This window comes from Triturus cristatus, chromosome 4_2 (assembly GCF_964204655.1).
Source record: "Triturus cristatus chromosome 4_2, aTriCri1.1, whole genome shotgun sequence".
Taxonomy (NCBI): Eukaryota; Metazoa; Chordata; class Amphibia; order Caudata; family Salamandridae; genus Triturus; species Triturus cristatus.
The window spans coordinates 983,920,282-983,992,370 of NC_140586.1; positions in this window are offsets into that span (position 1 = coordinate 983,920,282).

Sequence of the window (72,089 nt, forward strand, 5' to 3'; positions counted from 1 at the left end):
AGACCCACTAGCACATGATTGTAGTAAAGTTATTACTATCACGACGAAACCCAGACAAGACTTGACAGATGTCCCATTGGCAGATCCAGACCTGACGTTGTATGTAGACGGATCATGCATGAGAACAAGTACAGGAGAATTAGTAGCTGCTTATGCAGTCACAACAGATACTGAAGTCATTGAAACAAATTGCATAAATACTTTGTCAGCTCAAGCAGCAGAGCTCATCGCTCTGACACAAGCCTGTATCCAAGCCACAAATAAGAAAGTCAACATATACACAGATTCACGTTATGCATTCGGAGTTGTTCATGACTTCGGCGTGCTGTGGCGAGAGAGAGGTTACTTAACTTCTCACGGTGCCCACATTCAGCACGGACCTCTCATTCATGCCTTATTAGATGCAATTCATCTACCCACTGCAATATCGATTATGAAATGTAAAGCTCATACGAAAGTTACTGATATCATCTCTCAAGGCAATGATCTAGCTGACAGAACAGCTAAACAGACTGCTCAAACTCACACAGCTGACATGACAAAGACAATAGTTCCGACACCAACATATTGCATGACAGTTAAGGATCCCGCTCTTGACGTAATTGACATACAGACACATGCTACACCAGACGAGATAAAGAAATGGACTGAATTAGGAGGGATCCAAACGGATCAAGGATGGATGACGAAGGAAAAATCTGTATGGTTTCTTCCTGACTCTATGGTTCAAGTTATTATTAACACAATACATAGTCCAGCGCACCTAGGAGAGAAAACTATGCTAGACAGCATTCAACACATTTGGTTCAACAAACATTTACGAGCAGCAGCTAAACAGAAAGTCCGTACCTGTATGATATGTTGTCAGTTTAACCCAGGTAAAAGCATTCCCGTAGAACAGGGTGGATTTCAGCCTCCTGATCACCCTTTTGAAGTCCTCCAGATGGATTATATCCAGATGGAACGATGTCGAGGATTCAAATATGTTCTCGTAGTTGTCTGTGCTCTTTCTCGTTGGACAGAAGCCTACCCGGTTTCAGATTACACTGCCCCGACTACTGCCAAACAGTTAGTTCGAGAATTCTTCCCACGGTACGGTTTACCACGTGTTGTCTATTCAGATAACGGCCAGCCGTTCTCATCCGAACTGATGAAACACGTTTCACTCTTGTTAGGCTATCGATGGAAATTCCACTGTGTCCGACATCCCGAGGCAGCAGGTCTCGTGGAACGACATAATCAAACTCTGAAAATTAGATTGTCCAAAATATGTAGAGAAAAAGGTGTTGATTGGGTAGTAGCCTTACCAGTTGCACTCTTTTACATGAGAATGGTAGCACATTCTCGAACAGGGCTATCCCCGTATGAGGTGATCTTTGGTAGACCACCAAATATGTGGGGGACGCCTATACCTCGTAAAATAACTGATGTTGACTGTAATATGCTGACAGATTACCTGGCTTCCTTGATGTCTGCACTCCAATCTTGTCGTTCACAGGTAGCTGCAGCCTTTCCCGATAACACCGAGGTGAAACCCCATGACGTAGTTCCCGGGGACCTGGTGTTGATACGAAACTTTGACCGAAAGACTCAGCTGGATCCTAGGTGGAAATCGCCTCAACTCGTACTGCTCACCACAAGGACCGCCGTGAAGATCGAAGGTCGTAAAGGATGGTTACATTCGAGTCATGTCAAGAAATTTCATGGACTACCTTCGGATGTAAACATTACGCCTTGCATTTCCTCACAGACTGATTCAAAACTCCCCTTGGTTGAACAATCCGACACAGAACTATACAAATTAAAATTAAGGTCTAGCAAGTCAGACAATTTGATTGTTTAAGTCCTCTCCAAGGTGAATCAGTTGAATTTGTCTCTGACATGTATCCCCTAGACCTGAATAGAGAAAGAAATCGAAAGATGCAGTTGAAAAGGCATGCGTACTGTAAATCACTGCGTAGTCATTGCACAGTGACATTATTGATTTTGTTTTTCTTAAGTCTTCTGATCATCGCTGCAAGTATACTGTTGCACATATATTATCCTATTTCTAAACATGCTTACAATGTTACTGTTGAACATTCCTTTAGTGAATTACCCCCACATGAGTTGTCCTATAGATTTGCGCTGCGCAATAACACTTTCATTCGTATGTTCCATCATTCCCATCAAACCAGTAATGCTACCAATTGTTGGATATGTGGCCGACTCCCTCCCTATCAGAACTATAAGGGAATTCTGCCTCTCTTTCCATATCCGTTCACACACAATGGCTCCTGTGGAGCATGGTTTAGTTTAATCAATTCCTTAGATTCAAACTCAATAGTTTATCAAGATAATTGGGTATGGGGAAACCTGAACCTAGTTTTACTCAAAGTCTGCTACCCTAACAAGGAGGGACTTCCCAAAAGAACAGGAACCGATCTAGAAAATGAAGTATATGGATTAGGTAATTTTACGCTCAATCTCATGATCCTGAATGTTGAATCCGAAGCTGCGCCAATTCTGCCCGCTATGTCAGTATGTCCAGTTAAAGGTGAATTGTGTGTAAGAAAGAATGGTTCCATACATATGGGCCATAGTAAATGCACCACTGTAATAGAATTTACTGATCAAGGTAAATCTACATTTAGAGCTTCTCGCCATTCCTACTTCGTATGTGGTCAGACTGCATATACACGTCTGCCTTTAGATTGGGATGGTACCTGTTACATTGCATTCCTTTTGCCACCTGTTTTCCTAGCTCCTCCTGATTATCACAGAAACATTCATTTAGTACACAATAGGGAACGGAGAGATCTCCCAATTGTCGATTACACTGAGACGGCATGGGACAAGTATACAGATTTTAATAAAGGTCTCTTTCCCTATATAGGTACAGTCACCAATAGTAAACTGATACGTAGATTAACTAGGACCCTTGAAGCCGTAGTAAATGAAACTATTTCTGCCTTAGGCAACCTAACAGAGGAGCAGTCTGCGATGCGGATTGTTGTTCTTCAAAATCGTCTTGTCCTTGACGTCATTCTGGCCGATAGGGGCGGAGCTTGTAGGGTCATCGGATCAAGTTGCTGCGTATTCATCCCAGAAAATTCGCCATCTGTATATAAAGCTATAACTCGCCTTCATAAGATTGTAAGCCAGATACACCAGAATCCAGGCACCTGGACTTGGTCCGGTTGGTTTTGGAGTGTGTTGTCAGCCTGGGGATGGAAGGTCCTATCCTTCCTAGGTATTGGCTTTCTCATACTATTCAGTTGCTGCTTATGCCTACAATGTGGACCAGCGATTTGTGGTCTGTGCGCCACTTCGTGTATTCCACCACCAAGTTTTCATTCAAGATTCCGGAAGAAGAAAGAAGAACAAATGATGCTATATGAACAGATCGATGGATTGATGAAGATTGATATCTCCTAAGGGTCAGTAGGGGACAAGGAGGGAATGAGGAAATATGGATTTTTGTGATCAGTTATGTCCCCTATCTTAAGCCCCAACGGCTCCATGTATAAGTTACAAGTACATGTATGTTCCCTCCAGTTCCAGTTATGAAGACGCAAACACATGTGCGTCCACCGTCAACATGTCCTCTTTCAGATCCGCCATGAATGGGCTGGATATTCCATTCCTAAGTACGAAAGGCCACCGGCTTTATATGGTTCATCTACTCCATTTTACAGTCCAGGCGAGTAGGCCCTGATTCTGCCATCAAGCCTTTTTCTGCCTTCTACCTTTGACAGCTCCAGTCTGAGCTCGCATCTGTATCCATGATCTTTGTCCTACTCCTTGCGCGGCTAACGGTGCCTGACCCGGCCTGTCTGCCTGCCAAAAACTGTATTTCACCTTCAAGTTATCTGCTCCGCTCCTCATCCAATGCATTCCTGTCTAGTAGTTTAAATAAACATTCTTCCAGCTACCGAGCAAGAGGCCTGGCCTCACTGTCTTCGTGCAAGTAATTCATAGCCCTTGCTACTATGGAAGATTTCTGCTCCCTCGCATCTCATGTAGACACTTAGACGCTTGTACACGCACTCACAGGCAGTATAGAATAGATTTCGTCCAAGAGACCTTCCTTTTGGATAACACAGTTCTTTAAACATAGGATACTAGATATGATTTAGGATTAGGTTGACATGACCCCCAGACTTCTGTCTCCACGTGTAGAGCTAAATGTCAAGTCCCCTGCGCCCTCTAGTCACACGTCAATCACACGTCATACGGCGACGCGCGCATCTTTGCCAAGTATTTCTGCTGACATTGCAGGATTCCTTTAGGGATCCACCCATCTGTAACATCACTTTAAATGACGTTTCTAGGATACGCCTATTGTTATGCCTTTTTTCATTACGTATGTGTATTCTTATCTGCATTATCAGCTGTTACGCCTATTGCATCTGTTTTCACTGTAATGCCTTTTCTATAAAAATGATTACCTGTCAATAATGTATTGCCTTCACTTCCTGAACCTCCGTGGTGATGGAATATGATGCCTACAACTCGAGTTGTATAAGGAATAAAGCCCTTTCAGAACCTCTAATACCACGGATTCTGCCTCTCATTTTACTGAGTTATTCTTAAATGATTTCCGCATCATAAAATAGTACAGGTAATTAAAATATTTACCACACGGCCCCCACAACGCTAAGGAAGCCTGGCCTCCACCTTGGGGGTGCCCAGGATGGGTTCCACAGCGGTATTCGTACAAGCGCCTTGAGACCCTTGCGGGTGACTAGTGCGCTATACAAGTATCAATTTACATTACATTTACAGGCAGTGTGTGAAGCATTTATGACCATACACAACAACACAGTGGGGAAGTTTGGCAGAGATCGCTGTTAGCATGAGCTGAAGCCATTTTGTTTTTGGCAGCCATTTTGATTGACCATGTGCTTGCCATGTGCTCCTTCCGTCTTCGCTGTTGCATACCCTTGCGTTTTACTAGAATAACTATCTATACTTAGCTCCTGCAGCACTGCGCATGCTCAGAAAAGTCTGTAGCTGCTCACACACCTGTCTTAGTCTGTAAATGTCAGGCTGTTTCAACTGATGTCAGCAACATCATTGCTCCTCCTACTTTGTTGACTAAGTATTTTCTGTTAGTCCATATATGTGAATAGCTATTCTTGTGTATACTTGTACCGCCTCCTTTTGAACCTCTGTGCTTGCTCAGCTACAAAGTGGGTATAAAAGACCCACAGTTTCTGTACTCCTTGTGCTAGCTCATACACTGCCTGAGGGTTTGTATAGATGTAGTTCCACTCATGAGGTTTAATAAACTGTTGTTTTGATATTCCAGCTTCCGCGCCAATCTCTATTTATTGGTCTGAGGACTAGTGCACAAAGAAGGGCGAACCCCTTGCACCGGTAGGCCTTGGTGAGGTCTATTTCTACAACAGTGAAGACGCTACAAAGGGACACCACACAAGTAGCTATAGAAAAATAAGTATCTTTATATAGGCTTAACACAAGGCTCAAAACCGATCAAGAAGCCACAAGATTCACTTAAAAAGCAAGAAAAGCACTCAAAAGCGTGTGAGACGAGCTTAGTACGAGGCCGGGGTCCATGCGACCTGGTGATGCACAATGTACCTAAGGTTTAAAGGGGCACGGCACGCAGCCTCACAAGGAAGCCGCGGTCTTGACAGATGGACTCGCAGCGGCCACAGCTCCCAGCTATAGCTGTCTGCGGCGTGCACTTGCGGTATTCCTGGGATGGGGCTTAAAGGCGGGCACCCAGCGGCACACGCAGGTAATAACAAGATCCTCGAAGTGGTGACCAGTGCGGGCACTCAGCGGCACAGCTCCTCAGCTGCAGCGGCCCACAATAGCGATAGCGATGATTCTCGTAGTACGGCAAATGCGGGCACTCAGCAGCACAGCTCCTCATCTGCAGCGGCCCACAATAGCGATAGCGATGATTCTCGTAGCACAGCAAATGCGGGCACTCAGCGGCACAGCTCCTCAGCTGCAGCGGCCCACAATAGCGATACAGAGACTTTCAGCCCGCATTCCCCGCAGTAGAACCAGAGGCTCTGGTATTCTCAACAGAGGCCTCACCTGCGAGTAGAATCCCCATCAAATAGGAATCCAGAAGGCTGAAGGGTGAAGTCTAATGTCCCTGAGACTTCAGCAGGAGGCAAGCTCAAATCAGGCCCCTGGGTGGTTGCTTCAGCAAGATGGATGAAAGTTTCAATGTCCTTTTCCTCTAGTTACACGGACAGAGGTTCATCTTGACATCCAGAAGTAACACCCTGTATAGGGGTTTTAGCACAGATATTTATACCCCAAAAGTCTTTGTTCTCAAAAGTCACAACCCCTGAACCCAGCCAGAACCAGTTTGGTGTCGTCCTGGAGCACTTTGTTTACAAGGCTGCATCCTGCCTTTTAGGAAGAGGGGGGTCTGCCAACAGATGCACAGCCCTGCTCAGATCAAAAGGTCACCCCTCCCCATACTCCAACTGCAGATCTCTCTATTCAATCCAGAACACCGGCTCAGCCTGCCCTGTCCCTCTAAAACCAGACAGCCAATACACATAACAGCAGAGCACACAGGAAGGCTTAGGCAAGAAAATACCTACTTTCTAAAAGTGGTATTTTCAAACACAGAATATGAAAATAATCTTCACTAAAGAATGCACCTTAATATTATGAGCTCCGGCATACTAATTCGACTTTCCTATCATGTTCCTTGGGCCAATTAGGATTATAGAATGTAACAATCAAAACTGCCCATCCTGGCCTAAGGGAACAAATAGCCTTGCAATAGTGAAAAACCAAATGGAGTGTAATTCACTATCAGGACATGCTACATAGACCGAGGCATGTCCTACCTTTCACATACAATGCACCCTGCCATAGGGGTGACCTACATGATGCCAAGGGAAGGTTTAGGGACTGGAAAGTGGGAAGTTGGTTCACTTCCAGTCAGCACGGCAGTACTGGACTGCACACAGACTCTGCAATGGCAGGCCTGTAACGCACTTTACAAGCTGCTTCTGTGGGTGGCGCAATCAGCGCTGCAGTCCCACCAGCAGTATTCGAACTACCAGCCATGGGCACGCACGGTGCACTATAGTGGGGGCTAACAGGTAAACCAAATCTGCCAATTATGGGAATACCAATTCATACGGTCAATTTACAATAGGGAGCATTCACGCTGTGGCACTGATTGGCAGTGGCACAGCGCCCAGAGCATCTAACACCAGCAGAAACAGAGGAGACAAGAGCGAAAAAAGGAAGGGAGACCCACGCCAATGGTGCCAGGTCTAACACGCGTCCCCTACAGCTGAAATGTGGGGAGAACTAGCCACTCACTTGGGAGTTCTCATCACTAAGGCCGAAAAATCTGGACAGACCATCAGCATTGGCGTGTTCTATACCAGGGCGGTGTTCCACCATAAAGTCCATACCCTGTAGGGAAATGGACCACCTCAACAACTTTGGATTCTCTCCCCTCATCTGCATCAACCATCTGAGGTGCCTGTGGTCTGTCTGAACCCGGAAGTGAGTCCCAAACAGGTATGGTCTCAGCTTCTTCAGTGCCCAGACCACAGCAAATGCCTCACGCTCAATTGCACTCCACCTCCGTTCCCGTGGGAGTAACCTCCTACTAATAAAGGCTACAGGTTGGTCAAGTCCCTCCTCATTATTCTGTGACAGAACAGCCCCCACACCATGCTCGGAAGCGTCTGTCTGGACAACAAATTCTTTTGAAATGTTGGGCGACTGAAATACAGGTGCTGTGCACATGGCAGTCTTGAGGGCGTCAAAAACTTTCTGACAGGTGTCAGTCCAGTTCACAATCTTTGGCTGCTTCTTAGAAGTCAGCTCAGTCGAGGGTGCAACAATGTTGCCATACCCCTTGACAAACCTCCTGTAATAACCCTTGAGTCCTAAAAAGGCTCTCACCTGTGTCTGGGTCTTTGGGGGCTCCCAGGCCAGGATGGTTTCAATCTTGGGCTGTAGGGGCACCACTTGGCCGCTCCCCACCTGGTGTCCCAAGTACACCACAGAACCCTGCCCAATCTGGCACTTACTTGCCTTGATTGTGAGGCTTGCCTTTCGTAGTGCCATCAACACTTCCCAGGGGTGGCGCAGGTGGTCCTCCCATGAGGAACTAAACACTGCAATGTCATCCAGGTGGGCGGCACTGAAATCTTCCAGCCCAACCAACACCCTGTTGACCAACCTCTGAAAGGTGCATAAACATAAAAAGCCACCAACGACAGACCAAGGTTAAGCACTTGAATTCCCAAATTCGTATTATTAGAAAACGGTGCATCCACTTCCAGCATCCGTCGTTGATTGATGCACAAAGTTAAAAGATTTAACAAAATAAGGAAGGTGCACTCAACAAAGTCTTTCAAAATCACAAGTAATGTCCAGTTATCTTGGTTTTATTTAAAAAAAGTTGTAAGAAAACGGCAAACAGCCAACGCGTTTCGTCCCTTTTGCCAAGGAACTTCTTCAGGGCTGTGAAAAATTACATAGAAATCAATTACACTACGACAACCAACATGAACACATAACAGACTTAAACTTTACATAAAACCAAAAACAAACATTAATATTTTAAAGACACCATATATAAAAAACAATCTACATATTTCATATTTGCTAAAAGGACCTTACATATGTCCACATAAAAACAATTAACAACATAATCAGTTGAGGTACACACATTTAATAAAAACCAAACGTACCTTATATTGATCTCTAAAACAAGTAAATTCTATTTATATCCTACTCATATAATCAATATGTAACAAATATGTAGGAAAATGTAAATAGATTCATTACATCAGATAACAATACAAATTCATTGCTCAGACATAAAGAAATTATATCCAATGAAAATAGATTAAAGTATTAAAGAAAAGAATATAGAATTGACAAAGGAAAAATATTTCAAGAGAATATATTTCAAAGAGAATATAGTGATTCAAGAAAAAAGTTTCAAAAAAGATTTCAAAAAGAAAAGGAAAGGGGAAGAGAAAGGATATAAGAAAGAATATAAAGAGAATATCAACTATAATTAATAAAGTCAAATAACCACCAAAGACCCAAACAAACTAAGGAAACATAGTGCCAATTTTTTTTTATAATAATATTAAAGTATAAAAGAAACCCAAACTTATTAATACAAAGCAGGAAAGAGTATAAGCGAAATTTCAAAAAAAGGGGAAAAAGAAAAAGAAGAAAAAGAAACAGTTTAAGATCCATGATTGAATCAGAAAAGAACCCTTAAACCAATGCCAATACAGACTGAATAAGGACACAAAAGTCTCACCTATGAATCAATTGATGCGAAAAATATTGAAAAGGCGATTCGCACAGTATCCCAGAAAGTCAAAATCAGATTACTGGAAAATATTCGGCACAGATGTATATAGATGAGACATCAAAATCCAAATCTGATAATCAAAAAAGGGATACATATGATGTGACATCGTCCAACAACTACATGGATGACAATGACATCCTCAAGATACAACACATCACATCAAAAGAGAAACACAAGAATCATAATAAAAGAATCATAATAAGAATATTCCAAGTTGTTCACCAAAAAACAACCTATACATCTTGGCGGCCGATACATCGTGTGTATCATGCCACTACATGGTTGTCCCTTAAGGTACAGAGAGAGCACATAAACTACACTACTTATGCAGCCCCTGTTCAGTTAAAACAAAAATAATGTCTCACCATATAATAATGTAGAGGTCACTTCCATATTAGGATAAACCAAAACAGCATGAACAGTGATGCAAATGGCAGAAACAGTTCTTAGTGGTTGAAATCCCGATCTAGGGCAAAGAATAGAAGTATATATAGGAGATCATCATAGATAACAAATAAGAACCCCAAAATTTGGTTAACCACATGTCAGTAAACGCTATGCTAAGATCCAACACTTCCATGACAAAAAAGGGGGGAAGGAGCAATGTCGCTAGAAAGACTTTGAACACTAATAAAAGCGCCAAATCTCGTTCAATATTACCGTTTCTAAAAAATGTATAAATTTGAAAATAATTTTCTTCTTTTTATTTTTCCCCTTTTTTGAAATTTCGCTTATACTCTTTCCTGCTTTGTATTAATAAGTTTGGGTTTATTTTATATTATTATTAATTTTTTTTGATACTATGGTGCCGATTCCGATCCGGTAAAATAAATTTGCGTGCGACTCGTATCCGTATATTTTCACGTACAAATCGTACAAGTACCGTACAAACGGCAAAGTACGATTCGTACGCGAAAAATACATACAAATAGCGTCGGGAAAAGGATACGAGAGGGAGCCGGACATTTTTACGTGCAAATCGTAAAACAGAAGTCCGAGCGTGCAAGTACTTTCCGTACCGCCCGTCCGAATACACAACCGCATGTAAAAGGCCCCGTACGGAGCGAACGCAGTAGCACACATGTACACGGGTAAATTTGTGCCTGGATACGAGTCGTACAGCCCCCCCTCCCCCCGCATATGTCAGCACCGTACCCCCGTATGTCAGCACCGTACCCCCCCTGTCCGCACTGTACCCCAGCCCCGTACCTGTACGCACCGTACCCCAGGCCCGTACCCCAGCCCCGTACCTGTACACACCGTACCCCAGGGCCGTACCCCAGCCCCGCACCTGTACACGCCGTACCCCAGGCCCGTACCCCAGCCCCGTACCTGTACGCGCCGCACCCCAGGCGCGTACCCCAGCCCCTTACCTGTACGCACCGTACCCCATGCCCATAGTGCCTGTATGCGCCGCACCCCAGGCCCGTACACCAGCCCCGTACCTGTACGTGCCACACCCCAGGCCCATACCCCAGCCCCGTACCTGTACGTACCGCACCCCATGCCCGTACCCCAGCCCCGCACCTGTACGCACCGTATCCCAGCCCCGCACCTGTACGCGCCGCACCACAACACCGTACCCCAGCACCCTCACCCAGCATCGCGTATGTACGGACCTCACCTACGCTAAAAAGACTCGTACAGAACCAGGACACTGTAAAACAGCACAAGGAGGGTCAATTCGACTCGCACAACACCACAAAACACGCCTACATGACAAAATACATCTCAATGACTGACCTGGCACATCCAAACAGAGGCCCAAAATCACAACCATCTCTTATAACACACCCACCAAAATTTCCAACCCAGCCACACCCACAAATGGACCAATAAAAAGGGCCCACACACACAACCCATGAGCCTTTGCAACAGACCCACTGCTGCCAGACCCCACAGACAAACAACTGCACCTTACTTACACCTTAACTACACCTTAACTTACACACCTTTACACAACCTCCTTCACAAACACCCCCTCTTCACATTCACACACACACCATTACATTCACACCCACACACCCACAACCATCCACACCCACACCCCACACCATGCCCACAGACAAGAATCCAAAGTTCATAAGGGCGGAGCTGGACCTCCTTGTCAACAAAGTCATCAGAGTCGAGCCACAGCTGTTTGGAACATTGGTCAGACAGACCAGCATAGCCCAAAAAACTAGCCTGTGGCAGAGGATCGTCGATAAGGTGAATGCTGTTGCGCCCATCAGAAGGACCAGGAATGAATGCCAAGCCAGGTGGTTCGATCTGCGGAGGGCAGTCAAGAGGAAAATGAACGAGGAATACGCCCAGAGTAACATCACTGGAGGTGGGCTGCCCCGCAGACCCGTACATTACCATCCCTGGGAGGAGAAGGTGATGGCCCTGCTTCCGCCGGTGGGAGTACACGGAGTCGAAGGAGTCGCAGAGCCTGGTGAGTACACAAACAACTCACGTAACATGGGGGGAATGGCATCCACACCACAAATACACCAAATGCACGCAACTTCCCCCAAGCCCTCACCGCACACAACCACACTCAAAAACCACGCTTATGCCACTAACGTCTCCATGCCCCATTCACAAATAAAGGCAATGCCATGTCCCAGGCTACACCAACCACAAACCCAAGACTGGATGTCCGGGATGCTGGGAGGGTGGAGTTCACACAACACATTGTGCAACTCAGAAGCAGACACCAATGCCCTCAGCCCATATGGCCTAGGTACATACCCATGCACCATGCCCAATGCACAGGGACTGGCAAAGTACTGACAAGGTAGCTGACACTTGGCCCTGCTGTATGCAGCACAAGGCCCTCCTGTGGCCAATGTACACTCAAACACCAACTCCACAAGCTCAGATATCTAGCACAGGAACTCACACTCACGGTCATGCCAGCATGCACCATGAGGGGACAGACACATCACCTGGGAGACCCAATGACAAATCACACTACACCCAACAGCAGGCCCGGTCACACCCCCCCCCCTTACACAAGCACACACCCCCGGGGCAGACAACGGATTTACCCACTCTCACAATGGACATGTGACACAACAAGACCAATCCATAGCCAAATAAGCATCCTAGCCAAAATTCTACTGGTCAAACACTCAGGAGAACATATCAATCTGTCCCCCGCAACATACCCATCCCCAAGTGTACATTGAGAGGAATGCTAGGCACATCCAACTACCTGGAGGAACTGTGACAACTAGAATATGTATGAAACATGGATGTGGCATGAAACAGCATTAACATTGTCTCTCTCTCACACACAGGGCAACGTCATGGACCTCCCCCCAACAATGGGGGGGGAATAATCACAGTCCCATGCTCAGCGTGAAGATGATCCCACCGGCAGCGACGACTCTCACCACTCCGTGGATGACCCCGACCAACCTGGCCCCTCTGGTGCCCAAGCCCCTGCAGCACCTGCATCATGTACATCTGTGCCAACCCCCAACCCATTCCTGCCACATCCCAGGAGACACCCAGGAGCCCTGCTCGCACTGAACAACAGAGCCAGTCTGACCAGGAGGGACAAGGTTCTCCGGGCACCCAGGAGGAGGCAGACAACCCCGCAAATGCCATCCCTCAGGGGTCCCGTAGACCCGATGTGCCCACAACGGCAGGCCAGGCTCGTGTGGGCAGGGGTGGTGGGAGTGGAGGCAGGCGGAGGCGTGAACCTGACCAGCCAGCTGAGGGAACCGGAATGTCACCCATACGCCACATCCTGGACACATACCTGCGTGACACCAGGGGCATCAGCCAGGTAGTGGCGAGCCTCATAGAGATGAAGGGGACCCTCGACGAGATGAAGAACCTGCAGGCCGAGCAACATGCCAGTCAACAACAACACCAAGGACGGATCGAGGCAAGACTGGCTGAGCTCCTGGCGGTGCAAACGGACATGAGCTGTTCACTCCGTCGGATCGCCGACAACATGGGCAACCCTCCCTGTGCCTCCAGGCGAAGACCACCACAAGCCACAGGGAGGGAGGAGGAGGAGGATTCGTCCGATGGAGCATCACAAGGATCGTCAAGGCCTGCATCTGAGGGTCCCCCCAGGAAGGCGGGTCGTCCACGGAAAAGACCGTGAGAGTCAGCGGACCATCCACATCTCCCAGGTCACCTGGCCTGGCACCTGGCCCTCTGGCGCAACAGCAGCACCTCATCCAATGACATTCTCTGCCAAATGAACTTGCTGGTCAGAGTCTGACCAATGATGACCAACACTGTGGTCTGGACTCTGATGACTTCCAAAGCAAAGGATCCCATCTCCCCCTGTGAACTTTGGATTCTATGCACCCGGTAGAGCACCTTAGTTTATCTACCAAAACCCGTACCCCACCGTAAATAAAAATCTTAATTTTTTCATGAGATGTTGCTGTCATTTTGCATTAGTCCACAACATATGTGTGTGTAAATGTCAAACTATGCCTGAGTGTTGAACTAACTCCACCCATCCATACCCTGGGATCTGAGTCTGGTAAAGGACACACATGGGTCACAATGTATCATTCAATGCAGACATGGAGCACAATACTCACCTGTGATGTCCTCAAGCTGCTGAGGGGGGGCTTGCAATACTGTGCGGACAGACCTATTTGGAAGAGTATCATTAAGGCGCAGAGGTCATGGCTCATGTGGAGGTTCTCGGGGAGGGAGTCCCAGGTATGTGTGGCCAGGTGGGAAGACTATGTCCTGCATGCTGGAGTAAGGTGGATGTGAAGAATGGTGTCCAGGGCAAGGTTGGATGCACGGAGATGGCCCAACGGGGTCTCAGATGACAGTGGTACAAGGTTGGTTTGGGTTCGGGGTTGTGGCCTGCCTCCTGAGTGTGGGTGTGTAGTGTGAAGGTCTCCTGCAGCAGACAGTGATCCATTGCAGCTATCTCTGCTGGACGGTGATGTGGCTGGTGCGCCGGATGTTGACACTGAGGTGTGCAGATGCACCCTGGATGTGGACAAGTTTCCCGAGAGTTTGGATGTACTTGCTCCGTAGAGGGCAGGGCAGTATTTGACACGGATGTTGTCGTGGACCTGGGGGATGGTCCGTCTTTCCTTGGAGTGGATCTATCTGGGGATCATGTGCATAATGCAGAGGGTGTTGCAGGCTGAGGCACAGATGCTGGTGATTAGCATGGCAAATGTGAGCAAGCAATCCATGATGCACACCATCTTGTGTGCGTGGACAGTGGGTGTTTGTGCAGGGCTCTTGCGGGTGGGACACAAGCAGTTGACCCAGCTGTAAGGGGACAATCCTCAGATGTTGACCTCAGTCCTGTACAAGTCCAGCCTCAGGTGGCTGATGTTCAGCCATTCATCAATGGATCTCATGCATTCTTGAATATTATTTATTTATTTATTTATTTATTTAGACGTTTATAAAGCGCGCAGCTACCGACCGACGGGGGTGTCCCGGCGCTGACAACAGGAGAAATGAGAACGTCAGGGAAGGTAGAAACTGAGAAAAGAATGGGATTAAGGGCAAGAGAAGAACCAGGTCTTCAATTTCCTACGGAATATAAGTTCAGAAGACAAAAATCTGAGTTACAATGGCAATAGATTCCAGAGCTTGGAGGTGGCTACGGCAAAGGCTCTGCCGCCAATACGTGTCAGGCGGAATCGGGGGCAGAACATCAGGCGAAGATGGTTGGATCTGAGATTCCGGGACATCTGGGAGAACCTTAGTCTGTGCCTTAAATATGCAGGGCCTCGACCATTAAGAGCTCTGAAGGCAAGAACAAGGGCTTTAAATTGAATTCGATATCTCACAGGCAACCAATGCAGCTTCGTCAGATAAGGAGAAATAGAATGGCGGTATGGGGTATTACAAATAAGCCTAGCCGCCGAGTTCTGTACTAGCTGCAAACGGTTGATGAGATATGCAGGAGCCCCCACATACAGACTATTCGAGTAGTCCAAATGGGAAGTTATTAGAGCATGGACTACTGTTTTACGGAACTCAAGGGGCAAGAAAGGGATGATTTTTTTAATCATTCTGAGTTTTCCGAAGCAGGAGGAGACTACTTTATTAATTTGAGTTTTACAGGAAAGTGCAGTGTCAAATTGAAAACCCAAGTTGCGGGCAGCATGAACTGGCGTAGGTGGAGGATTCAATTCAGAAGGCCACCAGATGTTTGGAGGAATGGCAGCTTTTTGATTGAAAAAGAGGACCTCCGTTTTATCTGCGTTTAGCTTTAGGTTGTTAATAGACATCCAGGAGGCAATGTTAGCCAGGCATTGGCGGAAATTGGCAAAAGAGCTGTCAGAGTGGTCCTTAAATGAGAACACAAGCTGCGTATCATTGGCGTAAAAGATCACTCTGACGCCCCAGGATTCGATCAACTTTGCCAGTGGCCTGAGATACACATTGAATAAGAGGGGGCTCAGGGCAGATCCTTGCGGCACCCCCCAAAGTAGTGGTTTCTGCGTGGAAACAAAGGACCCTAGGGCAACCTGTTGGAATCTGGCCGACAAAAATGATTTCACCCAAGTCAAAGGAGTACCTCCTATGCCCACTTCCAGAAGACGATCAAGCAGAATGCTATGAGAGATGGTATCGAATGCTGCGGATAGGTCGAGGAGAACCAGCATGGCCTCCTCTCCTCTATCCACACATTCGCGAATTGATTCCGTTGCTTCAAGTAGGGCTGACTCAGTACTAAAATTTGGCCTGAATCCAGACTGGGTATCATAGAGCAGATTGTTTGTTTCTAGGTATTCGGAAAGTTGCTCTTGTACCGCCTTCTCTAGCACTTTTGCTGGTTTAGGGAGAAGTGAGATGGGTCGGTAATTGCAAAAACATGAAGGGTCAGCAACCGTTTTTTTTAGGATTGGTAGCAACATCGCGTATTTCCACGAGGAGGGAAAAATGCCCGATTGCAGGGAAGAGTTCCAGATGACTAGCAAAGATTTAGTTATAAGCGGGGCAATTTCATTCAGAATCCGTGCCGGGGCCGGGTCAAGCGGGGATCCAGATTTGCATTTAAGGAACAGAGACAAGGCTTTATCTTCTGACAAAGGTTTGAAAGAAGTAAATACTTCCTCACACGCGGTGTCAAACACATTGGTTGGAATAGATTGTATAGGGAACTGCTGAATAGTTGCTGTAATATTCATGATTTTCTCATGAAAGAAATCTGACAGGCCATCGCTGAGTGTCTGGCTGGGAATGACAGGAGCTGCCAGAACAGAGGGGTTTGCAAACTCCTTAACGATGTCAAAGATGGCCTTGGTGGAGTTTTCAGCACTTTTGATTTTATCCGCATAGTACTGTTGCATGACTGTGCGTTTAAGTTTATGAAACTCTTTGAGAGCGGATCTGTAGAGGTGTTTGGATTCTGGGTCGTAGAATCGACTACAAGCGCGTTCCAATTTCTTACATTTACTTCTGCTTTCACGTAGAAGCGTTGAGAACCAGGGGGCTGAGGGTTTAGAACGTCGGGAGGAGAGATTCTGCATAGGGGTAATTTCTTCGATGGCGGCAGTGAGATCTTTGTGAAACGTAGATGCCATTACATTAAGATCATCCACGAGGGGATCAGAACTGCTCCTAAACAAATGTTCCAGAGTTAGACTGGTGACTTTATGCCATTTTCTGCCCTGGTCTCTGATGGTAGGGTGCAGCTTAGGTGGAATAGAGCTGGATATTTCAAACGGAATCAGGTAATGGTCAGACCAAGTGAGGGGCATAGGTGTAAGAACATTAAGATCCTCCCAGCTGGAGAAGATTAGATCAAGAGTGTGTCCTGCCGAATGAGTGGGGCCTGTAACCTTTTGAGGAAGATTCAATCCTTGCATGGATTCTAGGAGGTTTATAGCACGTGTACAGTCAAGTACATCAACATGGTGATTGAAATCTCCTAGTACCGTGAAGTGTGGGTGTTTGAGGGAGAGGTCTGCAATGGATGCCAGGAGTGAAGACATTGCAGGCTGGGAAGTGATAGGAGGGCAGTATACAAGAACGCCGGAAAAAATGGACGTAGAGCCATCTAGAATAGAGAAATAGAGAGCCTCTATGGGTCCTGGATTAAGAATTCTTCTAGAGGTGATAGTTAAGTTATCCCGTAGAATAACAGCAATTCCACCACCAGTCTTGCCTCCCTCACGACTAATACCCGTTAGGCGATAGCTAGGGGGCAAGGCCAGAGCAATGTCTGGGTTGGAAGAGTCCTTGATCCATGTTTCAGTGAGAAAGAGTAAATCCCAAGACGTCTCAGAGAGTAAGAGCCATATGTCACTTGAATGGCACGGTAGCGAGCGACAATTCACTAAACCGGCCTTGTAGCAACGTGTTAAAGTAGGAGGGGTAAGTGTGGGGGATTTATTAATTGAGAGAGAGAAGATACAATGCTTACATTTGAACTGAGGACGGGTGAGCAAGCCCAAATTGCACCGTACCTGGGGAATGCACGCATTCTTATTCCAGGCCATAAGCTGTGATCTTGACCAGGTTAGCCTTTGGGTAGAGTGGATACCGGCAGCATGCATGGCCCCAGGCCCGGAGCTGGCGCGGACGGGCGCAGACGGGCTTGCCTTTGGCGAGCATTCGGCGCGCCGCCGGCGCGCCCGCTGCGCCCGTCCGCTGCGCCTCCTCTGCCATGGAACCATTTTATGCCTGTGTGGCGGGAGTGGCCGAGCACTAGACCGCTCACGAGCTCCTCGCCTCACCCAAGATGGCGCCTAAAATCGGCTGCCCACGTGATCAGCTACCGTGGAAGAGGAATCACTACAATGAGGGCAATGGATTCCCAGCACGAGCGAGTATGCGAGCAAGCTTCACAGAGTAAGAAACGATTTTTTAACTTCTTTTTAAAAAGCACAAACAGCTTAAAATCAGTAAGGTGCAAGTGCAAATATAATTAATGCAAAAGCTCTTCCCAAACACTACATACACTACCAAAAGGGTCCCGGCTTCCGCCTCAAGACCTTCCCATTAATCTGTATGTTGAGGAGTGAGGGGGCTTTTACGGGGTTTTTATGCCTGTGTGGCGGGAGTGGCCGAGCACTAGACCGCTCGCGAGCTCCTCGCCTCACCCAAGATGGCGCCTAAAATCGGCTGCCCACATGATCAGCTACCGTGGAAGAGGAATCACTACAATGAGGGCAATGGATTCCCAGCACGAGCGAGTATGCGAGCAAGCTTCACAGAGTAAGAAACGATTTTTTAACTTCTTTTTAAAAAACACAAACAGCTTAAAATCAGTAAGGTGCAAGTGCAAATATAATTAATGCAAAAGCTCTTCCCAAACACTACATACACTACCAAAAGGGTCCCGGCTTCCGCCTCAAGACCTTCCCATTAATCTGTATGTTGAGGAGTGAGGGGGCTTTTACGGGGTTTTTATGCCTGTGTGGCGGGAGTGGCCGAGCACTAGACCGCTCGCGAGCTCCTCGCCTCACCCAAGATGGCGCCTAAAATCGGCTGCCCACGTGATCAGCTACCGTGGAAGAGGAATCACTACAATGAGGGCAATGGATTCCCAGCACGAACTGGCAACGAATATTAGAACTGGCAATGTCTGCGTCCTTGGTGAGCGTGAGAAGCACCTGGCTGTCAATGGCATACAAGCTGATGATGAGGTGCTGTGCGCATGTGATGGTGGAGAGGGGGGTCCTGGACACATTGTAGATTGACACGCTGAGAGATGATACCTGTGCCATGTACCTGACGACGACACCATACTACATGCAGAAGCCTTGAGTCCCACTCCCATGGCCTTGCTGGGGTACAGAGCCGGTGGGGAGTAGGAGGGACATGACCAGGTTGGTGTGACAGGGCCTGGAAGGCGTGGCAGCGCTGTGTAGGCAGTTGGAGTTGCACACTCATCATGCAAAGGTGTTGTGTGTGCGCTTAGTGTATGCCTGAGAGCAGGCGGTAGATTTGTGGATGGACATTGCTTGGAGGGTGGCTGCAACATCAGACTGTAGTGTGATGTGGGTCATGCAAGGACCTGAGGGTCGTGCAATGTGCACATTGCATGTGCAGACGGTCCAGCCTTTGACACCGCGTGGCCGCAACTGTGGCACAGACAAGCTGATGACAACCAAATGATTGGGTTGAGGGAGGAAGGGAAGAGCATCTTTGATGTGTGTGTGTTGCCAAATCCGGAAACTTCGTGTGCCCTTGCTGCAGGGGCTGTAACAGCAGGCGGCATGTCCTGGAAACTATGCCACAAGTTGCACACAAAGACAAGGATGTCAGAAAGGACAACTGCAACAGATGTATGTAAAGGAAGGAGTGTCCGGTTTTCCATGGCACACCCAGAGACAATGGATGCACAATCACCAAAGATGACTGACACCAGATCAGGAAACTGAAGGCCGAGCTGCGCACAGGAAACACACCCTCAGCAGGTGTTGACGGTGCTTTGTGGGGACCAACATGCCAAAACACATACACAGCCATGGACTTCATGCACAATAGAGAATCAAATACATGAAGAACAGCATGCATGTTGCTAATCTACACATAGACTCATATGCACAATGTTTGACAACTATGCCAGAGATGCCCCATGCAAAGTGGCAAGAGACCTGCATTGACAGAGATGAGGCACCTTAGAGGGTGAGGAACACCTTTATTACTCAGGCTCACACCTATGGAAATGCATCAATATGAACAGACTCACAGGTCTTTTGGATGAACATGTGGGACCTACACTGGACACCCCCTTCGCACCACAGATGCTGTAAATCCATTGAACTGGCACACAAGTGAAGGGGGTGAGCCAAACACCCCCTGCTGCACACGGAGAGGCTGCAATTCCCCATTGAGCCTCTAATGGGAATGTCCCACACTATGTCCACGCGTAGCATCCCGTATGTTTCAGAGGGAAGTTTTACACACATTGATGCCTTCATCACAATCCACAATCCCATTACAGATGACTGTCACGAAGTGTGACTATCAATTCATGTGAGTCATGCTACATGTCATGTGCCCCATGGTGAGTCGACATGTATGCATAGTAACAAAACCTGCACAGGAGCAGTGCCCACACATTACAAACTACTACCACACCCAAAATGCCTTGCTGCAATCCTTACCCAAAGGAGACTTTTCACCATGTCCGTGCATGTAACACTGATTCAGCACACGTTGCAATACTCATGAGGAATAGCAGGAGCACAACGATGCCACGAGCAGACAGCATGCGCAACTACCTGGGGATGAAAGACACACAAGAAGTCAGGAAAAAGATAGTCATCCGCATGCATGGTCATGTACTCATGAATAAGGTTGCCACCATGCTATTTGGAAATTGAGTGTGTCAGTTAAAATGTGTGGAATGACATCATCACTCGAGTGACACATCAGAACACACCTCTAAGTCACTTAGCATACAGTCAGCTGGACACACACATTGCAACACATGCCACACAAGGCTCCAAGCGTGCACACTCAGACCCAGGGACTCACCATTATGAGAAGAAGTTGCGTATGAGCTGACTCCGGATGTCCTCCTCCTCCTCCTCCTCCTCACTTGCCTCGTGACCAAGGCCTTCATCCTCCACAGGTGGATGTTCCTGCTCATCCGGATCCAAGATGAGTGGCACAGCTTTCTCCACTGCCATGTTGTGCAGCATGCAGCACACGAGGAAGATTTTGCAGACCTTCACCAGTGCATATGGGAGCGACCCGCCTGTCTTGTGGAGGCACCGGAATCGGCTCTTCAGGAGGCCAAACGTCCTCTCAATCACTCGCCTGGTCTGCCCATGGGCGTTGTTGTAACGGTGATCTGCAGCTGTTCTGGGGTTGAGTAGAGGCATCATCAGCCATGGCATGTTGGGATAGCCAGAGTCCCCTACATGGAAACATCATGTAAAGAAGTGGGTCAGGAGATGCCGTAACATACAAAGATACCGCTAAATACAGGACAAACAGAGTATACCCACCAAGAAGACATGCTCGTTCGTTGTGCAGCCGCAGCATAAATTCTGGCACCCTGCTACGCCTCATGATGTAGGCATCGTGATCTGACCCTGGAAAACGTGCACAGACATGGGAAATCAGCATGTTAGGTAGACACACCACAAGGGCATTAATGGAGTGCTAATGTTTTCGGTTTCGATAGGCTACCTCCTGTGCCTGTGGTGGTACCAAAGCCACAGAACTCACCCTTGATACCTGTCAACTGCTCACGAGTTGGAAAATGGATGAATTCATCCAGGTGCTCCAACATGGCTTCTAAAACATCATGCAGGACACGGCTGAACATCGTCTGGGACATGCCACCAACATCAGCTATGGTCAATTGAAACGTACCGGTGGCAAAAAAATGTAGGGCTGCCATCACCTTCATCTTGGGAGTCAGCGCAGTAGGATACCTGTGTAGCGGTTGGAGGTGTGGTTCCAGCCGGGCAGTCAAGTGCTCAATCAACTCTTGCAAGAAGCGGTAGCGTCGTATGCAGTCACGTTCCCTCATGGCACCAAAGTCTGGCATTGGTCGGGGGAGAGGCGGTGCCCTGCAGAAATTTGGAAGGAATAACGAAGATTGAGTACATTACAACACCAATGTCAATGAACTGAGCACATGTTCAACAGCTAATACACATCTGCTAAATACAGAGTCTGGTCTGTGCAATACATCCAGGACACATATGCCTGCCAGGTGATACTCCTACGAAGAGCCAGCTACAAACGTTGATTGTCAAGGTCTACATGACATGCCATGAAACTAGCTGTGGGCCAGTGTAAGTGAATAGCCAGACACATTACAGGAGTGACATACATCCACATATCTGCATTCGAAGGATGTTATTTCATTCAGACAGCTTAGGGCAAGCTAGATGCACAGGTCACATGTCATTTAAAAAGTACAGATCACACAAATTGCCATGAAGGGGTACATGTCAAAACTGATAACACAGACATTGAGACAATGCACATATGTCCTCAGGTCGAAATACCATGTTCGATGCATACAGACACACGTTACGTGGGATTCCACATGTGGCATGGTGTGCGTAATTGTGTGCCATGCCCATCTACACACAGACACATGTTGGATGCAGCAACAGCAGATGCAGTTGACGGAACACCAACAGCAAGCTCATGGGAACACGACACACACATGACATAGTCACATCGTGGCACGCTGGTAGTTAGATGTCAGGTGTAATTATCCGTGTACCTGGCATCAGGGGACAGTTGCGGGTGTTGGGGACTGTGCCATACCAGTGATGCAATGCTTGACACGTTTGTACTACATGCACACATGTGCAAAGTGTGAAGGGGAAGTGTGCAACATAGTGCCCCATCACACATGACATGTGTACACAGGTCACCACACATCTATTGTGCTAAAACATGAGGAGACATGTGCCACATCACTGCCTGACACACCTAGGCCCTGCACATGAAGGACTGCACTGACAATGACTTGATGTACAGCCTTGTGCGAGTCTGACACCTCCATTCCTTTCGTGTGCGCCTCCTATCACCAGTATAAGCTGTGAAACGCACCGTACACACGCTCTGAGGGCGTGTGTACGGTCGTATCACTATATTGGGTTTGGGTAGGAGTACGCGTGTGTGTACGGACCGTACACACATATGTGTATGACCAGTGTGTACACGTACGTGTACTATGGTAGTACACGTACGTGTACGACCAGTGTGTACACCTAGGTGTACACACTGGTCGTACACGTACGTGTACACACCGGTCTTATCCACATAGTAGTGTTGCCATAGGTGTACGCCATAGTGATACGGCCCGTACACGCGTGTGTACGTGTCGTATCCCTATAGTAGTGTTGCCGTAGGTGTACGCCATAGTGATACGGCCCGTACACGCGTGTATGGGCCGTATCACTATGGCGTACACCTACACCAACACTACTATAGGGATACGACCCGTACACACGCGTGTACGGGCCGTATCACTATGGCGTACACCTACGGCAACACTACTATAGGGATACGACCCGTACACGCATGTGTACGGGCCGTATCACTATGGCGTACACCTACGCCAACACTACTATAGGCATACGACCCGTACACATATGTTTTCGGGCCGTATCACTATAGTAGTGGTGCCCTAGGGGTACGTGTGAAACGCACCGTACCTGTGTGGGGATTAAAAAATTACAATGGGGACACATAAGGGACAAGTATTAGGGCCTAAATGCATGCTGGTTGTCATGGATACCCAGTTTCAAGATCAAATTTTTCCATCATGTGGGCTGGAAAAAGCAGTTGGCCACATTATACATTGTTGCAAAGTGGTTGTTGACTTGACATGCTGCTGCAAATTTGAAAGATGCAAAGGCTGTCACTGGTGTATGTTTAAAGGGATTGGAGGAAACGTAGGATGCAAATGAGTCTGACCAATCACTCTGTACTCCTGTGAATGAAATAGGCCAGCAAGGCAGATATAAGTCAGGCAGAACCCATGAGAGGGCACTTGCCTGCACAACATCTCAGTCGACACCACTGCTGCTGTCTTGTCCTTCTCTGGCACCATGTCAAGGTCTGTGGAGAGGGCCCAGCCATTCACACAGGAAGAGAATGAGGCATTGCTGGACGTCATCCTCCCACAGTACCCCAGCCTGTATGGTAGACCAGGGGAGTAGGTGAGTGCTGACTCCACTACCTTTGACTGTGCCCCTTGTCAATAGCTTTTGGAAGTGCTCAGTCGCCTGGATACACTGCCAGGGTTTATATGTGCAGTGCATATCCTGTTCCTCCAAGTCAACCGGTGCTGTTCTTCCTCCCTTCCCCTCCTTGACATGTGTTCCCTGGTCTGTGTGTAATCACTATTGCACATGGTCATCTAGGCTGCAAGTTAATCAAGGTGCACACTGCTTTCAGCATCATGGGTGGGGGTGGTCTGTGGGGGGGACAAGGAGCAAAAATTAAAAAGTAGGTCCTGTACCGATGCTCCTAGGGTTACTACACAAACAATAGGGTAGACAGTGCCGGTATGGTCTACTGCCTGAGGGATAAGAAACAAAGCATGGTGGCTCTGATAGAGTAGGAGACTATTCCTATCAGTTGGTTTTTTTATAATTCGTTGTTAGCAAACCGCCATTTTTGAGGGATATGGAAAGGTCCAAGAAGGGAATAGACTCTTGTGATTGAGTGCCCGTGAATTTAAGGAAGGGGTTGATCGTGTTCATCCAGGTGAAGAAAGCTGTACATTCATCTGCACTCCCTCTCCAAAAGATAAGGATGTCGTCGATGTATCGGCGCCAAAGAAGGATGTTGTCTTGGAAGGGGTTGGATGGATTTTGGATTTTCTCTTCCTCCAACCTGGCCATATAGAGACATGCCAAGCTCGGCGCAAATGTACTACCCATACATGTGCCTTGTATTTGATGGTAGAGTTTGTTGTTATACTCAAAGAAATTCTCTTTGAGTGCGAGTTGGGCACATTCACAAATGAAGGGTATCGGAGTGACAAATGGCCAGGGATCCAGACTGTGTAGAGCATCTTCAAGGACTGTAATGGGACGGGATGGTCTAATCCCGGTACAGCCTGGACCCACATACATGCAGGTTCGACGTGTGGGACACGAATAATACGTGTTTCCCTCCTTTTGAGATGGGATTATAGGATTTTCTTGTTCCCGAATCCCGATTTTTCCTCCTCTTCACTAAGGTCCTGACGAAGCGCTAAGGATCCACTAGGGACCACGGGCAGCGTGAAACATGTTGACCACCCTCTTCACACCCTCACTCTCACTCTAAGCCTTACACACGGGTTGAAAGCAGTGGGATTGCCTACCTTCTTTCTCCCCTACTCATTACAGTGTTATTTAGGCACTATTCCCCGTTAGATTTTACCCAGACCCTACAGATTCACTAATAAATCATTTTGGGGTACCAGAGGGTCTTTTTAGCCTCACCACGTCACTCATCCTCCCCACACACCCGCATGCACAACTACGGCTACTCCGATAAAAGATCTCTGACAGAGAGCCCTCTTGAAGGGCCCGTGAGGGACTGCAGCGCCACCCCCACGAGGAGCTTCGGCCTATGATGATGCTTTGCACCCGCAAGGGTGTGTGAGGGCACTTCAAACACCGTCCAGGAGTATCTGGTCTACATCACATCCGCACCCACGAACCTTCTCCTCACACTCCCTGTTGCTTTGTTTCTTATCCCTCAGGCAGTAGACCATACCGGCACTGTCTTTCTTAGGAACTGTTACCCTATTGTTTGTGGGGGTGGTCTGTGACATGTGTTGGTACCTTGCCTGTGCCCTGTCCTGTTCACTCATTTGACTGCACTCACGGTTAATCTCTATCTCCGTTGTAGCCGAGACGCCGCCGCCAGCTACGTCGCCAGGTACGCAAGGAAGGACGCACGCATCGCACGCACCACTTTGCATCGGCTCCGCCCACCAACGGATCGAGGAGCACGAACACGAACGCGAGGAGCATGCTCTGCTGTGGCGTCCAGCTCACATACATCGGTATTTCGCTTCCCAGCGGATTTAGTGAAACCCACGGAAATATTGCCAACTGGAAGTTTGCAGGAGGTGGAGGCAAGAAAAAAGGGCTCCTGGTAGAAAGCCCGGGTGGCAGATGGAGAAATGGTGACTGTCCCTCAAATATCAGGCTGACCACTGATTACAACTGCCTGCTACAGCCAGTGTTGCTTCTGTGAGTGGGTTGACCAGGCAAGTGGGCGTGGAGCAAGGAATAAGTGGCACTCCCTGGAAAGGAATGGGGGACCGATGAGGCTCCAGGACCACTAACAGAAATAAAAAGGGGCATCCAACGGTAAGCGAGCGAGCTGGCTGGCAAGGCGGGAACAACGGCACAATAGAGGTAAGATTACGGACAGCCCTATGATTTATATACTTTTTTGTTTCTTCCCTTAAAACCTTATTCACCCCTTTGAGCCCCTTCAAGTATTTTACAAGTATAGTTTGAGTGGCTGAGAGTAAAAAAAAAGAAGTAGGTAGCAGGAAAGTTACCCGAAACGCCCAGCGAAATAGGAGTACATATTCCTATAGGAAAAAGGGACATACTCGTGACTTCCTACCTCAAAGTCAATGGGACCAAAAAGGAACCTAAAACCCCTTCGGGGGTTACGGAACAGAACGGGGGAAGAAAGGATCGCTTGGGGGAATCTGTGGGCTCAGAAGAGAGCGGGGGGAGCCAAGTAAGCTCTAAAGAAAGGCCCGGAGCAGGAACAAGATCCCAAAAGCGGAATAGCAAGAAAGCTATCAAAAGGAATCTGCAAAAAAACCAGGGAAGTATGTCAGCTTCTAAGTCCATAAAGGATTTTCTAGGAAAACACTTTAAACAACCAGAGCAAGTAATAACGTCAATGGAATTAGAGCAGCAAAATGAGTCACTGGAGGCATCACCTTCGATAGATCATTTTCCCTCAAATGAGGAGGACCTAGGAACAGTACCACGACTGTCTTCATCACCTAAACTATTCTCGCTGCAAGTGCATGAACAAGAGACTCTAGGTGAAGCGGAGAATATCAGTCAAGTTACAAGAGCAGATTGGGGGGATGTACATAATATGTCAAGTCTATTAGCAAACGGAAGTAAGTCTCAGACCCAACTCGATAGATCAAGTATGGAAAGAATAGAGGATCCCGAGAGAAATAGTTGCCATGATCTCGACTTTTCCGCAACTCCCTCATCCTCTATGATGGACCTTTTGCTGATGTTACAGAAAACCCTCCAGGGAATCTTAGAAGTCACATTACTAAATAATGAGGTCCAGAAAACGCAAAAGCTACATCTAAAAAATATTGAATCGGAACTGCAAGGCATTAGAGGGCATATGCCGCATATGTTGAGACCTGTAGCCTACGTTACAGAGAGAAAGCGCAGGCTCAGAGGATAAGTCACACAGTGTATATATATCTAAATGCCCTATGCTGATAAAAAGAAGAGGGGATTTCTCGAGATATAGACTCCGGATCAACAGAGGTCAAGCAAAAAGAAAGGCAGAGAAAATAAGGAAGACAAAAGTAGAAATTAGGGAAGAAAAAAATAAAAAGGAGGAAGAGACTGCCGTAAAACCCCATGTGAAGAAATCATTACCAGTTAGGACTCCAAGAGTTGAGAGCAAAAGGAAGGACTATAACAGTCAAAGAAAGGAACTAAGCGGTAAAAACCAGAGAAAGAGGACATTAAAAATAAAACCTGACCTAGAAATAGATAAGTCGGGATATAAAATATATTCTCAGAAGAACCAAGAGCAGGAAAGAGAAATTTGGCAACCAAGTGAAATAGAAGAAAGCAACAAACAGGGGATTGCTAAGTGGGAAAACATTGTGCAACAAGGAATAGAATTCCCTAAGATAGATGTAGAGGGGGGAAGGAATAAATGGCTGTATTTTGAACCAGATCATTTAGGAAAAAAGGGAAAGAAACTAAGGAAGCTTAAACCCTTAAATAGGTCTCAAATCCTATTCTCATTTTCTAAATGTCCAAGTCTGAAGGGAATAGGTACAAAATACTTGAGACAGGTGGGTTTCTTGGAAAATGGGAATGGAAAGGAGATTACAAGAGTTCTTTTTCATTCGGAACTGGTAAAGACAGCGATTGAGAAGGCAGTGAGGGAGATAGAGCAGGAGGGTATCCGCCTAATCCCAGAGGGAGAACTAAAGGGAAACGGTCACCCTGGTAGTAACTTCTTACTTTGTCATGCAGGCCTGGGAAAGAGACAGGTGAGGTTACTGGACGGAAAAGATGAAGGGGGAAGTAACTTGAAGGTAGTTGTCAACAACTCAGTAAATGAGAATCCCTGGGGTATAGGGAAACAAAGAAGTAGCTCAACAGATTATTCCCAGTGGGAAAAGAATGCTACAGATGAAGATGGGTGTTTGAGTGAGGTGGAATAGGACGTAGGGGAGTCGCATAGCCTAAATTTCTTATCTTGGAACATAAATGGATTCGGAGATATAACAAAACAAGAATGTATAATTAAGATAGTAAATAATATGGAAATTATTTGCTTACAAGAAACCTGGCTATGCGATGAGACCCCGATATTTGATGGGTTCCTCCAACTCCACCGTCCAGCCAAGAAAAAAAGATTTGGCCGTCCGGCTGGGGGGGGTTATGACGCTACTATCTACAAAAGTGGCAAAGAATGTGAACTTGCTAAAAGTAAAATGTAAATGGCTCTTGGTATGTAGATCACTGTTGCCAATAATGGATAAAAAGTTTGGAAATGTCATTATCATTAACGTGTATATGCAGTGGGATAATGTTGTAGAGTACGAAACAGAGATGGCACTTTTTAAAGAGGACATAGACTCTCTATGCGGAAAGTACGAGACAGATATGTTTTTTATTATGGGTGATTTTAATCATAAACTGCATTCGAAAAAGGTGGACCTTTGGCACAGGGAAATTTTGGATGCATATGGAATAAAACAAGCAATCTTTCCAAGCTGTGAATCCCAGAAAAGAGATCATGCTCTGGGGAATTACCTAGGGACGAAGGGCCTTTTCTGTCTGAATGGCAGAATTGAATCAGATCGCCCAGCAAAGAAAACTTTTAAAATAGGAACACAAAATTGTCCAATAGATTATATTTTTATGTTTGTATGGAATTTCCCTCTCGTAAGAGAATTTAAAATACACTGGAAAGAAGGCAGTGATCATAAGTCCCTGCAATTGAAGATCCAAAGGAGTTCCCCGAAGCCCCGAGAAATAGTAATTGCTCAACAAGTTGAATATCCTAAAAGAGTGACTACTAGATTAACTGAAGAATGCATGGAAAAATTAAAGAAACTCCAAGAGAAGATTGTTCTCGGAGATATAGCGGGCCAGACCCTGGAATGGTTTGAAGGGAAGATAGCACAAGTAGTGCAATGCCTACGAAAAGATCTAAAAAAGGACAAAAAAAATCATTATATAATCCCTGCCGGACAACCAAAATGGTTTTCAGTGGATTGTTTAAAGAAAAAATGTATTAGTTTCTATTGAATCGAAAAATATAAGACAATTCTGGAAGCTGGTAAAAGCCGCGGCTGGCCATCAAGAGGGGGAGATGAACTGCGTGGTAGAGGAGGCAGTGCGGGAGAATTATTTGAAAGATCTGTATGAAACCAGGAGGGATTTAGATGCAGTAGAGCCCCAAACCTGGCATGAGCTAATGGAAGAATTAAGACCTGGCTTCACAGAAGAGAATGTAAAAAACACAATAACCAAGCTGAAACTAACACGAGCAGCAGGGCCAGATAATCTCCCTGCAGTCATAATAAAGTCCCAGCTGGAGTGGTGGGTGAGATTTTTTCATTGTATGTTCTTGGTCATTCTAGAGGCAGGGAAAACTCCTAAAAATTGGAAGGGAGCCGTAATAAGACGAGTCCACAAAAAAGGTAATTTAAATGAACCTCAAAATTATAGGTTGATCAATTTGTTAGATATCGGGGAAAAAGTTTTCTCGAAAATTATTTTAAATAGACTAAAGGACTGGGCGGAAGAATTATCGATTGTGCCAGTCGAACAAGGGGGCTTTAAGGAAGGCCATTCCACGGTTGACCACTGCTTTGCCCTGTGGGCAATAGCCTGTAAGTCAATAGAACAAAATGGAAAATTATGTTGCTGTTTCGTCGACTTTAGAGCAGCATTCGACTCAGTTGATCGGAATTCCCTGTGGCAGGCCTTAGAAAATAAAAACATCCCCGCAGGTCTATTGGCTGTAATAAAAGAGCTGCATTGTGGCAACTGGGCACAAATAATTAAAGATACAGAAGGGTCACTGACGCCCAAAATAGCAATGAAGAATGGATTGAGACAGGGATGCGTGTTGGCCCCGCTGCTGTTTGCTTTATTTTTAGCAGATTTACCAACCACCCTAGAAATTGTAAATAGTGCAAGCCCGAGAATGGATGGAAATAAGGTGCCCTGCCTATTATATGCAGATGACCTGGTGATCCTGGATCAAACCGAAATAGGCCTGCAAAAAAAACTGAAAGTTTTTAAAGAATATTGCAAAGGGAAATTTTTAACTGTAAATATGGATAAGACTAAAATGTTATGCTTTGGGAAAAAAGATATTAAATTTAAATGGTTTTTAGGTGATTTGAAATTGGAAATTGTAAACGAATACCGCTATCTCGGGATGTGGTTTGATAGGTCCTTAAAATGGCATATACACTTAGAAGCTCAGAAAGCGAAGGCTTTCTCATCGATCTGTGGATTGAAAAAATGTAATAGGGAATATGGGGATATGTCCCATAGACCCGTGCTTAAAGCCTTTGAAGCAATGGTACCCCCACAAATGCTCTATGGGGCTGAGGTCCTTTGTTTAAATGGCAAAGAGGACTGGGATCGAGAGGAAGGGAAGTGTCGGAAAACACTGCTGTCTTTGCCCCTCTCATCGATGGTCCAGGCTATACGAATCGAGATAGGTACAGTTGCTTGGAGCGTGCAGTCACAAGTGTCTCTAATTAGATTTTGGAAACGTTTAGATACAGAGACAAACCAAAAGGTATCCCAATGGTGTAGGAAAGAGATCCAAACAAGTAGCTTGAAATGGGCTAAGAAGTCAAGGAAGAAAATATGATTGGCCTGCGAGAATATAAAAGTGGAAATTGACCAAGTTTCCCTGCAGGTAGATTTTACAAAACATGAACTCAGAAAGCATAGTCTGGAAGTATCTAGACGAGTAGATAGGGAATATCTGACCAAGAAAAAGTCTGTGCAATTTATGAGGGTCGCATGGTCAAATGAAAATTGGTTCCCCTACTTGGATATTTTACCAAACCATTGGTATAGACAGGAGATCTTAAGAACGAGAACTGGTATAAATCCATGGTTGGTAAATGAAGAACAAAAAACAAAAATGCTGCTTGAAGATGGAAGATGGAAGTGCACAGTGGGAACAAGAGGGGACACAATGCACATTCTATTGGATTGTGCAACAGTAGTAGAGCAGCGTAAACGATACCTTCGCCCAATTTTGTTGAAATATGATATAAGGCGACGGGCACAGGGGATAGAGCTACTCGTTGAAATGCCAAACCTTGAGATAGCAATTGCATTGGGAAAATATTTGAGGGCAATTAAAGTTTTCCCCAATGAGAAGTAGGCGAATCTTAAATTTTTTTTTTTTTTTAACTCCTTTTAAAAAATGAACTGTACTTTTAAGAGAGTTTTAAAATCTATATAATTCTTATAGAGTCATGTCCCTGATTGTGGAAGGTAATTATGTGTACCCCACCTCTGATAATCCGTTACCCTTGGTATGAGTCTGTACAATGTACGTGGCATTAATTGTTGCTGAGCTGAGAAAGTACATACACTGTTTTTTAATTGTTTTTATTTAATATTGTTTGTAGAACTGTGTAGAACTGTTTAGAGACCAAGTTCTAAATAAACATTCCTTTGACTGACTGACACTCATTTGGGGGTCAATATCAAATCAAATCAAAAATAAGCTTTATTCGGAAAGTTGATTTCAATCCATAAAAGCGTATACATTATAACATATCATACTGAATACATATACACATAAAAAGGTTTATAAAATCCTATATGTACAAGATATAGTGCAAGGAAATTATCGGTACAAAATTGGAAAAAGCGAAAGCAACTTTACAGCTCGAAAATATACAAGTCGTTATTTCAAATTTATCTGCCCTGTTATTAAATTGGTTAAAAATTTTGTGAAACTGGAGACCAAAAACAATATAATGTGCGCCCCCTACTGCGTTATTAGGATGCAGTTGGGGGATAAAACCAAAACAACGTTTGGAGCTATGTCTTTATACCAATAATACTGTTTGTCCATCTGTTCACCTAGAACCTAACTGGGAAACATTTATATATCATGTGAAGGCGATAAAGAGAATCCACCCAGCAAATATATAATACAATATTAACAACTTTAAAAGTCCATATATACAAAGGTGCTAAAAATGAGTTAACAGTTTTTTAAGGCAAAATAGAAGAAACGTATGCCCCCTACTGCTTTTTTAGGATGCATTGGGGGATAAATCCAAAACAACGTTTGGTAACTGATGTCTGCTATTCTTCTAAAAATTTGCTCTATTCACAAAGAATCTAGAACAATACTATTTCTGTGTTTAATCAACTGTTTTAAAAAGACGGCAACATTGTAATTTATACTGTTGTTATCAAGACATTGTAGGGCCAAAAATGCTGGTCGACATTGACGAATTCCCCAAAGTTTAAAAATTGGTTTCAACCATCTCTTTCTGTGTTCATCATAAAATTTACAAAATAAAATGACATGAATTGTTGATTGCACAGAAATGGAATCACATGGACAGGGTAAAAGTTCGTTAGACCAGTTATTGACAGTTGGAAAAGTCACCAGCCTATGGAAAACATTTAGACGGAAGCGAGTGAGCACAAATCTATCATAACTTTTATCTGTGTTTTGAAGATATAATTGCATGCCTAGTGAAGTAGATATCATTAGGTTATGGCTCACTGATAGTTTTGTGGCTTCATTGGTTAGTCTCAAACTCTCCATATGATTCATACAACGTTTCTTAAAGTCTTTCCTTGCAATAGCTGTCATGGAAAAGGGATTGTTAAAATAATCGGGATTACCAATGTCTGTCATAAAATCCTTCACATACTTAATCCATTTAATTTCGAGGCAGTGGTCCAGTTTGAGAACATCTTGAAGCACCAATTGATTAAAGTGGTTTGTTTCTGACTTCCAAATACGGTGCCATAAAGTTACGGGTTGAATTTTTATAATGTCCGTGATGTAAGGGACTCCCAGCTCAGCATGGCAAACGAAAGTGGAAGTTGAAGCTGGAACTGTTAATAGATATCTTAGAAATGCGTTTTCCACTTTCTGCAATTCAAATACATTCCTATGTCCCCAGATCCCTGCCCCGTATGTTGCCACGCTTATACATTTTGCTTTATAGATTTTGATCAGTTCTGATGGTGGTCTTTTCCCCAGTTTTTGTGAAAAATTGACAAGGGCAGTGGTGGCTCTCGTAAAAAGGAGTTTTCTTTGTATGATTGCTTGGTTCCATGTGCCCTTATCATCTATAAGTATTCCCAAGTAAGAGTAAGTAGGTGTACTGGCCAATTTATTCCCGTTTAGGTAGATATCTTTACTCTTTTTGCTACCATTGCCACAGTTCATCACAAAAGTTTTTGAAATATTGATATTTAAGTCGATGCCTTGCATATATTTGTTATACAATACTAATGCCTTCTGGAGAGCTATGGGGGTCCTAGCTAGGATCACAGCGTCGTCAGCATACAATAATGCTGGTATACGTCTAGGGGTCGAGATTTGCTGAAGCTGGGGGACGTCCTGGGTTCCATCCAGTAAAGCCTTCTCAAGGCCGTTTGTATAAAGAGTGAAAAGGAATGGGGCCAGGACGCACCCCTGTCTAACCCCTCTAAGTACTTTAAATGACGAAGTACATTCTCCCGCTTTTCCGTATCGAACTCTCGCTGAGGCATTGCTGTAGAGGGCTTTTAAAAAATCTATTAAAGGTTCCTCTACTTTCATTTCCTTTAAAATATGCCACAGTTTATCGTGAGCAACACAATCGAAGGCTGAAGAGAGGTCAACAAACGCAAGGTATAGTTTCCCTCTCTTCGCCCTCGTGTATTTGCCCAACAGAATGGCTAGATTAAGTCCCTGGTCTATTGTCCCCAGGCCTTCTCTGAAACCGAACTGTAAGTCAGACAGTATGTTCTTGTCTGCAGCCCAGGTTTGCAGCCGCGTCAGAAGGATCCTTCCTGCTACTTTTCCTAGTGAATCCAGGAGTGAGATTGGTCTGTAGCAGGAAGGATCCTGTCTATTGCCCTTTTTGTAAATAGGGACCATGATGGATTCCGTCCAACTGTTAATGAGGCCCTGAGAGGAGGTAGCATTGAGAACGCGGGTTAATATTGGTGCCCAGAGATCTGTGTTATATTTATAGATGTCTACCGGGACCCCGTCAGGACCAGGGGCCTTGGAGCCTTTACTTTCATTTAGTGCAATTAGGACTTCCTCAAGTGAGAAAGATAACTCAGTGGTAAGGGGGATAGGAACTTCATATTGCGGTGGTGAATTTGAGGCAAAACTATTTCGCGACTCTGGGTCGCCAAAAATTCTTGTGAAGTGATTCACCCATTGGGCCTCGTCAATAGCTATTTCTATTGATGGTTGATTATCCGTTGAAAGAAACGGGGACCTAATTACTTTCCAGAATTTTTTGATATCATTCTGGTTGCTTGCCCTATGTAGATCCGCCCACAATGATTCTTTTAATACCTTTTTCCTGGTCGCGATAGCCTGATTGTAACTTTTCCTTGCTTGCTGGACTGCTAGTCCGTCTTTGTCCCTATTATGGATGGCTCTTTTTAGGGTGCGATGGGCATTTGTGCAGGTTTTATCGAACCATTTTGTTTTCTTAGGGTCTGTATTTTTCTTGTTTACAATCAGTGTGTTTTTTATAGTAGTTGTAATGGAAATAAAACTGTCTATGATAGTCGATGAAGGGGTATTCTCTTCCAAGCAGGACATTATATGGGGTAGGGCCTTAGTCACCACTGAAGAAGTAATGGTTTCTGGGTCTACTAGTTCCCATTTTAAAGAGAAACCATTCAGACTATCAATAGCAAGATTGGGACAATTGTGACGGAATATATTCGTTTTGCGTTTAGTGAGGGAATTGGAACTTTTCCTCATGATATCTACGGTCTGTGGGAAGTGGTCGCTAATAGCGATCTTATGGGTGGTAAATTGCTTTACCCTGTTTTCGAGATTATTTGATGCAAGAATAAAATCTATTACAGAGCCTGTTCCTCTCCCATTATAAGTGGGTAAGAATGCAGTTGGAGGGATCACTAGTTCATTTGCGAATCTCAGGTTCAGCATAAATAGAGATTCATTCAGAGCACCCCCCAAAATATTATGAGGAAAGTGTGTAAGATTATAATTGTCCTCGTCAGTCATACCACAAATCCTATTATTATTTTTGGGGCACAACTTAACGTTAAAGTCCCCTCCCCAGATGATTTGGGCGTCACCTGAGTTGACCAGCTGAATGTCATGAACAGCTTGTCTGAGGTGATCAATAACTTTAAGTTCGTTCTCTTTTGGGATGTTGTTGTAAAAATTGACGAGTATTAAAACGTCTTTCCTATCTAATGTGAGGGTGAGTATTTGAAAATAAGAATTTGAACATTCTAGTTTGACTTTTTTTAGTACCACAAGATTGGATAAGTATATACATAGGCCTCCCTTTGGTCTTCCATAAGGGGAGGGAGAGGCTGGAATATGGAAAGTTTTGAAGCCATTGATATTAATTGTGCTTACCGACCAAGTCTCCTGCAGACATAAAATGTCCGAGTTTTTAACAAAATCAGTGAAAAGGTCGTTGTGAATTTTTGAGTATAGGCCCCATATATTCCAGTATGTGATATTAATATAACCTTCCTCTTTCCTAGATATTATAAGTGGAAGGTCAGCTAGTCTTGGGGCCTCTGTTTCCTCTAAAGTAGGATTCAGGTTGATTTTATTATTGCAAGCTATAGCGGGTATATCCTCCTGCATTGACTTATGCCGTGGCTGCCTTTCGGTGTCAGCGACTGTTGCTACTAAATCAATCTCGATCTCAGGAGAGCTCCTTCGAGGATGGGGAAGCGAGCAGATGTCGGAGTTCCCAGCTAGACTCCTAGCTCTATTTAATGGCTTTAGGGAGAGTCAATCTTGATCGTCTAGAGAGGTGAGTACACCAAAACGATTACGGACAGGGATGTTAAATTTTTGGTTCAACGAAAATTGATGATGAACCGAATTCATTTGTTCGGAGGGAGGGCGATAGAAAAAGCCTAGGGGAAGAATCTTAATCCCTTTGTCGAATATATTTTTTGGCGCGGACCCCAAAATTTTTCTAACTAACCAGGGGGATCTAAAAGTCAGTATCAGGCAGTCGCCCATAAAGGATTTCCTTAATCTTCCTATCCATCCTATTCTGCGTATCATCTTGAACTCTTCGAACAGGATGTTAGTGTCACCCACTCTGTCTCCCAACCAATGTAGTGCTTTGTTCCTTAATGATTCGTTGCTCTCCTGATCGTTTAGGCCTAGATGGGGAACATTGCCCAAAATCACTGTATAAGGAGTACATGCTGGAGGAAGATCAAGATGTAAAGGATGAGACGCCTTTACAGATGTTGGATTAATAGCAGAAGAGGAGTGACTATTAGAGACTGTGTGAGACGGCATGACTGTATTATGTGGTGTCTTTGTTACCCTAAGCTGTTTGGTACTTTCAGTTGTGGGAGTCTCTACAGGTGCGTCAATATGGGGATGAGAGGTTCGAGATTTCCTGGTGTAATTCGCGCTGTTACTAGTGGACCTTAAGCTGGGGGATGAGATAGGTGTATCTTCTTTACGCGAAAGAAGTTTCGCGACCTGGGACTCAATCTGATCTAGTCTAGAACCGATCGCCTCAACAGCTTCTCTAACGAAAGCATCAAGAATTTTAATGGAAGAGAGGATACATTCCGGTTCAGTCCCCTTATTATGTTGTTGTATGGGGTTATTTGTTGCTATATGGGATGTATCAGGAAGTTGTGTTGAGTTTTTAGCCCTGTCTTGGGTTTTTTTCTTGCCAAAAATGTCCTTACCTCTATGTGGCCTAGATTGACTAACCACTTTTGTGCCTTTACCTTGTTTCCCTAACTGTTTCTTAGTCAAGTTTTTCCCCTTATCTTGTTGTACTAAGTTTTGATCGCTGTTGTTGTGTACTATTATGTCATTTGTAATATTTTGGACACACCCATTAACTGGTATTGCAATATCTGTACTCACAGTCGAAATAATGGGGTTAATGAGAGTGAGTTGATCGTCCCCCTCACTGACTTCTTCATTCACCAGAGTACCCGCTGCTAATGATTGTTCTACTGAGGAGATTTGTTTTTCAATTGCCCCCATTGCCCCGGTCAAATATGTTAGTAGAGATTGCTTTTTTGGCTTCTTTGTGTCCATTCCCTCTGTTGGTTCGCAGCTCAATGCTTTCCTTTTGCCCATGATAAAGAGAGATATTCAACTATATCTAAGGGCGTTTATTTTGCCCACAGTCTGGTAGATGTAATCAAAAAAGTTCGGATCAGTTAGTGTTACAGGAATGGATGGCAATTACCTGCGGATGAGCACCAATCCTTGAGGGAAGATCGTGATGGGAAGATGTAAGGATATAAGGAAAAACCACGATGGGTGGTCCAGTCCGGTCTCACACGGGCACGGACAGGCAAGGACGGGCCCGCCCTTGGCCCGGGCTTGGCCCGGGCGCTGCCCGCGCGCGTCCCGCGCTGCGTGAGCGCCTGCTCGGATTTAAAGCAGACCGGCGCTGAATAGCGTCGTCATCAGCGTGCGCTGCCAAGGGGAATGCTGGGATATGGAGTTTGAACAGGCCGTTTCCCTCACGGCGGTGTTACTCCGTGGATATTCAGCCCCGCAGCACCTCTGCGAGCCGTTCCCCTCACAGCAAGTAGGTAGGTTATGAATCTCTGCTTTCTCTGCGTCCTGTAATGGGGGTCAATAATTGTTGGCACTGTCCTGAGTCTCAACATAGGAGTGTGAGGTTTCAAATAAACAGACTTGCAGCACGCATGACCGATGTAGTGGCCTCAGACATGATGTGCACGAGTGGGAGATATGCATAGTGCCGGGACGGTTGCTCATGGTACAGTCAGATCATTCCAGGACCATGGAGCAGTGTGCCCACTACAGTCCCCTGAGACACCCTTGCCTCGTAATCATGTGTGGCATCCAACACTGTGCCCATTCACTGTGCGTTCAGCATAGGTTGGCCTCTGTGGCATTGTTCCCTGGCCTCATTTGTATTTACGTAAAGTGTGCTACATGTGTCCACTGTCCATGGTGACCCCATTAGGCTTGTGCATCCTCACACTGGGCAGTGCCTGTGTGTCTATGTACAACTATCTGTTGATGGTTGTTTGTTACAAATATGTGTGGTCAGCCTCACGAGCTGATGTTGAGTACATTTAGGAGTTCTTGATGCACATTTTAGTAAACATAGATTAGGAGGTGTAACTACTTGCTCTGTCTCAATCACATTGTCTCAGGTAGGGGGGGTTTGTGCAGGCAAGGCCTACATGTCCAAACCTTATGTCTCCTGCCAGGTCTGACCTGTGTGTGATAATTGTCTGGACAGACACTCAACGGGCAGTGACCCAGGCATGTTGTGCATGGTGTAATGTTTGTGCTTTGCAGCATGTGGCAAAAGTTAAAAGACATGTTTCCTGCTCATCCATTTTGGGCACCGGTGTGTGCTCCAGATGCTGCATAGTTTGGTCTGTGTGTGCTGACATCTGTGTGGACATTCTTGGATCCCATGAGGGTGTCTCCTCAGTGCAGGTGCTCCTTATTCCGACACAATTGCAGGCCCATTAGCTTATGCATTGTCCTGTGTTTGGACATGTGTGCCACTCCACATGACAGGCAGTGGGTCAGATGTGTTGCCAACTGTGTCATCATGGTACGGATGGCCATGTGACAGGTGGCATGAATCAAGTTGTTAGTCAAGGTGTCTTGTACCTTGGCACTGACTACACTTGTCAACATGTCACAATAGTTTATATGCTTGATTTTTTGTTGTGAAGGACAATAATGTGCCTGCATGATAGATGTCTCCCAAGGAAGTGCTCAACAAACCACCTTTACACTTTTGGGGGACACGCAGGCACATTTAACACAAAGGCACAGTTCTGTAATAAAATTGATTAGAGATTATACATATACATGTTCCCACAGTGTGGTTGCATTTGGGTTAGTCCTCGGTTGTTGCTGATACCAACTTACGGGTGTCAAGTCATCCAGACCACCGTGGTGCCATGTATATGTACTTCCTGATACCACATTTCTTCTTAACAGTGGCTTATTTGCATTAGGCTGGCAGCTCATACAATGACTGTGTAAAAGTAGTTTTTTGTGCACCTCCTTGTGTGACTTCTGTTATCCAGCAACATGTGTGTTCTGTTCCAAAAGTGGCACATTCACACATTCCAAACATGTCGATTGTGTAAAGTGTTTTGATTCCCAAGGGATCACAATGTATTTCTTTAGGGTTTACAAAGTACTCACAGGTCTCTGAGTGTGGGAACACCTTCAGCATTGGCATCTGTTATTTGGCCTTGGGTGCACCAATACTGTTTCTTTCACAGTGAACAAGAGGTGGCATGCCTTCATAGTCTGGCTGTGCTCCACTGTTCACAGACACTAGCTTCTCAGTATAATTGGATATCGAGTTATTTGCTGTTGTGTCCAGATGTTCATTTTTTCAGGTGGCATGGTGGGTGAACCAACTGGGGAGTGCAGGGCTTACATATGTGAGGAGTATTCTAGATGTTACTCATGATGCATTTCCTGATATGCACTGTGACATATTTTGTTTGGACTCAGGTGTCAGATGTACACAGGTGACTGATTATTTCATGTCTCTTCACCTTGCACACAGCATCATCGGGGGACACCGAGGGAGACACCTGCATGGACCAGGAGGAGGGATCACTGCTGGGGAGTCGGCGGAATCAAGTGACACGGAGGGTGAGGGGAGTCAGGCGGAGGACCTGTCTAGTACCAACACTGACTATGACGCTGACGGGTCCGAGGCTGAGCTCCCTGAGGGGGCGGAGGCTGCTCCAACAGCTGGCAGCAGCACTACAACTGTCACCGCCCCCTCCATTCCCATCACCGCCCTCCCTGTTGCTCCGGTCCCTTCTGTCCGTGTAGGGCACCACCGTGTCTCCTTCGTGCCAGGCACCGCACCCCCTGCCCCTGTCCCCCCTGCTGCCCTCACTGCCGAGTCTGTGGACATTCAGCGGCAGTTGCAGGTTGGGCAGACATCGATCCTGACTGTCCTCCATCACCACACCAGACTGCTGACACAGATGGTGTCATACATGGAGGGCATGCCATCAGCGATGTCTGACCAACGGATGTTGCTGAGGTCCATGGACTCGTCACTGACTGCAGCAGTGAGTCTCCTGCAGCGCTTCGTCCCCCCTACCTCCCATGCCTGTCCCAAGCACACACAGACATTCCCAGCCACGCACCCCACCAGACACAGGCAGCACACCAACAGGGAAGGGCAAGCGCACACCTCCTGTCACCCTCACTCAGGGGGAAGAAGGCACACCCACTGGGTCTGGGGCACACAGGCAGACACGCAGCCACAGTCCAAGTCCGCATGCCTCACTCCCCAGTCCCTCCAATGTCACTCCCCTCGGCTCCCCTGCCCCACAGTCTGAGAAGGAGACATACTTGGCTGTGCTGGGCCTCAGCCCCACTGGTTCACCATCACGCAAACGGCCAAGGCACTCCACGGGTAGGGGAGTTGAGTCCCCCCCCCTGTCCACCACCTCCCCCAGTAGCGCTGCATCCCATCCCTCCGACCCTCCCCCCTCCTTGGGGCCTGTGGTTCCTTCGGGTGCAGGGGAGACGCTGGACGAGCTTGCGGACGTGTGCAGCGCCATGCTAACCTCCACCTTTGGCGCAGCCCCACCCCCTGTGGTGGAGTCGTCCGTCCCTGCTCCCACAACACCTACCCTTCCCCTCCTGTCCATGCGGTGCCTGGTCCTTCCCCACATGATGCCCCCCCCAGTCGCTGAACCAGAGGTTTAGTATGTGCAGGCAAGCTCGCGGAGACGCGTGGACATGTGTCCCCCCCCCAGGACTTTGCATCTGGACTGGCCTATGGCCTTTGTAAATATTGTCCTTTTATACCTTTTAATTTAATGCTGAATAAAGCATTTTGTTTTTCCTTTGACAACGATTGGTTTTCAGGTATTGATGTTGGTGCTGATGCTCCATGAGTTGGGGTGGTGATCATGTGTTAGGTGTCTGGGAAATGTTGTAGTCTGCTGCTCATGGGGTGGACCCTGGTATCTGCGTGCCATCACAAGGTCTCTGAAAATAATCTTTGGTCGTGTATGCTCTTTGTGTTTGGAGACATTGTCCCAAGGAGTGTTCCTTCCTCTGTGGCACCTGACATCTTCCCTGCAGGGTGTTTCCCAATTGTTGTGCTGACCTGTGTCTACATTTCCTTGGTGGGTGACGGATCCCTTCAACTATGGCCATGCCTGCTCAGCAATGTCTCCGGCTGCATCGTCTGTGCCATCCTTAGTAGTCACTGTACTTGTGTATAGAGTATGTTGCCATGCCTTCATGTAGAAATTGTCCCTTTTCCACACTATGCATGTGTGTACTCCCAGCCTGGCACACATATGGTACTTGTGCTGCAGGGTATTTGTTCACCTGACTCACAATAGTGGGCATTGTATGTGTGGGAAATCCACCCTATTCCTTCCATGAGAGACAACGTCTTGGTGGCTGTCCCAGCACCTGTACATTCCTATCAGTCCTGGAATGTGCGTGACAGTGTGTGTTCCCTTTGGCTCTCTTAGTTTAGTAGGCTTTAACATAACTATACAGTCTTGTGGCATGATCTCAGTGTGTGTATTGTGCTGCATCCGCCAGGGGTGGGTATGCATGTGTTATGTGTCCTCACACCCACATGTGGTGTGTCATGCAGTGGGGGAAAGACATCCATCCTCATGGGAGTGGGACACTGCTGTCAGTGATGTGTTGTTATGGCACTCTCAACATAGTCGCACATTGAGGATGCGTTCATACACCCATGGAGTTGTGGTCATCTGAGGATGATGTACACACCCCCATGTCTCTGTCCACTGCTGGGAGTGATATGCACCCACTCCTCATATGTATGTCCACTGCTGGGAATCCTCTGCACCCACCCCTCATACGTCTCTGTCCACTGCTGGGAGTCCTCTGCACCCACCCCTCATATGTCTGTCCACTGCTGGGAATACTCTGCACCCACCCCTCCTACGTCTCTGTCCACTGCTGGTAGTGATATGCACCCACTCCTCATATGTCTGGACACTGCTGGGAGTCCTCTGCACCCACCCCTCATATGTCTGGACACTCCTGGGAATCCTCTGCAGCCACCCCTCATACGTCTCTGTCCACTGCTGGGAGTCCTCTGCACCCACCCCTCATATGTCTGGACACTGCTGGGAGTCCTCTGCACCCACCCCTCATATGTCTGGACACTCCTGGGAATCCTCTGCACCCACCCCTCATACGTCTCTGTCCACTGCTGGGAGTCCTCTGCACCCACCCCTCATACGTCTCTGTCCACTTCTGGTAGTGATATGCACCCACTCCTCATATGTCTGGACACTGCTGGGAGTCCTCTGAACCCACCCCTCATATGTCTGGATACTGCTGGGAGTCCTCTGCACCCACCCCTCATACGTCTCTGTCCACTGCTGGTAGTGATATGCACCCACTCCTCATATGTCTGGACACTGCTGGGAGTCCTCTGCACCCACCCCTCATATGTCTGTCCACTGCTGGGAGTCCTCTGCACCCACCACTCATATGTCTGTCCACTGCTGGGAGTCCTCTGCACCCACCCCTCATATGTCTGTCCACTGCTGGGAGTCCTCTGCAGCCACCCTGCCTTGGTGCCCACCCACCCACCCCCTTGGTGCAGTACACTGCTGTCCTGGGCATACACCCCCCCAAATTTACTGCTAATATGCTGCACCAGGCTGTAATCCGACATTTGTGGCGTGTGTACGCCTTGTATCCATAATGTACTGGTGCTGAAGGGGTACGGGTGAGACGGACCGTACACCTGCATTCATAGGGTGTGTACGGTCCGTACCACGGTGCCCCTACATCACCAATACAATGGTGGTACGGACCGTACCCACGCTCTGGGGGGCGTGGGTACGTTCCGTACCACGCGTACCCCTACGTCACCACTACAATGGTGGTACGGCCCGTAACCACGCCCCCCAGAGCGTGGGTACGGTCCGTCCCACCATTGTAGTGGTGACATAGGGGTACGCATGGTACGGCCCGTACCCATGACCTCAGAGCGTGGGTACGATCCGTACCATGCGTATCCCTACGTCACCACTACAATGGTGGTACGGCCCGTACCCACGCCCCCCAGAGCGTGGGTACGGTCTGTACCACCATTGTAGTGGTGACGTAGGGGTACGCGTGGTACGGCCCGTACCCATGCCCTCAGAGCATGGGTACGCCCCCCAGAGCGTGGGTACGGGCCGTACCACCATTGTAGTGGTGACGGGTACGCGTCCACGTCCACTTCCGTTGTGGCGGTACGTGGGATTGGTGGACACGCCCCCCGAAGTGACCAGACCATGGAGGTAATTTATGTGCAGGATATATATGTTTTACATTGGGTGGGGGTTATGTTTCCTGCCCCTCGCCCCCCCCCCTTTGCCCCTGGGTGTTGTTCTGACCTTCTGCGGCATCTGCGTCAGTTTCTGTGCACCAGGTCGTAGGCTAGGAGGGCCGGGATGACACGTAGGATGGGGTCCATGGCTGTCCGTCGCGTACCGGTGCTCCTTCTTCGCGTCGTCCTCAATTTCCCGGGAGTTTTTGACTGCCGTAGAAAATGAGCGGTGCGGAGTGACGAGGGCACGGATCGCACTTGCTGGTCCGTAAAACGCTGCCTGACTCCGTCTGGACGTCACGTACGCGATGTCCCGGTTGGGAATTGTGGGTATTTTTTAGCCGGTCGGTGTTTTGTACGACTCGTACGGAAATGGTATTTCTGTACGAATCGTACTTGCGGGTTTGTAAGGTGGTTTTCCCGGGTACGAGTCGGACAGAGAATACGCTCCGTACGACCATTCGTACCCAGGTTTTACCGGATCGGAATCGGCCCCTAAGTTTCCTTAGGTTGTTTGGGTCTTTGGTGGTTAGTTGACTTTATTAATTATAGTTGATATTCTCTTTATATTCTTTCTTATATCCTTTCTCTTCCCCTTTCTTTTTCTTTTTGAAATCTTTTTTGAAACTTTTTTCTTGAATCACTATATTCTCTTTGAAATATATTCTCTTGAAATATTTTTCCTTTGTCAATTTTATATTCTTTTCTTTAATACTTTAATCTATTTTCATTGGATATAATTTCTTTATGTCTGAGCAATGAATTTGTATTGTTATCTGATGTAATGAATCTATTTACATTTTCCTACATATTTGTCATATATTGATTATATGAGTAGGATATAAATAGAATTTACTTGTTTTAGAGATCAATATAAGGTTAGTTTGGTTTTTATTAAATGTGTGTACCTCAACTGATTATGTTGTTAATTGTTTTTATGTGGACATATGTAAGGTCCTTTTAGCAAATATTATCTATGTAGATTGTTTGTTTTTTATATATGGTGTCTTTAAAATATTAATGTTTGTTTTTGGTTTTATGTAAAGTTTAAGTCTGTTATGTGTTCATGTTGGTTGTCGTAGTCTAATTGATTTCTATGTAATTTTTCACAGCCCTGAAGAAGTTCCTTGGCAAAAGGGACGAAACGCGTTGGCTGTTTGCCGTTTTCTTACAACTTTTTTTAAATAAAACCAAGATATATGGACATTACTTGTGATTTTGAAAGACTTTGTTGAGTGCACCTTCCTTATTTTGCTCAACCTCTGAAAGGTGGCATGGGCATTCTTCATCCCAAAGGGCATCACCCGGAACTGGTAGTGCCCATCTGGTGTGGAGAATGCTGACCTCTCCTTTTCCCCATCAGTCAAGGTGATCTGCCAATACCCAGACATCAAATCAAAAGTGCTGAGGTACCGGGCAGCCCCTAGCCGACCTCTGAGGTCATCAGCTTTGGGGATGGGGTGTGCATCAGTCTTCGTGACTGAATTGAGACCTCGGTAGTCCACGCAGAACTGAAGTTCTGGAGCGGCACCAGGCGCTGCAGCTTTTGGTACCAGGACTACTGGGCTGGACCAAGGGCTGCTAAAGGACTCAATCACCCCTAATGCAAACATTTTGGAAACCTCCTCCTTAATGTATGCTCTAACCAGGTCAGTCACTTGGTAAGCCTTGTGCTTAACAGGAGGACTGTCCCCAGCAATGTTCCCTCTAATTTTTTTCCTTTGCGTGCGGCAGTGTAGTGTCTCTGTGCGCTGCAGCCATGGCTATGTGCGCCAGGAAGCAGACCGTGCTTGTGCGCAGAGCCAAATATCACTCCAAACTTTCGGTTAGAAAACTGAAAAGACGGTGCATTTCCACACATACAACCCATGTTAGGTGACTTAAGGCAGATTTGCAATTTGGATACACACGCCATGACAATAATGGAGTAATGGAGAAATTGGTAAGAGAGGGACAGAAAGAGAAAGGCAGCCAGAGGATTTGCAAAGTCAATAGTAGGTATGATCAGGGCTTTAAGTGGGCCGGGTCTCACCAGTGCTGAGCATAAGCAGTTTTTAGGTCGAGCCTAGAGCAGCGTATGCGCTGTCTCAGGCGAGACATTTAGTAAGTGGCTTTTCAAAGTGTTGCCAAAGGCTTTTCCCGGCCACCAGCATGCGATTACGCGCGTCGTGAACGTGCACAGGAGCAAACTGTAATTTGTAATGGCTCATTAAGCCTTTGTTGCTATTGTCGCGCGGACCTGCTGCATGTAGCACGCTATGCTTGTTGTTTTTTTAAAAAGTTTACTAGAATCTTGTGATTAGATTTGTCAAAACTGAGTTTTTAAACTTCACTGTATCTCGCCAACTCACTGGGCGATTTACTTCCTGCCACTCCCCTCCCCAGGCCACCAGCCAATCGACCGCAAGGAGGTGGAGATAGAGGCGGGGCTTAGACACTAAAGCTCGCCTCAGCGCGGGAGCGGGCAATAGTTGCTATTGTCGCGCGGACCTGCTGCATGTAGCATGCTATGCTTGTTGTTTTTTAAAAAAGTTTACTAGAATCTTGTGATTAGATCTGTCAAAACTGAATTTTTAAACTTCACTGTATCTCGCCAACTCACTGGGCGATTTACTTCCTGCCACTCCCCTCCCCAGGCCTCCAGCCAATCGGCCGCAAGGAGGTGGAGATAGAGGCGGGGCTTAGACACTAAAGCTCGCCGCAGCGCGGAAGCGGGCAATTGTTGCTATTGTCGCGTGGACCTGCTGCATGTAGCGCGCTATGCTTGTTGTTTTTTAAATAAGTTTACTAGAATCTTGTGATTAGATCTGTCAAAACTGAATTTTTAAACTTCACTGTATCTCGCCAACTCACTGGGCGATTTACTTCCTGCCACTCCCCTCCCATGCCTCCAGCCAATCGGCCGCAAGGAGGTGGAGATAGAGGCGGGGCTTAGACACTAAAGCTCGCCGCAGCGCGGGAGCGGGCAATTGTTGCTATTGTCGCGCGGACCTGCTGCATGTAGCGCGCTATGCTTGTTTTTAAAAAAAAAGTTTACTAGAATCTTGTGATTAGATCTGTCAAAACTGAATTTTTAAACTTCACTGTATCTCGCCAACTCACTGGGCGATTTACTTCCTGCCACTCCCCTCCCCAGGCCTCCAGGCAATCGGCCGCAAGGAGGTGGAGATAGAGGCGGGGCTTAGACACTAAAGCTCGCCGCAGCGCGGGAGCGGGCAATTGTTGCTATTGTCGCGCGGACCTACTGCATGTAGCGCGCTATGCTTGTCGTTTTTTAAAAAAGTTTACTAGAATCTTTTGATTAGATCTGTCAAAACTGAATTTTTAAACATCACTGTATCTCGCCAACTCACTGGGCGATTTACTTCCTGCCACTCCCCTCCCCAGGCCTCCAGCCAATCGGCCGCAAGGAGGTGGAGATAGAGGCGGGGCTTAGACACTAAAGCTCGCCGCAGCGCGGGAGCGGGCAATTGTTGCTATTGTTGCGCGGACCTGCTGCATGTAGCGCGCTATGCTTGTTGTTTTTTTAAAAAGTTTACTAGAATCTTGTGATTAGATCTGTCAAAACTGAATTTTTAAACTTCACTGTATCTCGCCAACTCACTGGGCGATTTACTTCCTGCCACTCCCCTCCCCAGGCCTCCAGCCAATCGGCCGCAAGGAGGTGGAGATAGAGGCGGGGCTTAGACACTAATGCTCGCCGCAGTGCGGGAGCAGCAGACGCGCGCAGCGGGCGCGCCAAAGGCAAGCCTGTCTGCGCCCGTCCGCGCCCAGCTGGGACCAGGGGCTAAAATCCATGGCCAAATCATTACATACTCCTCTAAGACACTGCACTCGCTAGCCAGTCGCTGCTCCCCCTCAACCTGTCCACTCAAAATCGCCTCAGGGAATACAGCATATACTCAGAACATCATCACCATACGACTCCCCTCACTCCATGCCCTCATCACCCTATCACAATCACCCCTAAAACAACAACGAAGATCGCTCTGCGCATTCTCTATCTCAATACCCGCTCGCTGGTCAAACACCAATTAGACATCTTCTTGCTGCTCAGCTTTGAGAAACCAGATATCCTTCTGATCACAGAGACCTGGCTTACCCAGGATTCTGCGCCAGACATTCTAGCAGCACTCCCCTAGGAATATTACATACTAGCTGCTAATCGACCTCAGGTGGAGTCGCCGCCATCATCCATAAAGACCATGTCTTCACCGCTCTTACTCCTCTGGTCCTCCCGGAGGTGGAGAACTTAGTTATCAAATTAGATGCCACAATTGGCTCTATCATTTTTGTGTTAATTTACCGACCCCCTCAAGCCATGCCTGCTTTCCCGTTAGCTTTAAGCGAACAAATGGCAAACCTGGTTACTAATTATGCTAGCATCATGCTTATAGGTGACTTGAACTACTGGTTCAATGACGCCCTGGGTGGGCCACATGCTGCAGAACTATCGGAACTACTCTCCAACCTGAACCTCGCTCAACACGTATCCTCCCCCACCCACACTAAAGGACACATCCTGGACCAAATATGGTCCTCCAATCTTACACTATCGGCGCCTACTGTCTCACCCTGCATATGGTCCGACCATTATCTAATCAACTTTACGGTTACCACCAACCCTAAAACAAAGACTTCCTCAACTGGTGGAGACATGACTAGAAAATGGAGGTCCGTCGATAAATTGGGATTCACTGACACCTTAGCAAAGTCCATACCCACCTTTAACCCAGACGTTAACACCATGGACACCGTGATCTCGGAATGGCTATTGAAGGCTTGCGACACTCACGCTCCACTCACTAAATTCACACGCACTCGACATATAGATGCTCATAAGTGGTTCTCCACCGAGTTAAAAAAACAAAAGCTCGAGCTCCGGCAAAAAGAAAGAAAATGGAGGCTAAAATACACCATGGAGGACAAACTTCAGTTCTCCCTAGCCCGTAATGATTACAAAAAAGCTATACGTGAAGTCAAAGCGACCTATTTCTCAGCCAGAATACTAAATGCCCATAACAAACCTAAAGAAATTTTCACCATAGTTAATGACCTTTGCAACACAGACAGAACCCATCCGACCAGCCACCTACTCAAGATTTCTGTAACTCCCTTAACACCTATTTTTTGGATAAAATATCCACTATCAAAGCCAGCATTCCCGCCACACTCTGTGCGGATAACCTGGACATCTCAACAACTAATCCAATCACTATGGATCATTTCCCTGTCTTATGCCCCCAGACTCTCTCAGATCTGCTGGCTCGAGTGAAATCCGGCTCCCCTGACGACTGCTGCCCCCCACATATTCTAAAGGATGCCCTGTCCAACCTTCCTCACTGTGTGCTCCCCTTCCTTAATGAATCTCTCCTCCAAGGTAAGGTTCCCACTGCCTTCAAGAACTCGATAGTGGTCCCGCTACTAAAAAAACCTGGGGCAGACCCACTGAATCCCTTCAACAATCGCCCCATCTCCCTTCTCCCCTTTCTCACAAAGATTCTCGAGGCCCACATCGCTAGGTCCCTCTCAAACTTCATCGAACAGTCTGATCATCTAGAACCTAATCAAGCTGGGTTTCGCCCCGCCCATTCAACTGAAACGGTCATCCTCGCTGTATTGGACACCTTGCGAGCAAACGCAGACAAGGGCATCCCTCAGGCACTCGTACTTCTGGATCTGTCGGCCGCGTTCGACGCGGTCGACCATAACATCCTATTGTCCCGTGTCGAACAGGCAGGCATACAAGGTCCTGCATATAATTGGATTAAGTCATTCCTCGAAGACAGAACACAGGCAGTCCGTCTTGGCCCTTTCACCGCTCCTAGGATTGCCACCTCCTGCGGTGTCCCCCAGGGTTCGTCTCTTTCCCCTCACTTATTCAATTTATATCTCAAACCCCTCATTAACTCCTTAAAAAATAGGAAGATAACCACCTTCAATTATGCAGACGACGTACAACTCATCTTTACACTGGATGGCCCGAACTCTGCCCCGGAATTCCAAGCCACTATGCTTCACATCCAGCGATGGATGAATCTTAACCACCTTAAACTCAACCCCGGCAAGACAGAATTAGTCCTACCGGGAAAAAGCGAGTTCATGTGGGGCCCTCACTTCTGGCCTATCGACCTCGGACCACCCCCCACCTCCTCCCTTTCAGTAAAAAGCCTTGGAGTCACTCTAAATTCCGATCTCTCGCTCAAAGGACAAGTGGGGACAGTAGTCTCCTCATGTGTCTTCCAACTGAGGAAAATAAGAAAAATCGCCCATCTGCTTACTCCCTCAGCCCTCATTCAGGCAGTAATAGCCCTCGTAGTGTCGCGCCTTGACTTCTCAAACTCCATCTATCTCGGTCTGCCTACGTTCCTACTCAAACGCCTACAAATAGTACTGAACCAAGCAGCGAGACTAATATTTCAGCAACCGAAATGGCATTCTGCCAGCCCCCTACTGGCCAAACTACACTGGCTCCCAATCGCCCAACGTGCAGCATTCAAGACCGGATGCTTACTCTTTAAGGCCTTGTACTGTAGGAGTCCCAAATTTATCAGCAGCCTGATCGAGAAACATACCCCACGCCGCAATCTACGGTCAGCCCACCTCAGGCTACTAACTATCCCAACCATCAATCTCAAACGCCAGGGAGGGTGCAGGTTTTCCTACCTCGCCCCTGGTTTTTGGAACTCTCTGCCTCTGGACATCAGGATGCAGGAAAACCTGATGGGGTTTAAAAAGGCCCTCAAAACATGGCTGTTTGCGCTGACCTATGCTTAGTTTCCCCCCGTGACACTTGCAACAATTAGCGCCATGAAACCTTCTGGTGACCGTGCGCTCTACAAGCTCTTATTAACATAACATAACATAACAGCGCCTGAACCATGCTCCTCAACCCCCTCTCTTGAGTTCCCTCTACGATTCTCGGCGAACAACAGAAACAAATTCAGCAAGCACGCAGCAGCGCACACAGAAAACCACTTAACACTTATCCGAGCTTCCTACTCGTTAGATTTCGATCTCGTGCTTTTATTCCGTCTGCCCCGCCTATCTTACCCTCCTTCTCTCTGCTCCTTTCTCCAATTGTATTTCTCTTTATCTTGCCCACTATATATGTACTTATTTCTTGTGTTTTGCGTCCTCTCTTGTCACTGACTTCTCTCTCTTTCTCCTCTAGATCATTCTCCTCTGTGTTCTCTGTCTCTATCTCGCTTTCTCTGTTTCCCCCTCTCAACCTCTTTCATTCTCTCTCTTTCTCCCCGGTCGTGGTTGCCCTCTCTTTCCATTCAATCTCTTCTCCTCTCATTAATATACTTGTATTGAATTTCAGATTCCACAGATTATATAAAGATCTCCGCGTAAGGTGCTTTAATTCGCCATTCATCTTAGTACAACCGACCAGTGGCTTAGGTCCTCCTGCTGAAGCAGTTAGCTTTTAGGCGATCATTACTTGTATTTGATTCTACCCCGGTCCAGGTTGACCCTGCAGTACCGACCAGGCACTGACGAACAATTCGAATTTCGTACTTTAAAATTAGATTGTTTTAATCCAATGTGATTTTAGAACTTGAACTCAGTCCGCATTCGATAACCTTTGTCGCTGATACGGTCAGCCACCGGAAAAGTCTTTGCCCAAATGGTCACTGGAGGGATATTTACAGATTGCTTGGAGTTTTCCAGACCCAGCACACAGCATGCTCCACTGTAATCACTCTCTTTTGAAAACAATGGCATAACTCACATGATCCCAACTCCCTCACTCCTCAGCCTCTCTCTCAAGCAAAGCAATCAGTCATTTTTTTAATTAAAAGATAAATCGTCGAATTGCATCTGTTGGTCTCACGTGTCTGATGTATTTAGTGGTTTAAAAGATGCGTGGACTGCTTCATATTCTCGCACGCTCCCACCAGATAACAAGTGTGCTATGTTTCCATTGTCTGTCAATCTCACTAGAGGTGTACGCGCTGTATATTCAACACTCCTCTCCCCTCAAGCATCCAAAGAAGGCGCCACAAAATGCGGTTTGATGTTACTGTCGATCCAATACCCGTGTTGCTTAAATATACACATCGCATTAACAAAGCACTCCGGTAGTGGCATAGCGCACGGAAATGTCGAAGAATTATCAGTGAGTGTCTGTTGGTGAGCAAGCGCATGCGCAGCTGGCTATCTTTAAGTTTCAGCACTGACCGATGCTGTATCGTCTCATCTGCTTGCCTCCCGCCAGTTCAGCTGGTAAGCGCTAGCATGCTGTGCCATATTTATACACAGTGAGAGGCATGGCTTTGCATGATTGACGTACACTCTTGTGGTGAGGCTGCTGTTGGGCGGCGTCTCTCTTCCACCTTTTCTTTTTCTTTTTTAATGGTGTGCCTTGACAGCGCAGCTGTTGCACGCCAATTATGCCATCATCACCAGGAGAGGGGGTTTGGCTCTGCCCACGCGTTTGGGGGAAGCTGTGTCTTCCACGAAACAAGCTTTGGCATAGCCAATAGGTCTCGCCTTTGGGACCTTATAGTTATCCAGCACAATATCCTTGGTGCAGCAACATCAACTGTTGCATGGCTAAACACTTATAAGGTCCCAAAGGCGAGACCTATTGGCTATGCCAATGCTTGTTTAAAGGGGGCCTCAAACCAGGTGTCTCGCGGGCTCTGTTTTTTGCCCTGGCACAGGTGGTCCATTTTTTTCAGACTGCAGTGAGAGTAGGCACATCGATGTGCGCTGCTCACGCTGCTCACGCTGCTCACTTCTCACTAGAAGAGAAATTAGGGCATGACGTCATGCCAGGTGAGCCTTGTAGGGGAAGGGAAATCCTTTAAAGAGAGTCATTTTCTCTCTGGATTTCCCTTCTTTTTTTGAAACTCGGGCACAGCAACATTGTCCTGGTGTCACCCGGGCTTTAAGTTCAATATTATATACAAGCCATAGCTGCTGCTTATTTATCTTATGCAACTAACAACCATTGACAAAGCTAATAGTCCTGACTTGTAGGTATAATGTTACTACTTGTATCATATATCTGGATGCAATGACAGAAACAGCAAAATACAAGTCGGGCGGTGCACTATGCTAAAAGTACAGATTTTTAGCTTATGTGTCTTAAAGCTAAGCCCTTGACTACACTGGCCACCCCTTTTGCGAGACCCAACCTTCCCCCCGCCCTCCCCAGTTTTTTCATCCCACTTAAAGCCCTGTGTATGATGTTACTTGTTGTATCATATATCTGGATGCAATAACAGAAACAGGAAAATACCAGTTGGGTGGCTACTCTGCCAAGAACAGAAAAGTGTAAATCACCCCTCAGCTGCTCTCTATTAAGAAGAGAAATTCAGCAAGTCTACAAACCAGTGGTCGAAGTGGGGGGAACAAAGTAGGGGAACGGTGGGCGGCGAATCAGAGGGCGGGAAAAACCCAAGGATTGGATCACTGGGCTAAGCCAGAGGCATGGCCAGAATGCGCAAACATCCCAATGTTTTAGAATTTGTTTGGCATTTCACTGCCCAGTTAAATCAACCAATCGATACACATGATTATTTAAGGTTATAATGAGTTATTGACATTAAAATACATTCACAAAATGGGATATGTTTCTACTCACCGAATGTCCCAAATAAGATAAAATGTGGAAGCACAAGCCATTTGTCTCCGAGCCATGGAGTTTCTGCCTTAAGCATTTCTCCCTTTTTCCACAACAGCAGTTCAAACATGTGTGGCAACATATCCTAGTTTGCAAATGTTCTCTATATAATTATGTCTCTGCCATATTTTCCTCATAATGCAAGTTCTGCGGCATGATCTGACCATTTAAACTAATAAATTGTTTGTAGCTCAAACGTATCAAAAGTTAATAAAAAAGTAACTTGCGTTGCCGCGAAGTGGAGGGCACCTTGCAAAGGTTGATTGATCACTTTTCTCACTGCTGCATGTGTATGTTACACTGGTACAAATAAGGCAAAATCTTTTCAGGGACTGTTAGCATGTTTACAAATGTCAAAATAATAAAATATAAGAAAATATACTGCATTACGCTGCAGCCTTTTTTAAAATGCATAATTTAGTCAACACTGCGGCATAATTTTGTCCTCCTTTGCTGCATAATTGATTCCAGTGACCCCACAGCAGGCAGCACATGTTAAAAGTGCTTGTGAATGAAGCAGAGAGACTGAAGTTTGCAAACTTAGTTTGGTGTGCGTGCAAATCCTGCATTGCCAATCCCTGGTGAGTTGCAGCTACTACTGCTGAAACAAGGCAATGGAGGTACCTATGTGTGAGGCAGACAGGCCTCAAGGGCAGGGCAGGCCTTAGCACTGGTGGTGCCCTGTGCATTAATGTTTGTAATTGCCCCCCAATGACCACATCTGCCATGGATTCCCTCACTACCACCCGTTAACAGTGCCCCTCAAGTCTCCATAACCACACTCTCTCTGATGCATTTAATTTGATTTACAGCACCACTCATACCAGTGTAGGGTGTCAGAGCACTTTGCATCACACACATTACACAGAGACAATTAATATGTGTGCAGATCACTGTATAGAAAATGGTACATAATTCTAAGGACTACAAGGTGTAGGAGTCACATGACAACCATACTAGTAGGCCGTATAGTTTAATAGTGATTGGTCTGGAGAAACACAAACTCAGAATTTAAAACGTAATACCGTGGTTGGGGGTTCTCTTTAATAATCAGAATTGATTTCTGTCCAAAAGAACACTTTTTGCAACATTAGGATAATCAAAGACTGGGGGAAAAACATAATGCTCTAATTTATACCTTGCAGTTTGTATGCAGCTCTTAGCTGACAGTTAATACCTCACTGTTCTATGTTAGGATTTTAACTTATAAACTGCAAGTAACAAAAGGATCTCTCTGACAAAAGCAGTAGCCCACTGACCTATTTACATTATGTGCACTTTGTGATCTGCATGGTACATGTTCTTTGCAGCAGGCACATTAACCCTCTGAGCTACCTTTCCACGAGTCAAAACTTCCACAAAACAAAATTCTAGGAAGAACATTAATTACCAGAGTCATAATGCCATTTTTATTGTTGCCAAAAATTGCTGGAGGCCAAGAAGGAGGCAGCAAGTGCTTTAAAAACCATAATATACTAGCAAACATAATGCCTCCACCCAAAGTCAGCACCCGGTGCGGTCACACCGGTTGTACCGCCCTAGAGCTGGCACTTCTCAAGGGTCCTGTGACCTCAGTGACAGAGTCACTGTTGCTCTAGAGTGTGCTGCTGCATAGGCCTGCCTGCAAGACTGGAGGTGAACTTCAGTATGGATTGTGGTGGACAAACCTTGAAGGTTAACCTACACTTGCCCTGCTAGGGTCCACCTGCTGGTGCTAAGACACCAGGGCTTCTAAGGTCTTGCGAAGCCTTCTAAGGTCTAGCATGGGATTGTGCTCTCTCAGGAGAGTGGTCTGGTGGACTGGTTATTAAGGCTGAGTCTGGTTCCCCAGTTCCAAATTCAGCAGCTCTGGCCATAGTGCCACATCCTCTCCCCCACTGAACACCATACTGCCCTACTGAAGAAAACTCACACTGCCTTGAACTACAACCCAATTGTTGCCAGCTATAAACACCTGGATGCGGCTCAATTTAAATTATGTACTAGACAAGAGCAATATGCGGCCTACAAAAAAATGGAAAAAGCAAACACTCATAGGGAATGCAAAATTTAGCAAACCATGTGAAATGTAAGCAGGAACAACATGGTTACCTTAACTCTTTAGGTACTAAAGGTATGCTGCCACCAGAGGGGAAGATCTCTGAACTCTTAGCCTTGATCTCCAACTCCCTCAATACTCTCTCATGCTCCAGTTTCATTTTCTCAAGCTCAAATGCCAACCTGTTATTCTCAATATCCAATTTTTTACTCTCTAGGTCATTCTGACCTTCTAATTTGGCCATCTCCAAACGATGCCTCCTATCTATCTCCCTGTCCTCCATCTCTTCTGGAGACAGACCCTTTGAGGACACACTAGTACCTGGATTGGAAAGTGCTTTACCTCCCACTAAATCCACTTCGTCATCCTGCTGCCCTCCAGCATTCTCTCCCTCATCCCTAGCGGACTCTCTCGCTTCTAACCCGGCCTTAAGGGCCTTCTGATACTCCTGCTTCCTAGAGAGGCCTGCAACAGGGACTGTGAATCGCTTGCAAAAAGACTTTAGCTGTTTGGCAGTGTAAGTCTCTAACCTCTCTTCCTCAAAGATGAGATCCTCCGAAGCATTGGACGTTGGCCTACCCATTGTAGGCATAACTGGCAATTACAATCAACAATAGAACAAAATCAAACCGTATGTAGTTGCGCCTAGGCCTACACTCACTAGTAGCGTACACTAATTATTGTATGTGGATCATAAATGCAAGTCCTGATCCCCACCGCTGCCCGCCAATGTTAGAAATGGGGATCTCTAGTTGGCAGCGGCTGGCGCCAATGTCCATATAGGGATCCTTCTTAATAAGTCAGAGTAAGGAGCTACACCCTTTGATAACCCCTGCTCAACCCTGTGGTAACGTAGCACGAGCAGACAGGCCTATCTCAGAGGCAGTGTGTGAAGTATTTATGACCATACACAATAACGCAGTGAAGACACTACAAAGGGACACCACACAAGTAGCTATAGAAAAATAAGTATCTTTATATAGGCTTAACACAAAGGCTCAAAAGCGATCAAGAAGCCAAAATGCACGAAATATAGATTCACTTAAAAAGCAAGAGTGAGACGAACTTAGTTCGAGGCCGGGTTCCACGCGACCCGGTGATGCACAATGTACCTAAGGCTTAAAGGGGCACGGCACGCAGCCTCACAAGGAAGCCGCGGTGATGAAAGGCGGACTCGCAGCGGCCACAGCTCTCAGCAAGTCTTCTGGAATGAAACTATTGCCCTGGGCAGTGGCCCTGTGAGCTGCCTGTCTGATGAGAGGGAAGAGGAGAGAGCCTTGTCCGGAAGAAGTCTGCCTGCCCTTTGAGGAGGACCAGCAGCAGAGCCCGTTGTGAGGAATGGCCCAGAAGGAACAGAGGAAATGTGGCAGAGTGCCGAGAAGTCCTGTGAAGTGACCAGGGTCCCCCAGTCTCCCTGACTGAGCAAGTGTGTGTAGAGGTTGTGTCTCACTTGCCAGTGTCAACTGCTAAATAAAAAAAGCTGTTTCGGAGACGGCAGAGGGGAAGATGCAGACAACCACTGCTGACTCTACCGCTGTTGCACTTCTGCGATAACACCAGCACCTCAGACCCAAGAAGGAGATCCTTCCACCGCGACTACTCAACCTTCCGCCATGACTACTGAGGCAGACATCTCAACATGTCTTCATGGAGACACTGTCACACCAGCGAGCTGCCCATGGAGAGGAAATTAAAGGGACAGCAATGGGTTGTCCCTTTGCCCCAGAGCTGGCCATGTAATTCATGGCCAAATTTGAGGAGAAGTTTATCTATGATGACAATCCATTTGCGCATCATATCCGAAAATGGTTTCGGTTTATTGATTACATTTTTTGCATTTGGGATGGACAAGATGATATCTTAAATTTGTTTATTGAAAGGTTGAATGCCACATCAGTAGATATACAATTCTGTGTGTCCAGTAACCAGTCATCTATCTTACATTTTTGGATGTAGTGTTGTTTGGATATAGTGGCCGATTATGAACTACATTGTTTACCAAATCAACGGTTAGCAACAATGCCCTGCATCATACTAGTCATCATCCACGCAGTTTACGTGACAATTTGCCTTAGGGCCAATTTCTCCCGATACAAGGGAATTGCTCAGGTAAAAGTGATTGTTTCACGAATGCAGAAATTCTTGTACACAAATTAAAGGAACGCGGCTACCCAAACAAATTGCTGAGAAACACAATGAAACGTGCTTGGTGAACTCTAAGAGAGACACTTCTGGAAAAAAGAACAGCAAATGACTAGTTAGAACGCATGGTATGATTCTCCACATTCTGTTCAAAGACAAACCAGTTCAAAAATATTATAAGACAAAACTGGCATTTGATTAAAAAAATAGACAAATCATTTGATCAGCCATTGTTTGCATTGAAAAAAGAACGTACTATTGGAAGCCAGCTAGTTCATGCTGTGATACCTTCAGGGCCCACAAGGAGCAATCTGCGTACGCGTTGGAATTTATCTCCATTGGAGGGACATTTCAAATGTGGCACGTGTGTCTGTTGCCCCCAAACAATAAAAGGAACATTGTTTCAGCACAACGACGTTAAATGGCTACATAAGAATTTCTCAAACTGTAAAACAAAACATTTCGTATGTGTGATTCAAATGTCCTTGTGAAAAACTGTACATCGGTGAGACCAACCAGGAGATTCGGCAAAGGATCATCCAACATAAATCACGCATAAGGCGTACAGTTCTGTCTGCTTCATTAGTAAACCATCGGATAGATAATCACCATACAGAAGCGGATTTACTCTTGACAGTTTTGACAACCATTAAAATCGACCCCCGGGGAGGTGACATTGATCAAAAACTGAACCCCAAAGAGGCCTATCTTATATTACATTTCGACACTGTGTCGAATGGACTCAGAATTAAATAATTTGCCCGTGCTATAATTATCCTGTCTAATTCATGTTTTCCAAATTCTTCATGATGTGTCATCCCTGCACATGATATTCCGTCATTTTCTAATCTGTGCCTCCTGTGTTTGGAGCTGAAACTTTGAGATTCTCTCAGTAAATGCACTTGGGGATTGAGAGACCACATGTCCCAGAATTCGTTGCTGCACCACAAAGGATGAGGCTGGGCTGTATAGATAGGGGGCGTCTGTGAGAAGTTGACCTGGTATATGCTGTCCACTAATTAAAGTGGGCACTGTGCACCAGTCCAAACGACCCTTATGATGTCGAGGTCGAGGTCAAAGATAACCTTTAATGAAAGCTATCCTAGTGGTAACTGTGGAGAGCAGCCTTCTGGCTTAATCTTCAAGGAATGTAAAGCAGCTCGTTTTACCAGAATATCATCTCATGAATGACTAAATGTAAGGAGAAACACAAAGTGTTTGTATAAAAATATGTATTTATTTCCAAAACACTCAATGTGAGAATAGACATAAAAGCACTCAATACGTTTCAATAGAACAATGCAAGTAGCACAATACACAGCGGGCTCCAGGGGGAGTCAGTACCATATACTAAGAAAGTGGTATAACACAAACAACTTCAATTGACAAAGTGCCTAGAGCATGTAGAATCAGTGGGAGCCCAAGGAACCCCCACAGGTGAGTGGATTAGGACCCCATGGAAGACGGGTGCAGTGGGTGAACACAAGGGACGGGCTACATGCAACGCTATGGACAAGTCGCGGTTAAAGTTTTACAAGTTAAGGACACTTCGGAGAGGACTTCAAGCAAGACAAACGAGAACTAGAAGGTTCTAAGGCCAATCCACCTGTAGATACCAAGGTACCCGAGTTACCTATCCCAGAGGAACCTGGTGCATAGGGGTCAAGTGGTGACAGAAACTCTCGTCATTTTCAATGGCGTGCTGGAGAGAAGTACGGCTGTGGTGGAAGTGGAAAGTGTCCGGAGGAACCCAAGCCTGGATTCAAGGCGAGAGGAACTTGAAAGCAGAGGGTCAGATTCTGGGTCACTTCACATGACCTGGGGCTCCGTAGGCGAATGTCGTGTGCTTCAGGTGAGATGAGGTGCTAATTGACTCTTCAGCCACGAGGACCAGGAGACGTCGAGGACGACCAAAGTCTGGAGGTGAGCTGTCCCACAAAGGATGTCGGATGCTGAGGGGTCGATGTCCAGATGGAACACCAACAAGCCTTGGGCAAGGCAACCCACGCGGAAAGAGATAACAGGTTACGGAGTGGACCAGCAAGGTCCAGGGGACTGCCAAGTGATGGAGAATTAAGGCACGTCTGGAGCAACCAGAAAAGACCATTAAATCAAGAGATGACCCTCCCCAAGACCCAAAGGCCAACGGACCAGGGATAGTGAGGAGACCTCAAGCAGGATTGCAAACTACAGGCCCATGGAGCACATGGTGCGTGGGGGCCGGAGATCTTTGGAGGAAATACTGCTCGGGGTCAGGACTACTCAGAGTTCAAAGCACTACTTCAGGAAATGTTGGTAAGTATGTGCCTTAGCAGAAGAACACGGTGCAAAGGGCGGGTTACGCGGTCTTCATGAGGGATACTGGCCTCAGCTTCTCTGGAAGGGCAGATCGACCTCAAGGACTTATAGGGACCCACCTCCTGTGTTGCAGAAATTTTCGGAGTCCTCAGGAGCTCTGGAGATGCAAGCTGGTCAGTTGTGGTCCAGGTGCCTGCTTTTGCAGGGGAGTAACTCCTTTACTCCAAGGGAGATTCTTCAGTCGTCCAGCAGACAGTCATCCAGCGTCGTGCAGATCATCGAAGTACTTGGTTTCGTCTTTGTAGAATCTTGTACAGGTAAAATATAAAGTCCTGTAGCCATGTATCCCATTTTATACCCGCGGGAAGGGGAAGGACAGATTCAGGGTTCCCTCCTATGGGAGGGGCCGGACAGAGGGGTGGCTACACCCATGTCCTTTGCCCAGTTTTGCACTAGAGCAGGAGCCAAATGGCTCCTGAACCGGTTTGAGCTGGACTATGCACAGGGACACCAAATGTGCCCCCAGTGCAGACTTTCTGGCACTCTGATAGTGCACCCACCCAGCCCCAATCCACTAAAGCCTGTCTGGGAGGTGGTTACACCTCCTTGTGACCGGAAACCAATTGTCATGCCTTTCCCTGCTCGAGCTTGGCTCAGCAGCAGGAGGGCAGACTCGTGTCTGTGGCCGGCAGCATCCATTTTGTGCTGTCCGGGTTCTGGAAAGCTGGTACCGGGTATACCGGTGGCCCAGGCATGTCTCTGTGGAAGGGAGAAATCATGCCTCCCACCCCAGTCCTGGGGTGGAGGCATGATTCCAAGGTGGGCAGAATTTGCGGAGTTGCCTTTCGCAAAATTCTGCTAAATGGCAAAAAATCTCCGCGAACATGCGGAATTTCATATGCTCGCAGAGATTTTGCTGCGCCCCTTGAGTTTTAATTTTTGTGACAGGAGCATCGTGCCAGAATGAATCTCGCCCTGATATTTATCAAAGGAGCTTCTTTTACTCGGAAGAAGCTCTGTATTCCTGTGTAGAGGAAGGAACCAGAGACAGGCGTATTGGCTGTCTCCGCTGGGTATAATAGAATTTATCACAGGAGAGCAGAGAAAGCTATCCTGCCTCTATGCTAAAAAGAGAACACAGTAGATTTCGTATCTTGAAACATGTGACTTTTCCTGGACCACAAATTGAATCCAGCCTCCATTGTATTGCCAGGAGAAAGGAAGGCCGCCTGCTGCAGCCCACCCTCAACCTGCACAGGCTTTGAGAGCCTTCTGATTAACTTCACCCTATTTGAGAGAACCCATGTGCCATCAATCTCCCTGGTTCCCCAAGTCTTTACGAGGAGCAGCTTGAGGTTGTGTGTGCTGCATTCTCTGTCAGCGTGGAGAACACCCACGATCCTCTGTGACTAATTCCTATCTCTGTGGTTGAGCAGTCTCGAGCTCTTCGTCCACACAGTCACATCTCACAGTACTTACCCTGCTGTGGCAGCGGCCTGTCCCAGCAACGCTGGCCTGGCTGCTGAACTTCTCTCTTGTTCACATTCTTCACACCTGCAGCTACCATGCCAAGGCAAACAACTGAACTGAAGGAATCACAAAAATGGTGCCTCCTACACAGACTGTGTCCAGATAGTGCAGTTCCCCTAGACTGCACGGGGGAACCAGAACCACTTTGTGCCATACCTCGACTCAACTGGAGTACTTTCTACTGCCCTCATGCCCCCAAATTCCGTTCCGCCGCGGATCGCGGAAGTTTTAACATTTTTCCACGAGTGGAACGGAATTCGCCGCCTACCCCTATTTGACACAAAACACAACATGATTCTGAGCAGCCATTCCGAAGTTGCATTTTACCGCGAGGTTATAACGCACTTAAACATATGTGTATGGCTGCATCACAGACAGCACCAGAGAAAGGACTGCGAGCACTGCAGAGGGGCTCTGCTCATGCATGGGCACCCTCTCACGTAAAACCCAGCACCCTGCCTACAGGATCGACAAGGCCTGCCATAGGGGTGACTGATAGGTTTTAAGTGTAGTGATATAAGTTTCAATATAGGGATACTATATTGAAGTAAGTGGTGCAAGCACCAGCTTACACAGTTTGCAGTAGCAAACTGTTGGTGTCAGGTTGAATGGTCTCTTGTGTGTGGCATAATACATGCTGCAGCCCATCAGAGGCCTCTGGGGTACCTATGCCCTTTGGTACATGTGTACCACATACTAAGGACTGATAAGGGTACCCCAGAATCCAATCTGGAATGTACCTAAAGTACAGACTTACCAATTTAGGGAGAAAGCAGATAGACTGGAGCCCTGAATAGCAGGATTCCAGTCAGACTAAGCCATAAAACAGTGAAACATCAGCAAAAAATGGGGCAATCATGAGAAGCAGATCCTACTTTCCTACAGCGTCCATAGTCAGACTTCCGGCCGCTGACTTCCTTCGAGCAGCGAGTGCACCACAACGAGATGCTGTGCAGGGCTACGAAGAACACAAATAAAGTAAGTGTTTTTCTGTTCCACGAGGAGAACTATTGTGAGTGCGGCAGCCCTAGTACTCATTCTACCTGCCTATGCATTTAGTTTCAATAGCGTGGTACGCGACTGAAAGTATTTGAGCCTTTTTTCAAAAAAATCATTTGCCTGTCACAGGTTGAGTCTTCTTAGTGGTTGGTTTATACCGTTCCACACTTTCTCCATTTTAGGCGTGACCGCGAAAATTGGTTTAAATAAGTGACAAAAGTCAATGCCCTTCCCGACTTGGGTTTCAAAGCTTTCTAAGTCGCTTATGTCACGGTCTGCACACCGCTCTCTCTACCGGAAGCTTGTACGGACATGTTATAGTCCTTGTTTAATTCATCCATTTGTTTGTAGATTGTTCTACTAGTGATCGCATGACAGAAGTGAGCTGTTTGACCCTATTGCCTGTGAGTATGTACTCGTAGAGGTCTGATTTTGACAGTGGCTGTTATAATTAGCACTTGTGTAGGTGGTGTTAGAGGCATCTCAGTGATAAATAATCTATCTTTTTCATTTCAGGATTCAAATCAATAAAACTAGATGTACTGTGCACTCGAAATTACCAAGCACTCATCTGTGTCCTGCACATCTAACCTGGGCTTCTTTTGGAATTCTATAACACATATTATCAAGCCCATTATTGCCATTTTAGCGGCAGTTTCCTGCCGCTAAAACGGTGATAATTTTAACGAGGTTCTTGCTAATATGCCCCTTAGAGTTGTGTGTCAAGGGTTCAGCAGACCCTTTCTACAACTCAAGAGAGTTTAGTAGGCCACACTAGAGTAGGTAGTGCATACACCAGACCACACTAGTAATGTCTTCAAGACCAGGAACCAGTGAGTCCCTGCGAGAAGCCTCAAGGCTTCTATTCTCCAAGTACGATCATCTCCTATTCTTGGAATTGAGAGGTATGTGTTCAACTAGGAAACTGAAGACAGGCAAGAGTGCAGACACCCAACGTCTCATAGAGGTATTCCTCCTAGATGATCTCAAGCAGACTTCAGAGTATGAGAGGGTAGGTAGAGTGGGTGGACCAGCAACAGAGGAAAGGCCGAGGGATGAAATAGACCCTACCCTGACCCCTGGTGCTGGTCTTGGGAGAGATGACAATAGTCTTCCCCAGGGCAATGCAGCTCCTTTAGAGGATGAAGAAGAGGACCAGGCTCCTCTCTTTGTCCCACCTGGAAGAGTTGAGAGAGTGCCTAGAAGGTCTAGATCTCCTTCACAGGAATCTATTCACTCTGAGACCTCAGTAGGGACATCTGTCTCCTCTCATAGGAGGGAATCCTGTGATGAGAGGAGAGAGAGAAAACTCAGGTATGATGAAGCTCAGCTGAGAATCAGAAAGCAACAGATGGCTTTAGAAAGGGAGTCCCTAGACCCTCTAGAGAGAGAAGAAAGATAGGACTAGAGGTCCCATGGTGGCAGCAACGTCCCTAGTGGTAGAGAAAGGTCTTCTGGCCATAGAAACCTGAGCAAGATTGCCCCTTCCTACCAGAGTGGGGATGACATCCACAAATGGATAACTGCCTTGGAGAGGGCCTGTAAAGTACAAAGGGTCCCCCAGGAGCAGTGGGCAGCATTCTTGTGGCTCTCCTTTGCAGACAAAGGTACAGATAAGCTCCTCACTGTAAGAGAAGAGGATGCTGATAATTACAAAGATTTGAAGAGTGCACTGATTGATGGGTTTGCCCTAACCACTGAACAGTACAGGTTAAGGTTCAGAGATACCCAAAAGGCACGGAATCAAGACTGGTTGGACTTTGTAGATTGTGCTACCAAGGCTCTGGAGGGCTGGTTACTTGGCAGTAAGGTGTGTGATTTTAAAGGATTGAACAACCTAATTATGAAGGAGAAGATCCTGAATAATTATCAAAATCAGCTGTTGTATCAGTAGCTGGTGGACTCTGATCTGACCTCTCCCAAGAATTGGGAAAGATGGCAGACAAGTGGGTCAGAACCAGAGTGAGGCAGAAGGTTCAGAACCAAGGTGGTGACTCCAAGAAGCAAGATTCTAAGAACTCTGACAAGGGTGGGGAAAAGGGTAAAAACCAGAAGTCTTCTCAAGGGCCCCAAAATCTGCATCTGGTGGGGAGTCCCAATCTAATAAAGGAAACAAACCATGGTGTAAAATCTGTAAGCAGAAAACCCATTCGACTAGTGATTGTACAAAGTCCAAAGACTCAACTCTAGCCACCATTGCCCCTAAGGCAATTGTTCCCCCTAGTTCAGCTCCAAGTGGTGGTACTCAGAATAAGGGTGTAGTAGGGTTGACCCTGAGTTCTGAGATGGACTCTGGCCTAGTAAGAGTTCCAACTCAGGCTGTCCTGATCTGTGATGGAGGCATAGATATTACTCCTTTGTGAGTCCCAGTAATCTGGGAAAATACAGACAACAGCCTTTAATAAATGGAAAAGAGGCTTTGACATTCAGGGACACAGGAGCAAGTGCCCCAATGGTTACAAAAGATTGTGTGGCTAATGAGCAGAACATACTTGGTGAAATGTACCAAGAGACCAATGCTAGCAATGTCAGGACAAACCGTTGTTAACTTCTCCTGGGGAGGGGTAACTGGCCCTAAGAAGGTTGTGGTAAGTGCAGACCTCCCTGTTGAATGCTTGCTTGGCAATGATCTAGAAACTTCAGCTTGGGCTGAAGTGGAGCTCAGGACTCATGCAGAAATGCTAGGAATCCCTGCACATGTGTTTGTTGTGACCAGGTCACAGGTCAAAATGTCAAAAACTGAATAGGCCCTGGATCCTGGAAGAATGGACCAGGTGCCTCCCAAGAGGAGGAGCAGTAGGGTTAATGCAGAGCCTTCCCCCCTGACTCAGAGTACAGATCAGTCTCTTGAGGGAGATGATCTTAGCCCTGAAGAAGGAACTGTCCCAGAGGAGCTTCAACCTGATCAGGTTGAGTTCTTGGGGACAGGGGGCCCTTCCAGGGCAGATCTGAGCCAGGGCTGCCCCTCTCTTGAACCCCTCAGACAGCAGGCTGCTGCTGAGGCTGGTGGGAATGATAGTGGCACCCATAAGATCTATTGGGATGATGCACTCCTGTACTCAGAGAGTGGAGACCCCAAGCCTGGTGCAGCCAGGAGGTTGGTAATACCTCTGAAGTTCAGGGGCTTCCTATTGACACTAGCCCATGACATCCCATTAGCAGGACACTTGGGCCAAAACAAGACCTGGGACAGAATTGTTCCTCACTTTCATTGGCCCCATATGTCTGAAGACAACAAGGAGTTTTGTCGCTCCTGTGTCACCTGTCAAGCCAGTGGCAAAGCAGGTGGCACACCAAAGCCCCCCCTGATACCACTACCTGTGGTGGGGGTTCCCTTTCTGAGGGTGGGGATTGATATAGTTGGTCCCATGGAGCCTCAGACAAACTCTGGGCACAGATTTATCCTGGTGGTGGTGGACCATGCCACTAGGTACCCATAAGCCATTTCCCTTAGGCCACTACAGCACCTGTGGTGGCAAGAGCTCCCCTGGGAGTATTTTCCAGAGTGGGTTTCCCTAAGGAGGTAGTATCAGACAGGGATGCAAACTTCATGTCTAGTAACTTGACTGCTATGTGGAAGCAGTGTAGAGTGAAAAGGTCTCCCAGAAAAGCTTAGGTGCAGATGGGACATCCTCTTGCCTGCCTTCTATTTGCCTATAGGGAGGTCCCACAGAAGGGGGATGGTTACAGCTCTTTTGAACTTCTGTTTGGGCATCCTGTTAGGGGTCCCTAGTGTTTGGTGAAGGAGGGATGGGAGTTATATCTCAAACCTCCCAAACAGGACATAGTGGACTATGTACTTGGTCTCCACTCCAGAAGGGCAGAGTATATGAAGACGGCTACCAAAAACCTTGAGGCTAGCCAGCAATAACAAAAGGCCTGGCATGACCAAAAGGCTGTACTGACTGATTATCAGGAAGGACAGAAAGTGTGGGTGTTGGAGCCTGTGGCCGTAGCAGCCCTCCATGACAAGTGGAGTGGCCCCCATAAAATTGTTGAACCGAAGGGAGAGGTTACCTACCTGGTAGACCTTGGAACTCCCAGGAGTCCCCATAGGGTACTCCTCGTCAACAGACTGAAACCATATGTTGACAGGGCAGTTATGGGCTCGCTCATTGCTACTGATGAGGGACAGGAGGAAGAGAGTGATCCACTCCCTGACCTGCTCTCACAGAACCCTGATGATGGGTCAGTGGATGGTGAATCCTTGGCAGGCAGCCTCACTGCCCAGCAGCAAGCTGATTGTAGACAGGTACTCAATCAGTATAGGCATATGATCTCTTTGACTGCGAGTCAGACTACCTGGTGCACTCATGAAGTGGACACTGTGGACAGTCTGCCTGTTAAAAATAAGATTTACAGGCAACCAGACTATGTCAGGGACTGTATCAGGCCTGAAGTCCAGAAGATGTTGGATTTGGGAGTCATTGAACTTTCAGATAGCCCTTGGGCTAGTCCAGTAGTCTTAGTTCCCAAACCTCACACCCAGGGTGGTAAGAGAGACATGAGGTTTTGTGTGGACTACAGGGGTCTCAATGCAGTCACGAGGACTGATGCCCATCCAACACCAAGGGCAGATGAGCTTATAGATACTTTGGCCTCAGTCAAGTTTCTGAGCACATTTGACTTGACAGCTGGCTACTGGCAGATTAGACTAGCTGATGATGCAAAGCCAAAGACAGCATTTTCAACCCCTAGTGGGCACTACCAATTTGTGGTGATGCCCTTTGGTTTGAATAATGCACCTGACACTTTTCAAAGGTTGGTGAACAAAGTCTTACAGGTCTGGAAGACTATAGTGCAGCATATCTAGATGATATTGCTGTCTTTAGCTTCACCTGGGAGGATCACCTGGTCCACCTGAGAAATGTTTTGGAGGCCCTGCAGAAAGCAGGCCTCACTACCAAGGCCACCAAGTGCCAGATAGGGCAGAGTCAGGTTGTGTACCCGGGCCACCTTGAAGGTGGAGGCCAGGTTCAACCACTACAGAGCAAACTCTAGACCATCATGGACTAGGCTGCTCCAACCAACCAGACTCAGCTGAGAGCCTTCTTGGGCCTGACTGGGTACTACAGAAGATTTGTCAAGGGGTATGGTTCCACAGTGACACCCCTGAATGGCTTAACCTCTAAGAGAATGCCAAAAAAAGGTTCAGTGGACAGTCAGCTGTCATAAGGCATTTGATGACCTGAAGCAGGCCATGTGCACTGCTCCCATTCTGCAGAGTCCAGACTACTCCAAGCAATTCATTGTCCAAACAGATGCATCTGAATTGGGGGTAGGGGCTGTACTGTCACAATTGAATGATGAAGGTCAGGATCAGTCAGTAGTTTTTATTAGCAGAAGGCTGACCCCCAGAGAGAAACGTTGGTCAGCCATTGAGAGGAAGGCCTTTGCTGTGGTTTTGGCTGTGAAGAAGTTGATGCCATACTTGTTTGGCACTCACTTAATTGTTCAGACAGACCATAAGCCCCTCTTATGGCTAAAACAGATGAAGGGTGAAAACTCCAAACTTTTGAGGTGGTCCATTTCCCTTCAGGGGATGGAATATACAGTGGAAGATAGACCTGGGAGTAACTGTGCCAATGCAGATGGACTCTCCAGATATTTCCACTTAGAACATGAAGACTCAACTGGTCAAGGTTAGTTTAATGTCCCTGCATTTGAAGGGGGGTTGTGTAGGAGAGTAGGATCTGCTTCTTATAGTTACCCCCACTATTTCCTGATGTTTCGCTGTTTTGTGACTTAGTCTGTCTGGGATCCTGCTAATCAGGACCCCAGCCCATCTGCGTTCCCTCTAAATTGATTCCATGTACTTTAGGAACACTCCAGATTGGATACTGGGGTACCCTTATGAGTCCCTAGTATATGGTACACTATGTACCAAGGGCATAGGTACCCCAGAGGCCTACCAGGGGCTGCAGCATGTATTATGCCACCCCTGGGCAGCCTTCCAAAATTACACCACAGATCTGCTATTGCAGCCTGGGTAAGGTGGTGCATGCACCCCTTACTGTGCTATAGGATCCCAATATCACTTCTGATCACACACATATAAACCTATAAGTCACCCCTATGGCAGGCCTTAACAATCCTGAAGGCAGGGTGCTTGGTTTTCATGTGAGAGGGTGCCCATGCATGAGCAGTGCCTCTCTGCAGCTTTCGGAACCTATTCTTCGGGGCTGTATGTGATGCAGCCAGACCATATACTCTTAAGTGCATTATAACGCGCCAAAACTGAACCTTGTTTGCCTAACTTCGTGTGGGGAACGGCCGGAAGGCTTCTTTATTCCCTAAAAACTCACCGCCAGTGCTGCTGTCTGCCTCCCTGTTCTGCCGTGAGGGAAACAGCTGTGCCTTGCCTACAACACCCAGGGGGCTTTGCGAACTGACGGCGAGCGTCACAAGAAGGCGCAGAGGTCCATAAATTACGGGATAGTAACGTCAGTGTAAACTCAAATGGCTAAGATGTTGTTATTTTTATAATTAGAAACTTACTAGACTGAAAGTAGGTCCTCTGCTCCCTAGAGTACCGGAGGAGGCGGTGGTCAGATTGAAGAGGATAGGGGCTAAGGATCCTTCCTTAACAGGAGCTTCCTTAACTGACTGGAGAGGCTATATGGTAAAGTGGGTATGGCAGGTACTTTATTTCCCCCCTCCCTCCAACAGGGTCTGAAGTTGGTTTCTTGCCCCAAGAACCAGTAGATTGTGTGGCTCTGTGTGTGGGTGCAAATGCAATAGGTCTCGCATTTGAGAGCGATTAAGCTATTGACATTGTAAATAACAATGCAGTTTCTTTAAATGTTTTAAAAACAAAAACATAAACAAAAATAATGTCATGAGCAATGCCAATAGCTCTAACTTTAACAATGCCGAGACCATTGCATTGTAAATGCTTGTTTGTTCTTCATTTGTAGGTTTTTGAGATGGTATTTGGGGAAGGTGGGTTGCTTTTGCTTGGTGTGGGCCTTTGACTTGCTATAACATGACCAAGAGGAGGGTTGCTGATAAGGTGGGGGGGACATTAGATGATTACTTAATATGGGCAGAGTCGGCATTGAATCTTGAGATTCAAGCTGTGGAACGTAGACTCTCTTTAGATCCTGCTTTTTCTTTGCCCTGTGCCCAGATACAGGAAGCCCCACCTATTTCTAGCAATCCTTGTATTGTTGATAGTACGGCCACCCACCCCCCCCCGGCTTATTTCACCTACATCGGGGACTCTGGATATGTCCCAGGGTTGCGATAGTATTTTGAGCTCACCAAGGGTCACAACTAGAGGGAGGATGGCTCACAAAGGGAAAACGAAAGAACCCCCTAGTAAAAAAAGAAAAGGCCAAGGTACCAGCAAGCAATCTGTTTTGCTGGCTCAATCGGAGCCTAGAGGGACACTCGTAAAGGGGAAGGGCTTAGATTCTAAGGGCAAAACATTGACCCAGGTTACGATCCAGCCCTTCTTGGATTCTCTAAGTGCTAGTTTTAAGGATCAACTAGTTGCCCTCTTAGAACCTGTTTTACACAGATTGGATTTGGTGGTAGAGAGGTTGGATATGATAGAAGCTAGATTTTCTGGTGGTAAGTTTTCTGCTGTAGGGCCACCTCTACAGTCAAATGGGGTGATGTCCGATGGTGTGACCATTGAGGACAGTAATGTTAGATCGACTAAGTCATCGAGGGTCTTGTCAGTTATTCCTCCAAGATGGGAAGTGTAGGACCATAACCCAGCTACGGAATTGGATCCAGATAGGGGTACTAATCACCACGTTGAGCAAAGTTGCCCCTTTTTGGTTAACAGGGTTGGAAATGAGGAGGTGGGAGCTGGGGTTTCTAACACTCTTCCCAATCTGCACCTCCCTCCCCAAGCCACCCCTTACTCCATAGTTTTGGCAAATGTCCCACCTCTTACAAATGGGACCTATGAACATTGGTCTAACCTTAAGAACAAATCCCTGCACTACCTAGGTACTAAAGTAGGGAATTGTAAGGCCTTGTTTGATGATTTTAAAATGGTGAGGCGTATTAACTGGATCGGCCAGTCTCATAAGTCCCTACCAGGTGATTGTGTGGTGCTGAGCTTCAGGTCCCCGTCACTGGTCGAATACATACTAGATGTTGCTTCCTATCAGCCAACTGTGCCCAACATGATCAAAATTCTCCCACTGGGCTTTTTCTATAAGGCAGGGTGTACCCAGTTCACGAGGGATAGTCGTGTTTTATCGAGCCTTCCCACAAGGTTAAACCAGCCCATCTTGACTTCCAATCGTTTTGATATTTTATCCACACTGGAGGATAATGATTGACGCAGGGTTAGTTCTGGTCACCATCTACCGATAGTACTTGGGGTCTCGGCTCCCTTATGTCAAATGAGTTTGGATAATGCCATGCTATCGCTTCCTAGAGAAATTTCTCGTTTGCCTAACTCCCCTGCTACCATACAGCCTCCTATTGTCAGTTTGGTTTACCCATTGAATGCGCCACGTCAGGTGGTGGTAACCGGCCCTGTAAGCTCGCCCTTGAAATTTGGTTCATGGAATATTGCAGGCTTGGTATCCAGGCTAGATATCCCTGACTGGGCTAGTTACTTTGACGACTTAGATATTTGGTCGTTTCAAGAGACTTGGGCAACGTAACCCCTTTTCCGTATGGGTTTTTTGAATTTTTTTAAACCAGCTGTTAAGGGTCTTAGGGGTAGACCGATGGGCGGTTTAACCACGTGGGTTCGCCAATGTGAGGGTGTTTCTGTGGTAGAGGTTCCAATTGATAGCCCAGATATACTGATTATTAGGGTTTAATCAACTAAAGGCCTTAATCTCCTCATTATCAACATCTATGTGGGTGGGAGAAGCTCCCCAACTTGTTTTCTTTTGGAGAACTTTTTGGGGTTCGAACTGAAGTTTGTTAATAAGATAGTGGCTGGAGACTTCAATACTTGTTTTGAGCCCTTGGGTGTTGACAGTGGGGATTTAACAGAGGTTGAAGATTCTCTCTGGGGTGTTCCCCAGTTGGAGTTGACTCCCATAAGGAAATGGACACAAGCTGCCCTGTTTATGAAGGGTTTATGTTTAAACCAGGGCATGAGAGCCGTTAATGGGAGAACCAAATCAGATAGGCTAGGGAGGATGACTTTTGATAATGGTAGAACTGGGAGTCGAATTGACTATATTTTAGTTAATTTGGAGTTGTGGTCCCTTATTGTCGACATGGTGGTAACAAGCAGAGTAGAGAGTGACCATAATCCACTTGTCCTTTCTATCAACGACAATAGCTTCACTGGCTCCCTCACGATCAATGATGCCTGTGCTTCTGTAGATGTTATTCTTACTAATGATCAAAGAAGGGTGAGATGGCCGAAGATCGCCACAAGTGAGGCTACTCGGGTCTCTATTAGGAACCTGGTTAGTAACACCATGGTAACACTCAACCGGTTGAAGTCCCAAGACTTGATTAAGGGTAATATACGGGAAATTCATAATGCACTTTTTACTGAACTCAAATCCTTCTTTGTTAGAGCCATACCTCCTGCTGGCAAGGCAAAGAGTTGAGATATTGTACTTGGTTCAATAAGGACTGCAGATTGGCCCAAAGTGCCTTGATTCAGGCCATTGAATCTAGATTACCTGTTACCATTCAAAAATGTAGGGCTGCATATAAATCCGCCCAACTAAAGGCCAAGCAAAATTGGGATGAGGACCGTTGGAGGGATCTGTATCAGGCTTGTTACGGCCGTAATATGGTCCAATTTTGGCACCTTCTTAAATGGGGCAATCGCCCCTTGGATATTCGGCCCTCTACTCATGTTGAGCCCCTGCAGTAGGTTGCGTATTTTGAGGAGCAGTTCATGGTCAGTGATAAGTCTGCTTTTAATACTTCTGTACCTGTTCCTGAAACCCCTTTGGAATTT